This window comes from Pipra filicauda, unplaced genomic scaffold (genome assembly GCF_003945595.2).
Source record: "Pipra filicauda isolate LSUMZ 115617 unplaced genomic scaffold, ASM394559v2 scaffold83_size3615187_pilon, whole genome shotgun sequence".
Taxonomy (NCBI): domain Eukaryota; kingdom Metazoa; phylum Chordata; class Aves; order Passeriformes; family Pipridae; genus Pipra; species Pipra filicauda.
This window is the reverse complement of record NW_024105020.1, coordinates 213,707-285,795: the sequence shown is the minus strand read 5'-3', so window position 1 is coordinate 285,795 and position 72,089 is coordinate 213,707. Positions and strand designations below refer to the sequence as shown.

At 38.7% G+C, this 72,089-nt stretch overlaps 1 protein-coding gene across 2 annotated transcripts; it reads left to right on the top strand.

Moving 5' to 3' along the window:
- Positions 1 to 31,334: 31,334 nt before the first annotated feature.
- MRPS9 (mitochondrial ribosomal protein S9) lies at positions 31,335 to 66,622 on the top strand. 2 transcript variants are annotated; one of them, XM_039390567.1, is made up of 12 exons: positions 31,391 to 31,432; positions 33,011 to 33,171; positions 38,617 to 38,796; positions 48,552 to 48,614; positions 48,710 to 48,740; positions 50,525 to 50,604; positions 56,773 to 56,855; positions 59,502 to 59,577; positions 62,045 to 62,213; positions 63,909 to 64,017; positions 64,846 to 65,015; positions 66,414 to 66,622. In XM_039390567.1, the coding sequence occupies exons 3-12, from the start codon at positions 38,617 to 38,619 to the stop codon at positions 66,503 to 66,505; spliced, it is 1,053 nt and encodes a 350-aa protein (XP_039246501.1). In that variant the 5' UTR covers positions 31,391 to 31,432; positions 33,011 to 33,171; the 3' UTR covers positions 66,506 to 66,622. The 2 variants fall into 2 exon arrangements, with proteins under 2 accessions (XP_027599659.2, XP_039246501.1); XM_027743858.2 differs by lacking the exon at positions 33,011 to 33,171 and having other exon boundaries at positions 31,335 to 31,432.
- Positions 66,623 to 72,089: the final 5,467 nt, after the last annotated feature.

The window sequence follows — 72,089 nt, the reverse complement described above, 5'->3', positions numbered from 1 at the left end:
TTTCTTCCTCTTAAACTATGAGCAGCTGTAGCACATGACCTACTTCTGTAGAACCCTGTAATGATTTCCTTCCTTCAGTGGCTTCAGGAGTCCCTCTTCTGCCCTGTGAAAAAAGGGACAAATATTTTAATCCAAGCAAAATGCTAAAGCAGGTTTTGTTGGTTTCAGGGAAGAAACTCAATACAGCTACATCACCGAGCGTAGGCCTCAAATTGGAACCATCTGGCCTGCAGAAGCACCATGAGATCTTTGGGAAAGGCATGGATATTTTTGCCTTGGGCTGTGACACATACACCTGCAGAATGGGTAGACATGTTGGCAGACAAGCTGGACTCGTATAGCAATACAAGCCTTCTCTCACAGTGCTGTGGCAGTGATGGAGTTTGGAAATTACCCTGACGCGTTTAATAAATGCAATCACTGTACTGCATGCTCTTCAGATAGCAAATATTCAGCTGCACTCACCGTTAAGTTAATTCAGACAAGCCTGCACTCCAAGGCCCATGTCTTTTCACCCTTCTTGCACAAACAGCTCCTTTGAAGGCAAAATAAGGGCAAGGGAAGGAAGACGGTAAGCACAAAATCATGCACTACATCTTAAGGCTGCCTCTTGCAGGAGGTAGCCTCATGTGATATTCATGTGAACTGGATTAGATTGAGAAGAGATTCTTGTTGGTAAATATTACAGCTCTTGGGGAACACAGGAAGGTAAAAGAATGCAGGTGTCAGTGTAATTCGTCCCCCTTGGTGGGAGGTTTGTAAAATCTCTAGACTGGATGCAGAAGGAACAAGAAGCCACATGCAGACTCTAAAGGTCATGACTCGAGAAACTGCCAGAAAGAAGCAGTGTCTGAGCCCATTCATAAAATGAAAATGCACATCATGGAAGCAGGAGGACATATGTCCTTTGACTGGAGTGTTATCAAACAATTAGCATCACAGGTTTTACCAGAGTTCTGCACAGTGTCCAGTTTTCTGCCTGCAGCCTAGAGGATGACAGAGCAAAAGACCACAACATGGCATTTGAACCTTTGTGATCTGCAGTTGCAAATACTATTTCACATATGCAAATTTGTGCCCAGCCCCTATGGGCACTCTTTGGATGAAACTCCCTGCGGTCCCTTGGGGCTAAAAGGTTAAGGCCTGCAATAGCTGGACATCAATACCATGTTATTCCCCTTTCAGCGATATAACATACACAGCATCTGAGGCAGAATTTCTGGTGCTGGCTTAGAAAGCATTGCTGCTCACATTATGCAGTAGATACACCGGGGGGGAACAGGTTTACCCCAGCTTTGTCTCTCCACCTAGAAATCACACTATCAAACTTTCAATGGGGAAACTTTACAGCCTGAATCTCAATCTGCACTTTCCCATACTCCTGAAGAAGTCCAAAAATAACATTTTGGCCCAGCTCTGCTTTCAATGTACTCTATATTGCTGGTATCTGGAATTATGTATGTGGGCTATCCCAGCCCTGAGCCAGGGAATAAAAGAGACAGAATGTGTGCAAGATTGCAATCTAGTCCTCTGAGACGCAGTATTCTGAGTATTCTGAGCACTGCTGGCTCCTGTTGTCTTCTCTTTAGGAGACACTGAAATGTTTTCAGAGCCAGACCCTTAAGGCGACTTTTTAATTGTTTCACTGAGATCTAGAGTGGAATAGGGATAAAGGAAGACTATGTCCAGTGTGTAAAAATCATATGCAAAGTCTCTCCTGCGTTCCACTGTAAATGTGAAGCAGCTCTACAGAAGCCGAACAGTGCCAGGGTAAAACAGATGATGCAAAGAGCAAAATACTTTTTCTGAGAGCTATGGAGATATTATGGGGATTTTGTGGGCAGTCAATAAAATATAACAGGAATACAGGATAGTGCTCTGAAATGGCTTCCTTAGTTCCCAGCTCACTCCTGTCTGATTTTGGGAAGGAAATCTGATGTTAGGTACTGACACATAAGAAAGATGGGATACAGTATGTATTGGCAGAGACAAACTACCTTCTGGAGTCATATTTGATTTCCTTTTGCTTTTCACCATACCTTGGTTCACCTCCCATCACAGCAGCTTCTCACTGCTGTCCAGGCAGGCAAGGCAGCTTTGCCCAATACACGCCTCTGACAGTTTCCAGCACTGTTTCAGCAACAAGATGAGAGTTAATGAGGCTCAACACACTTCCTACCATACTTTATGGGGAAAACCCCTTGAGTGAGAGCAGGAAATCCATCTTGTAAGAATTACAATGTGGTCTCAGTTCCTCGACTAGAAGCTGAAGAGAATATTGACATTTTTCAAAATATCAAACACTAAATGTGGGGGTTCCCCAGCCAAATATCCCTTTGGTTCAACAGAGCAATTTTTCATTTCAGCATCATTCAGATTTCTGAAATAATTTATTATATACTTGAAGAATATTGAAAATTTCCGTAAGCCAGATTCCGCTACCTCTATTTATGCAGGCTGTGTATAGGCAATACCACTGCTGATAGGGAAAAAAGGTGGTGTTTGCTGCGAGGGAGGGTGGCCAGAATAAAACCCTTAAAAGTCTTCTGAAAGATGGGGAAAAGCTAAAGGGCCCAGGTTTCAACAAGTGCATTTTGACAGATAACTAAACTGCTTTGTGATCTCAACCAGTAAACTAGGGCACCTTACCACAGCCTTGCTGAATGCCTTTAACAAACAGAAATTCCTCAATCACATTTTGGGAATAACAACAACAACAAAGGAAATCTTTATGAGAGGAAAGCAAATGCAGCTGTGAACTTGGGACAGGTAAAAGGATATGAACATATCCAGGTAAAAAAGGATATGCAAGAATATAAAGAGAAAAGTACTTTCCCTTAGCAAGTTTTTCTGCCATCTGGCTCTTCCCACTCTCTACGCCCCAGTCCTGGGGGTGATGGTCCTTGCAGCACACTGTTCCAGACACACACCAAACCTGACACATGGGCTGCAGCCGCAAGCCAAATGTCTGCTTCCAGATGTGCCTGCTGGCCCCAGCGGAGCTGCTCCCCCATCATACAAACCACGACCCCAGGCTGGCAGCTAAACTTTCCCGGAGTACCCAGCAAATAAATGACTGCCCAAATCCTGATCCTTCCTTAGCTCTGTGCCTGCTCTGGTTTCAAACAAACATGGGAGAGGTATTCCCTGCCTATCTCCATTATGTTTCAGAGTGCTTACTGTCCCCTCCCTGTCCAGACACAGGCATTTTCTTCCTGTGAGAACCACAGTACAGAACAGGAGAAGGAGGATCCATTTTAAAGACAGGTCCTATCCCTGCACACAGCCAGCTGTTGCCAGAATGCGCACCTGAATCCAGAATCCAGTGAGCAGTTGTGGTCCCATGATTTAGATTTTGTTCAAGTGCTGTTAGAAGAGTCATGTGTATGTAGTTTACAGAAATGAAGCTTTTTTATGAGATACTTTCCCCTTTCCATCAGTAAAGGCAATAGAGTTCTGTCTCCTATGGAGCTTCAGGCCTTGGAGTTCATTTTGAAATGCACAAAATCTTTCGAGGTTGATAGAGTTTCAGCTATTGATTTTCTTGACTTGTTCATAAGTTAATATTTACCATAAACATCTCATTGAGAAAATTAAAAGAAAAAACACATTTTTGAAACAGCAGAAGCTGGTGAGATAATGAACCAGACACAACTTTAAACAAGATATTTTAAAAAGCATGAAACCTTCCTTCCCTTTTTTTAATTAGTGGAAAAAAGTAAAAATGAAAAAAAAAAGCACCCCCAAACCATAAGGGTGATAAGCAGTTTTTATTGTTGAGTTCATTACTGTGGTTATTTTGGGAGAGAAGACACTTTTCTCTTAATTCATGAGCCAGAAATGAGCTCTTTGGAGGCTGTAGTAAAAAGATCTCCTTAAAAATGACTGTGAAAAGATGACTTTGCTAGAAAATTCCAACTGGTTCAGCCATATCCAGATGCCTAAGAAGCTTGATTATAGCTTGACTAACTCTCACCTACCCTCATCAAAGCACAGCCAAGGCCAGGATTTCCCAGGAGCCAGCATCCCACCAGCAGTGGCACAGCAAGTGAAGCATGTGATGGGCTGGGGCACCAAAGCAAAGGCAATGAGTTCGGCTGTGACAAAGGGTTGTGTCGCAGCAGCTCGGCCGGTTGTTAACGCGGGGTACTGGCTTGCTCTCCTACAACCTGCAGAAACCAGGGCACAGCTTGCAGCCCCAGTGCAGGCTTTGCTAGTCTGATGGCCTGGGGTCCTGCAGTCGTTTGTCACTACACTGCTCTGGAAACGGCAGAAATCCTCGCTCTCCCCCTTCCTTTCTCCCCAGCCCCTTGCTGGGGAGAGCTGCCAACAACTTCACCAACAGCGAAGGGCAATGCATGAAAGAAAACACAGAGCCGACAGAAAAACGAAACGCACACGGTGGGGAATAATATTTTATTTGTGCAGTAGTGGCCCTGTTCAAGCAGTGTAAATAAAGCAGGTTACTGAGACGTGAATATACCACTGTTTATAAATACTAGCCCTTCTGCCCAGAGACGTGCGTGAGGAGAGCTGGACACTCGTGAGGTCACCCCGCCACATTTTATGATTTACATAAATCATGTCAACACCACTAGCAGGAACAGCAGGCAAGTGGGGCTGCATGAAGTGAGCCATTCAGCCTCCTGTCACAGGTCTTAAAACAGGTAGAAGCTGTTAACAGGCCCACCAAATCTCTTAAAATGCAGAGAGGATGAGGGATAATCCAGCCAAGGAAGCAAGGCATGTACCCACCCCATGTCCTCCAGCCAACAGAGGCCTTCCCGAGCTCTGAGGAGCAGAAAGCCAGCCAAAAATAGGGTGCTGGCAAAGCCCAGGAGCTAAACCTGTGATTAATATTCACCTTCACAAAGGGTAGTGTGTCCCACCAAGCAACCACTCTTATGAAGAACATGCCTTCGCGCCCGGTGAAAGTGAAGAAAATGCCCCATGTTTTGCTGTGTGTGGGACCCTTCCTCCCCTTATTTACCAAGCACATCGAAAATGTGATTTTTCTGCCAGAGGAATCAATATTCTGTGACTAAACGGAAGCCCCTCAGCAGGTTTGCCTTGCATCCAAGTGCCTGTGGTTTGGGGGCCAGAGGGGAAGGCAGAGCAGGGACAGATGTAGGAAAGCAGTGTGCAGCTTCCCATGAATTTTGTTCAACTCCCTGTGAGTGCTGTGTCTAACGGGGATCACGTGATACAAGGCCAAAGCTGCAGCTAAGGATAAAAGCATCAGTGACAAACAATTTCCTTTTCCTTGCCATCTTGCAGCCATGTTTCACTATGGGGTAGTCCTAATTTTGGAGGGCAGTAGTCCCTTTCGGTCCAATTCGCCTATCTCGGGAAACAGATGATGCCATCAGGGTGGGTGTCTGAAAAATTGAGGATCTGGCTTGCAGTCTTTAACTCTGCCCAAATTTCAGCTCTAATAACATGTAATTATGTAAAATAATTGTAAAAATTACAATCACACATGAATCATGTATAATTATGCAAAAGAAATGTAAAAAATATAAAAGCAGAACAAAGTCCTTATGATACATTGCTGGTATATGGACATGTGCTATTCACTACTCTTAAATACAAGTTGATTTAAAAATATTACTTTGACCATAAATCAACCGTGTTCTGTGTGATTCCTGCTGATCTACAGCTGTGACACGTTCTAAGAGAAGAACAGATGTAAATATTAGAGAAAACTGGGAAGTGTTCTGGGAAATGTTTTTCACTGGAAAATGTGAATTTGTCAAAATCAAAGCCTTAGGTAGGAGATGGGATTTTTAAAAATGAAAATGCCATATTAAAATACAATTGGAAAACGTTTTTGAAAATTATCAGAATACCCTCTTTCTATACTTTCAAAAAAAAAGATGTAATTTTTAGACAGAAAGTAAGCTTCTGATTTAAAAAATAAGTAGGATTACACGAAAAACACCAGGAAAAAGTACTTAAGTCAAAACACTTCAAGGCTTATCAAAGACCAATATTTCAGAAATAAATTCTTTTTGATCTGATCTAATTTTGTATTTTATTATTTATATTATTTTTTTTTTTCAAGATTTGCACTTTTGGAGACAATCTGAGTTCTTGCAGTCATGCAAAAAATGATAAGTGCAGAAAACCATTTTCTTTCACCTCTGCAGATCTATAAAAATGTACTTTCAGCAGACCACAGACAGATCACATAAGCTTTAGTATCTCCTCTAGAGAAGTTTCACCAAATTGGAAGGCAGGAGGGATATCTCAGTCCTTCATCCCTGGGGGACCACGAAATAATCCCTACTCTGCTTCTCCCATCTCATTCTGGACCCCAAGGAAAGCTTTCTTCCCTAAGGAGAAACGCAGAGGGGCCTTGCAGCTGGTGCCTTCCACCCCTACATAGAGGTGGCACCTCAGTGGAGTCCTTTCTTGCACAGAGGGGTGGGTGACTTCTGCGTCCTAGTCTGGTCAACGTCACATCTTGGAGGAGCAGGTACCTGCTACCCAAAATGAAGCCCTCACTGAAAACCAAAAGATTTGGTTTTTGATACTGTGCCTTCCTAACAGTGACTTCTTTTCAGGGGCAATTAAATGCTAAGCATTGGTCTGTTAAATTTAGTGGCAATTTCAGTTGAAAGTAGCATCAAGTCAAGGACAATTTCAATTTCAGGGCAGCTTTTATTTCATGTTTTGAAACTGAGAGTGCTTTCTATTCAAGAACAGCTTTTGTTTGAAATAATATAGCCTAGCTGTTTCTCTGTGATCCTGATCCCGCATCTCAGAAAGGACCTCACTTACAGCCAGAATCCTACTGAAAATCAGGTATTTTCAGCAGGAAGACTGAAGTGCTAGGGCCTTCTGTGCATGTCTGTCTTGGTCTGGGGAGGGTTTTTAAGATCCAGGGGTTTTCTTTCTCTAAGGCCTCCAACCCAGATCTGTTGGGAAGACCCTTTGGAAAAAGAGTCATCTGCAGGATTCAACTTTGAGTGCAGACCCAGATCAGAGATCCAGCAGTTTGCAAAGGTATTTTATTTAGGCATGTCATTCAGTTCCCTGTGGGAGTGGGTGTGCATACCCATTCGTTCATGTCTGCATAGCCATACTTTATCTGTCTGCTCCCTGAGCTGCCTTCCTTAAGACTCAGGTTTTATATTACCAGGTAAATTTTCTTTCAGTTTTATTTGCGTGGAGCAAGAGTGACATTCTGTGGTGAGTTAGATTTATGGCAGCGTTCTCTCACTCTTTTTCTCCTCCCATAGATACCTCAGGGTATAAACCATCCTCTGACAGTCTTTTGTTTTGTTTGTGGCTTCTATCATGGTTTGTGAGAAATAAAAATAGAGGAATTCTCAAACACATTTCTGTGGCATATAATCCTTAGGGACTGCTTTACCAGGGATTCCTGCAAATTCAGATGCCTATGTACTGATTACTATTTTATGAGAGCAATGCCTGATCATAATGTAAGTATCCAGAAGCATGAAGAGACTATGACATGTTCCTCGGACTCCACTCTAGCTGGCTCAGCCTGTTGTACTTGGAAAGGATGAGGAAACCATGTTCCAAAACCCCATAAAAAAATAAAGCAGAGCACTGTTTAAAACAAAGCAGTGGGCTTTTTTTGGCACTTATGTGCTTCAGATAATACACCAATGACACTAAATTGAACTCATTTAGCTGTAAACATGATATTACATTTGACAGTTTCCAGTGGTAAAATACCAGACAGTCCCTGCCGAGGAGAAAAGAAACAATATGGAAGGAGTAAAGCTCATCACAAAAGTAGCCACAAAAGAGCCAACAGGGGAAAAAAAATACCCAGTAAAACCCCAGCATTTTTCAGTGGTTTTGAGTCATAACTCAGCACAGACACACATGGTACCAAAAGCAACCTGCCCAGTTTAAACAGCAGAGAGCAGGCACTGGAGTTTATGTTGTTCCCCTGTTTATTAAAAACGGATGGGAGCACTTGACAGAAAAATCAAACTTCTGGTCATGGCTCATTAATCTCTGTTGTATCTGTCAGATATGTGTGTCTAGAGTTTCAACAAGGCTCTAGAATCAAGATTACTGCTGAGCTCTGTTATTTTCTCTAATTTTGAATGAGGGGAAGTGCTGCCAATCACCGTAGATGAGAGAGGAGCACAGGGCCATGGCTGCAACCCTTTGCAACGGGCATCTCCCTGCCCCGTGGTTTGAATCTGATTTCAGAGGCCGTGACCCCTCATTCCCCTCCTCACCAGAACCTGAATTTTGGCCGGCTGCCTCTCGTCTCTCTCCCCTGAAAACCAGACTATTGCCTGCCACCAAAGCACATCCCTGTCGGTGTTAAGGTGATGATGTTGATCTGTGGCAGTGGTGGATGCTCCTTCATCCCTGGATTTTGGTCTTGCACACAAAACTGTTAATCACGTTAATATACTGAAGACAGTGGAGCTCCTCCAGTGTAAAACCAGGGTAAGTGATGGGCTCAGCAGGCCTAGAGTGGGCTCAGCAGGACTGAGATGAATATGGTATGAAACAATTAGCTGCAGATGGTATAGGAATCTCGTTTTCTGGAAATACAGATTTTGCCTGGAGATCTTTCTATATATATTGGATTTGTCAAACTGATAATGACTTGAACATTTGGAGAGAGAGGATAACCCACCGCAGGGCCAGATGCAGCTGTGATGGGAAGGATGGAGGATGTATATTAGCCTCAAGATGTGGCTGTCTCCCCATCACATTGCCATGCCAATCTATGGCAGTGGAAGGATGGATGAGCCCCTGAGTAGAGCAGGGCAGAGGAGCTCACCTGCTGCCTCCCCTTATGCCATTACTTTCTTTTTTTGCTTCGGACATTGCTCATGTCACTCACTTATTCTTTTCTTCCCCCCTTTCTTCTTGTTTTGATTATCAGTGACGCTGTTTCCAGAGCTAGAAAAACTGCCAGGGACTCAGAGGATGAGGCACGAGATTTAGCTGTTGCTTCACTTAAGTGCAAAACAGAGGCAGCTGCAGGAGGAGGTTTCCAGCTCTGCTGGAGGGCAGAGCTGGGGACTCCTTTCAATCCTGATGCTGCTAGCAAGGGTTCTTCTTCAAGCAGGAACAGTGAATTCATGCAGCACAAATATAGACACAGACAGAAAAATAACAAAGAAGATCTGATGTTTTACAACTCAGGTACACCACAGGCAGGCAGCCTGACCCTCACTGCTCACCAACTGTAGGTGGCAATAGCAAGACTGTGTAAAAGGCGTACTTGCCAGTTCCCTTCTCAATGAAACACATGGAGGTTCCCTCGAGGGGATGTCTCTCCTGCCTGCCAAGGTCTGCCCTCAAGATCAGCCTTGCCTGCTGTGCCAACTGCAGGATTGCAGGCATGGCTGCCGCATGGCACTTCAGATCATATGGAAAGCCATATTCCTGGGGATGTTCAGACAGGCTGCAGAGCTTGCCTGAGTGACAGTCAGCTGGACTGTGAGGGGGCAGTAGGCAAATGGCAAACAGCAGAGCTTACCCTCCTCCATGCTGCAGCTCGCTGTTTCCAAAGACAGGCAGAGCCCTGCGTTTCAGCCCTAGCAGAGCTTGCCCATGCAAAAGACTTTCCAAGATCATTTTGAAGACCAGATTTATAAAGCTTGACCTATTAAGAAACAGAATGTCCTATTAGATCTTAACGGACAGGGTCAATCCAGCTGCCTGCTAATCTGCCTGAAATGTGATGGACTCTTCTAACCCCAAGAGTAAACTCCCATTGTTATAACACTAGCTCGTATCCCTTAAAATATTTTTCCAGTGGGTTTTTAGGAATCTAGATTATTTGGCCTATTGATCTGTTCATTCTTGCAGACACGTGAGCGGCTATACTAATTGGTATAACTTGCTGTTGCTCAGAGAAGACTGCACAGCTATATATACATATTTGCAGTCTTTCTGAAGCTTCCCTGTATTTAAAACTTAATTTTTTTCAATACAGCACAAATGACGTAGGAGCCATTTTCAATAGTCACATCAGCACTTAAGCCTGGATCCTTTAAGCTATTCAAGTACTTAGATATATATACCTCAGTGGAAGTGTGTCAGACACCTCAGCAGGTTAGATGAGTAGCTTTCACTGAAATCTGCCCCCAGTTCCAGCTTCCCCTCAGTTGCTTAAGTTGTTCTTTTGGGATTTAGACACTGAGATGACAGGTTCCTAAGATATGCAATAGTAGGATAACGCGCATAAGGTAAAGATGGGTGTTTGAACACTGTCGGATGCAGGATCATCCTTATGAGTGACAGCTCAGGAAAAGGCCACATGGCCCTCCTAGGCATCTCCTGGTCATCAATAGCCCTGGATTGTCAGGCAATAAGTGCTGACAGGTATCTTGTCACACCCTTGAGTGTGCAAAATTTCTTATGCAGATAATTTCTTATGCAGATAAAGAAGCATGGCACAGAGAAAACCTCCACGCTAGTCAGCTTATTGGGAGTACAGTGAGCCTCTCTGTTGAGAGCAGTGCAGGTCTGCTTGGGTGTAACTGAGAGCAGAGAAGGGATCCATACACCAACCTGGCAGAAATACAGGTTTGTTTATTGAAGTAGGGAGTGGGGGCATTTTTAATGGCAACCTGTCAGGAGGTTGGACTGTATCCTTCAAAAAGCTGATTGCAACTGCTGCCAGGCAGGCAATAGCTGAGCATGTTTGTTGGGCTGTATTTCTTCCTAACTCTGTGCATTGGTTAAACAAAGACACAAACTGTGAACCCAGGATTTGTTATCTTCTTCCATTCTTTTGGGTGCTCACTTTTTTTTCCAGGAGACATAGAGAAACCTGAGTTAACAGACCTGATCCAACCCTACCCCTATTGCCAGGATATAGAAGATACAGGAGACCTTGGTGTCCCCTATTACATGGTGGCAGCATTATTCCTTTTATTCTCAAAAAGATTTTGTGTCTCCTTACACAGAATCACAGAATAATAGAATGGTTTGGGTTGCAAAGGACCTTTAAAGGTCATCTAATCCCACCCCCCTCCAATGAGAAGCCAGGAAGTTCCCTTGGGTGATGTAATTTGGTGCTGCTGTGCCTCAAGAATAATGTTTTTAAGCAGCCACCATATCCCTTGCCTTCACAGTTTCCTTTCTGCTTTCTATTGCTGGTAATTTTTTTGCAGGCATCTGTTATTTGAACAAAATAAAATGCTTTCAAGTGAGTAAGTATATAAAATCATGTTACTTGTAGTTTGCTGGGAAGGTTAGTGGAAAGCAATTACAATTTATGCTTAGCAAAATATAGCTGAAGATGTTATCTGCTTTGAACTGCAGAACCAGAAAGTGCAAACCCTTTTGTTATTTGAGACAATGTGCCACTATAAAAAGAATCTTTTTATAAAGGGAAAGCTAAGAAACCCAATGATATTATATTCAGTTACTCTGAAAGTGCAACCTTTCCCTCTGTTTCTACCATCAGCCATACAAAGCCCTTCTTACCACAGAATACATCAACTGCAGGTCTCCAGTTAACTCATGTGTGAAATGTGCTTGATACCAAATGAATGGATGATCATAAAAACAGCGTTCCTTTTTCCTGGAAACAAAACACAGTGGTGATACGTATTGCTTCTGTTTTCGCCAAAGACTATAGTACCAGATGGCTAACACAACCGTAATAGCTAGCTGCATCTGGATTAAAAAGTTTGAAGGGTGTGAGCTATTGTTTAAAAAATGCCAGATAACTTTTACCTCTTTAAATCATGCTACTGCTCACACCATCCTAGGACTGCTCAAACATGCCTTAGTCATGTTCATTAAGCATCACTAAACTGAACAAAAGGCTAGTAACTATCCTTGTCAAGTCAGAGGTCATCTTTTGGAATATGATCCAAGATCCACCGAAGGCAATAAAAGGTGTCTCACTGATTTTTGTGGCCCTTGAACTAGGAGCCTAGTAGTTATTTCCCCTTCGTCCACATTGATTACGGCCACAGATGAAACTTATACTGGTTAAGATTCTTTTCCTCTCCAACTTGTCTCATTGTATAAAATGATTTGGGTTTTCATACTTAAATGTACTTTTTCCCATGAAAGTAAAGATATTTGGGCAACAATGTTTGGCTAGCTGTGTAACCTGAATACTGATCAGCCAGAGAAGAAATATACCTCTTTGCTCTATATGATTGAGGTACCTGAAACAATAATTTGTAGGGAGGCCCTAGGCTTAGTTACAGGTACTCGCTTCTAACAATCAGGTATCATTTCAAATGACTTTTATTTCAATATCTTTCAGAATCAGCTAGAAATGAAATTCATATACTGTTGGACAGGAGAGTTGTTGGTAAAGGTTTTGAGGAAGAAAGCATTTTTATTTTGTGAACAGCAAGATCAAAATCTGTGGGTGATGGACTACATACAGAGGACACTGTTCTTTTTCTCCAGAGACTGTGCCAGGCTACCAAAGAAGATTCTTGGGTCAGCTTTGCTTTTCTTCCCTCTCCCTTCCTGTAATGGTAGCAGCATAGCTTAAAAATTCTGCAATTTCCCATCCTAATCTTTGCTATATTGTCAGACACTCAATGGGAAGAGTCTCACAATTATTCAGTGTTTGGCGATGTTAAAATGTCATAAGCATTCAAGTATTTTTCCATGTGAGAACATCTACAAAACTTCATGACTCACCCTACCAGGACAGAAAAGAGAACAGCCTTGCAATACATTATGCTGTTTCTCGAATGTTGGCTATCTTAATGGGGTCAGCAGTGACATTTGTCTTGAAAGCCACACAGTAATAGAGGGAAGTTCTCACACAGTCTTTCTCACAGATGGTGAGACCTGCCAGCAGTTTTATGGCTCGGCTGTGAATGGCTCTGCAGCTGTACGGGTATACCTGCTGGAAGGCTGCCCGAGGGATACAGACAACACGTGTGTCAAAAAAACCCAGCGCTGCTGGTGGCTTCCTTTGTTTAATCTTCCTCCAGCAAACAAAAAGTGACTTGGCTTCAAAACAATGGGAGGGAGGGAGAAAAATAAGGGGAGAGGGTGCTACTGAAAGATTTAGTTAAAGTCTATTCTTCTCTGGTATTTCTCATAGTAGGGGTCAAAGGTTTAAGTACAACAGGCTTGATTCACTGCCTGGATGAAGCAGATGGGGCAGATCGCCAGGCAGCAGCTTCCAAAGAAAAGCTGTGGAAGGCAGCTTTAACTCTTCTTCCAGACCAAAGGGCCATTATAACAGTGAGAAAACTGGACCTGACCTGACTTCCATCTGCTCCGGAGAATTCTTTGTACGGCATTTTGGGTCAGAAGGGCCACCTGAACCATCCCTCTTCTCCTCCACCAGCATCCTGGAGATCCAGTATAGGAATTGACAGACAATCTTCCTGCACAGGGGAGTACAGTGATTGCTAAGACAATCAGCTCCAGTGTGTTGACTTACACTCTTACCTGGAGCCCACTTTATTCTGCAAGAAAAGGCACCACACCAGCAAATCACAAAAGGTCCTCTTGCTTGAAGGACAAGACAGTCTAAGCATGGAACTAGAGACAGCAGTGGGAACACAGACGTTGAGATGGAAACACAAAGAAAGAGTGAGCTGACATTGTTCAGCGTCATGGCCAACAGCCTGATTGTTGCTATGTGTGTTGCAGGCATCATGATGCTTTCAAAGCAGAAAATGAGGCAAGTTTACAGATATCTGCTGGGAGTTCTTCCTGAAAGAAAGCTTGAGTGAAGGGGTGAAAGTGCTTATTTGGAAGTATAGTAAGTGGGTTGAAACTGTGGTTTCAAGGGACAATTGGATGCAAGAATCAAAATAATGGCAGTGCTAATAGGTCAAGTAGGAATAGGCAGTGAAGATCCAGGAAACTGGAAACCAGTAGTTTATATCAGGAACCAAGATGGAAACCAGAAGCGAGAAGCAAAAAGACAAAGTCAAGCTGCAGTTTAAAAGAATTATTTTTTCAGTAGAAGTCAAAATATATTTCAGTGGCACTCAGCTTTCCATTATTTGACTGTGATGGTTGTACAGCTATTATCCAAGATTCCTTTCCTTTCTCAAATCTGCAACAGACCATAAGAAATCCCTCAGTGACTTGATAGAGGAGTACCTGGAATTAACACACACAGACAGCTACTCCTTATTGAGGTTTTTAGCATCAGTGGTGTGAGCACCACTGTCAGTCTACAGAGAAGTCTTATGTTATGTAACTTTTCTAGATTTTTAGACACCCTGACTTTGAGCTACTAGCACTCATGTTGTTTCCCAAGCTTTTGCAAAGCTTGAGTTATGAGTGTGCATAGTGATAACTACATGCAGCTCTGATGAAAGGGTATTGTACAGATTTCTTCCCCATGTACGGAAAAGTGTGAATAAATTTTTCCATGTCTCTGTCAGCTCATATATTATTATTAGCAGATAGACTGAAAGACAAATAGATAAAATTAAATTGTTCAACACATTTATGTCCAGAATATTCTACTGTCAGGAAAGTTATCCATATTCCTATAGTAACATTTATTTTTTCATTTGCTGATTCATAATTTTTTCAGTTGACACCAACATCAGCTTGTTTCTCAAGTCTCTGAACAAGCACAGCATAACTGCCTTTCATATGTCTGACATCTACCATTGCCTTTGCTTTCAGCCACAAAGTTTCCTAGACATCAAAACAAAGCATTCTTCTGTACATGCTCAAGAGCTTTGGTCTCATACATCACAAATTGGGCAGTCAGTTCCCACATAGTTCAGTGCTCTACTAATCCTGAAGAAAACTACACTTGCTCAAGTCCAAAGGGATCCTAAGTTGGGATTCCTGTTTTCCATGGAAGTTATGTACGGAGCAGAGTACAGATATCCAGCCACAACGTAGGAGAAAAGGTAAAAACTACATCTACAGGGTCAGGAAAAGGGAACAATGATGGAGTTTGATTCCATGGTCCTGGGACAACAGGGATCCTGGCTAGGTAGAGTCATCATTTCTGCCTTCTGCCCTGCCCCTGCACCTTATCATCAGCATGTAATTCTTCAATTACCCCTAGACTGCAGTAATGAAACCTTGACTTTTTTGACTTCAATTGACTTTGAAGAACTGGGTCAGAATGCATGCATGACAGATAATAACCTTAACTATAAAAGCAATAAAAATGCAGAAAGTGGTAGCTGTGCAATATAGTCCCATTAACATATCACACCAGAAATCTTAATTTTGGAATATCCTGAGGTAATTTTAACTACGCAGTCTTCACATTACATTAAAAGTCCTCCTTGTATAACACCCAGGGTGGCACAGCAAGTGTAGCAGGAACTGAAATGTGGGCTTCTAAGCTTAGTGACTTTAACCTCTGCTGCCTGAGCTTAAAGATGGCAGTCAGGAGAGACACAGAGTGCCAGTGTGGGTTAAAGTAGCATATTCTTTGGTTTTCTGATACTCACACCCTTGTTTTCACAGCAGAAAAGGAAGATCAACAGGCCTGAAGGAAACTGGATGCACGTGTTCCTGGACTTGAAATAAAATAGTAAGACTTATTTTGAGTATTACGACACATATGCATATGTGGGGGTTGGGAGTGAGCAAAAGAAAAATACTCAGCATGGGTGTAAAGGAAAGAAAAACAGTGTCTGCTTTGACAGTTAGTATTTGGTGCCCTCTTCTGCACCCATCCATATTTTTAAAGTTCTTTAGAACGAGGAGAAGAGCATCTGTCTGTCGTCCATTTCTACATAGCAGTGCTTTGCTGCTAGGGGCAAGGGGTCATTCTAGCAGATGTCAGCTATCGTGGTGATGGGAAAAGTAGAATCTTTTTTTAGGTGAGAGGAATGAGTGTGTTAATAGAGAATAAAAGGCTGTGAATAGAAATTAAAAAATATTTAACTGAGATTTCAGTTATGACATCTAAATTATTATATTAATAAAAGTAGATTGTATTTTGATTGTGACTGAATAAGAAGCATACCATGTATATAAGGTATATAATCAGTTTAATCACATGCTGATCCCAGGACAATCTCATCCCAACATTTTATGAAATTACAAATAACATATAGTGCACACAATTCTTCATAGTAATTTAAATGTCACTTTGCTAAATGAACTTGAAGACAGATTTGCACTTCCTGAATGCAGAATCATTTCAATATTAATTTCTATTTTTTCCATTACTGAAAGATAATTTTATGCTAGAATTTCAAATACTTAAATCCAAAGGGTTCACTAATTCTGGTCTCAGCTTTTGAGTTTCAGCAGTACTAAATTCAATTGAAAACCTTCCTTACTACTTTTATCTATCTACCTTGAATTTCATTTTATCCTCAGATGCACAATGCATTGCAAACATCTTATAGTAGTTTCCTAGGAGTCTGCTACAGCCTGGGCAGCTCTTGTTTCCTGCAAGATTTTTCATTTATTTTGAAGATACAGAGTTTATCATTGTGCCACCTCAGAGTTCCTCCACTGAGAACTGAAGAGAGCAGTCTCTAAACCATAGATGTTGTTATGAAAATTACAAGCCTCAGGTTCCTGTACAGCAGTCCACCTGGGCCCCTGACCCTTGGCAGGGTTGCTCAGAAGCATCATCTAAGCAAGAAACAGAAGACTGAGATCTCGTTTTACCTTTCCTAGTATGTCTCTGTTCCTGTTTATTGCCGGTTGAATTCATGAGAAGAAATCCATTTGACATTTTAAGATTTACTTTCTTGGATACATAGGTTTGAGCAGCTGCTGCTAACCTCCCCTACAGTTTTGAAGCCAGTTTGTTTTCAGTCAAGTTAAACCTTAGAGCCAAAACTGTCAAACTTGGGTGACTACATTCCACAGAGAGACATGAAAGCAATTGGACAGATTTTTGAGGATGGAAAACATTTAGAGTTTGGATCAACTCAGCACCTCCAAAACTCAGGCCATTCATTTAAGTGAGCAAATATGTATTTAGACTCCCAAACATAGAATTTTTCTTATTTGCAAAGGCTGGTTAGTATTTTCGATTTCCCTCAACAGCGAACCGCCAGTCTCACTAACCTGTCCTGAAAACTGTTACCTTTTTCTTATTTTTTAACTTTGGAGCAAAGAAGATACATCTTTAGTGTAACCACTAAGTTTTATACGTATGTCAGAGCATAGAATGGGACATATCACAGAACAAGGCTCAGGAAAATACGCAGACTATCACTCTGAGCAGGCACCCGACCTCAAAAGCACACGCGGACACAGCCACCCAGGCGAGCTCATCCCGAATCTGACATATTATTGTCACTAAGCAGATCTGAGCAATATAAGGGATCTTGCTAGACTAGATCTGCGCCTCATTGTGCAGCAGTGCAAATCCCAAATGCAAGAGCATCTCTGCAAAGGTAACTTTAGCTTAAATGTTGTCCAAGTTTAACTCATACAGAGGATCCTAACTCTATCGTGGTGAATCCTGTGGTGCTAACTAGCTGGCCCACTAATGGATGCAGTCTAATAATTGATCTCCCTGTAGCAGGGACATATGTTTGCTCCATGGGAAAACTTCAAGGGTATACAGTCCTTCAGTGCCTTCTGCTCATCTAAAGAGGTCAGCCTTTTCTTATAAACAATTAACTGGGAATGTTTTGTTTTGTTTTGTTTTGCAGCTTGCTCCAGTAAAGAAATCCATAGGATGCCCATCCACAACTGTTAGCATTACATACAAACATAGTGTGGACAAAACAAACTCTAGTGTTATTTCACGGTGTGGTTGCTTTCATGGAAGCAGAGCTTATACAAACAGAGTAATTCAAGCATGGATAATGCATGTAAGACACATCCATCAGTGGTGCAGAGGAAGTGATTTTACTCTTGCTTTGTTTTCACTTAGGTCTCTAATTAAGAAAAGTTAAGCTAAACAAGTTTGAACTGGATTCAAAGTGTCAGCCTCAGAGATTTTTTTCTAGTTTACATAGATCAAATAAAATTAACTGATGTAAACTTTTGGAACTTTTCTAGTGAGAACAAGATCATGTGTGTAGTAGCAAATATGAGCACAGACTGCAAAAACAGATTCCAGAGCTTACATCACCTCTTTTTGCAATGTCTTATACTTTTATATCATATGGCCATCTGCAGCTAAGTGGAACTGGCCATCCAACAAAGGGACTAGTCAGGTCACTGAAATATGGAGTTGCCCTTTGCTTGTATTTGGATAACTCTGATGGATAAAACATTGCTGAACATTATTCAGGAATGACATCAAACGTTTTGCCTCCATACACAAAAAATAGCAGTCTAGACTGAGAGGAGGCTTTCAGCATTCTTATTTTCTACTCAACTTTGCTAAAAAAACCCTTTTTGAATTAGTTATTAAATGAAGGCATTTAAAAATACTAAACCAAAGCTGCATTTAAATCTCAAATAAGGATGAAGTACCAGTGGAAAGAGGAAGGATATTTCCCCCGTTTACCACAGTACCTACTCTTTTTGAAGGTGATTAACTGTTGAATGCTCTAATATTAAAAGGATTCATAAAAGGCATTTTATTGTGAGGATTCCTGATTTAAAGAGGTGCTTTAGGAAGTAATCAGCTCTTTTACTATCCTGTTGAGATAACTATCTCTCTGCCACTGTAAGATCAAGTAGTATTCATATCAAAGTAAGCAAGGTTATGGTATACAATCTCAGAATAAACTGTGTGGAAAGCAGCTTCTAACATTGTATCATCGATACAGTAAAAATATATGCCATTAATAGAATGTACTTACAAAGACAACAAACAAATATCACAGGTAGGCTGCTTAGGAGAAATGGGCTTCATCACTATGTCATCATCATATTCCTCTAACTTAATACAACAAAAATAACTTTGATGAGTCAATTAAGAACATGACTGCAGAATAAAAACACTTGGGTCTTCTTTTTCAGTGTCAGTCTGTGCACATCGGATCAACTGCCTCAGTTCTTAAACTGCTTGCCCTGTGTCACACTGCATCAACCAAAATAGGCAGAGGGACTTGTGCTAGATGTCTCTGCTTCAAAAAGGAGGAGTCTTGCAGGGGGTGAATTTCAGAGGAGTCACCCCAAATTTGGAAACCATTCCCTGTAGCAATTGTTTTATCCAGGCTATTTTTGTTTGAACCTGTCCTTAGAGATTTCAAAAGCTAGTTGTTCTATTAGGCCTGACAACAAGGCTCTGAAAAAGATACATTTTAACTCTAAACATCACCTAATACATCCAGAACCTAAAAACTATAGCAGTATTCTCAGTCCAAAGGTCATGAGGAAAACACTCTGACCTGCTACCTAAGGTGGCTCAGTACAGATCAAAAACCATAGGTTCCTGAGGAGAAACAGCTTAATTGATCTAATTTTAAGTCTATAGTACTCTGCTTACAATATACTAATAAAAGGATTGAGCCCAAGAGCCAAAGTGTCTCACAGATGTATCCTGAGAAATTAACTTGGATCTCATCTGAATAGGATGAGCTCAGGAATTGTATGGTCCCACTGAGCTCCCCGGAGATCAGGAAAAATGTTATCTTATCTAGCATTAACCATGTCTCACTTTGAGTGAGACAGTCATCCCCTCCTAACCCCAGGCTACCCAGCCTGCAGCAAGAGGAGAAAATCTCCCAGCAGAGGCCATACCTGTACACAGGGACCTCAGTGTCATCACGAAAGGGAATCTTAAAATCAGTAGAGGTTTTCTCCTATATATCCTGAAGCTGGGGCATAGAAATCAGACTCCTTGGCCTATGCCTATGCGATTCTTGGTACTCTCTTACTGAGCCAGTCTCTAGAGTCATATACTAATAAGTTAAATAGTGTCAGGGAAAGTTCCTGGGCAGGGGAAGTCCACCAGCTAAACTTTAAAATTACAGTTAGAATAGTTCAGAATAGTTGGAATAGTACCAGGCACAGCTTTGGTCTGTGCCATATAGGACTTTGCCAAACATAGTTCAAGAATTAGTACAGCCCTGGCAGCACTTCCAGCAGGCAGTGTGGATGTGGATGCTCTTTGCTGAAGGGTAAGAACTTTATTAGTGTCGTTGAAAGTCACTCTGTGACAGTTGGCCTTAGTGCCAGAACAGGGCTCCAGGATGCTTTGCTTACCACCAACCATAGTCTAAGTGCCTGCCAACTGAAGAAATACTTGGCCTCTCCACAAATTCAGGACCAGATGTGAGACATTCTCCAAAGGTCTGGAGACACTGAGAGAGTGGATGATGAATCAGACCACTTCATCCACCCTCAGAACTCCAGGGCACTCTCTGACATGCCTCCGGAGAGCAATACCTTGTCCATGGGTGCTGCTGTTAGCCTGAGTTACATTTGTTGATGCAAGTGAGGCAATTATTGCTTTCCGTGGCTATCAGAAATGCAAATGGAAGCACCATGGAGCACGGGATTGCTGCTGTTATAGGCAATATGAAAATGAAAAGGGTTATACATCTTCCCACTTAGCTGTTCATTTCCGCAGTCGTAATTTTCAGATGAAAGGGTATGTCCTACTGCAGTCTTAACTTCCAATAAACAGAGAGATGGTTTTTAATAAATACATACTGTGGCCCATAGAAAGTACAAATCATGCCCCTTGCTACTATGCAATAAACCTCCTGGTTACCTTTTATTTAATTAATCATTGCATAGTGAGATTTTTATTTTAACATCAAGTCACTTCTTAACTATTAGAGCTCACTCCCTGGAGAGAAATGTCCCCAATTATCATAATTATCATATAGTTCAGCTACTGCAATTTTATATTATGCATTTAACTTCTGCCATCATAAAATGTGAAGTGCAAAGTACACATGATGTGCCCTCCTTCACAACTTAACAGTAGCATCACCTACTTCCTAACTTTGCACACTTTTTTTGTACTTTTGACATGGAATTGCATTAACACTAGCCATTCTTCCCTGTTACCAAAAAAAGAGAAAGCATTTGTTTGTTTCAAAACCACTTGCTATAAACCATTCCTTCATTACGGCAACCATTCAAAAACTGTGTACTCAATTAGAAAAACTCCCATTATGAAATCATCATAACAGGCTAGTTTGTGAACTTTTCTTTTGGAGCTTACATGTATAAAAACTTCTCAAACAAAAGTCTTCTGTCTATAGAGACATTCAATCAACTTGTGTGACTTTCTCCATCTTTACGAAGCAGAAGCCGTCTCTGTTACAACAGCACTGACATACCAGGTCTCCTCGCAGCAATAGTAATGTATTAGATGCTTTCCAAGAAAGAATGGTTCCTCTGCAGTGGTAGTCTACTTGCCAGATGAGTTATCCCAGAAATTCACTTTGTGAATATACTTATTCTTCTCTGTTTTCTTCAGAAGTTTTTCTAGATATTTACTTGAGGAAAGATCAGGATAGATCACAGTTAGAAATTCTAAGATAATCTTGCCACTTGAAACGTTGAATTGCATTTTTCAATCAAATACAATTCATCTGTATTTTGTACTTTTGATATTAGATGCTTCAAATCCTTGGTTAAGCAACCTAAGGATGTACCTAAGCAATTGTTTCTGTGCATTTCTGAATAAGAGTTTTCATTCTCAGTCTTGTTTATTTATGTGTTTTGGACACACACTATAGATTACTTTCTGCTACAGGCTTCTGTCCCACCACCATCATCTGTTTATTTTTACTCTTAAATGCATATTTGGAATTGTCACTTAAGAGAAAGCATATTTCATCAACATCATTTTCTGTTCTACTTTACTCAGTTCTGTTTATTTTCTTTCCATATCTTCACTTCCATTTCTTTAAATATTGACTTAGAAATTCTTTAATTCTTAAGGAAGAAAAAAGACAGACATCTCTATGGATTTGTGGTAGGATTACTCATAACGTACTATATATGCCCATGCGATAAAATAAATTTAAAAAACAGATTTTGTTCTAAATCAAGAAAATCTACCACAAATAGAACCACAACAGCTTGTTAGCAGAGAATGAGAATATTGCTGTGGCACAAAGGTTTTTAGATTTTTCCAAAGGCATGTAAAACAATGAGATAGTGGTGTGAAAAGGAAGAATCTTCAGATACGGAATATGGAGGAAGGCTCAAGAATGTGAATTCACTTGAAGCTACTAAAAATATTATCATATTCCAACAGTAACGTTTTTATAGATTAAAATCCTAAGTACAACTGGCAGTCTGAGGAGAAGTTATTTTGAAAAGATGAGCCATCTTTTTATAAAATTGGTTCTGATTCTTTGAAAACATTTGGCTTCCATCTGCTACAAATTATAAAGGAAGCGCAGAATAGGTACAAAAGAGGGAATATTAATTATTCTTTTAATTCTTTTCATTGATTTATGGATATGATCTTATTTGTTTTAGCATAAACGAACACTATATAGTCTGGTGCAATGAGCACATTTTTAAGTAAAAAGAAGATACTTCCCTGCACACTCTCTTTTACAGCTCCTCTTTTGGGTCAGCTTGTTCAGACATCTTTAGCAGGGTTCAAAAAGGCTGCAAGCAGCATATACATAACTTCATATTGTAAATCCACTATTTATTGGCAGCACCCACAAAACGTAGCTAGGATTTAACATTCAATCACTACTGTGCTTGCTATCCTGACAAAGCACCTGATGAATCTCTGCTGGCCAGGCAGGCATCAGTCATGGGGGAAAAGGCCGATCTCCAGGGCTCCTGAGGATGGTCCCTCATCGTGGTGGAGCTGCCATCTTCTACCTCAAGCTGGAGGTCTGTGGCCTGAAAAAAATCCATTAATTGATCATGGAAATGCTTAGGACCTGGTTTTAAAATCCCTTCTTGTGGTGAATGGTATTGAATAGTGTGTCATTAATGGCAACAACTTTGTTCACCAGATAGGAAGTTTTTTAAAGAAATACAGCAGCACAATCCTGGCCTTGGCTCAGGAGAATGGAATCCTCCCATTTTCACAAATATGTCCAGGTTCAAAAAATGCAGTGCTATTTACATTCAATTTTCTTATAATCTTCCACTCTACATTTCCATTAATTTTCTTCACTGATCTTAAACTTAACTTCTGAAAATTCCTAAATTTTACATTTTTCTGAATACCATACTCCCTAACAGTGCCATTACTCAGTGAGAGTGATAAGCTGTTCTGTGTATTCTATCAGCGAAAACACAGCATCATCTAGAACTAAACCTTAACTGAGAGATCTACTGAATATTACAAAGAAGATTTGAGAATTTGGAAAAGTCCCCTAATATTTGAAAGGAGAAGACTCACTCAGATATGTTAATTCATTTTGCTACATTTGTTCTACTACTGGAGTGAAGAAGCAAAATATTTATCATCTAATTTCCAATATGAACATGAGTAGACAAAAATTTGATTTTTCTTAAGAATGTCAAACAATTCCGATTTTGTACATCAAATATTTGCATTAATCTGAGACAAAATCTGAAGACCATTGTGTGTTTGTGAACATTCTCAAAATAATTAGAAGATGCTTAAAACCTCTTTCAATATACCTAAATAAACATTTTAAAGTAACAATTAAACTACACATCATTTGCAGAAAATTTTAAACAGAAAAAGAAAAAAAAAATTTTCCCTAAGCCTGTTCCTCATTGCAAGGCCAACTATTTGCAGTCTCCAATAAAGTATTTAAAATGTGAACACTAACCTCAGTATGCTTTACCAAGTAATTTCTCATTTAATTTTATGTAACAGGAGAGTTACAGGTAGCTGACTCCTCTCCCCTTTCTCTTTTAGTGTTTGAAACTGTAGTTTTTATTTTGAATAGTATCACATTTTCCCTGACAACTCCATTTTGAAAAAGACTTTTTTCCTGAAGGCTTATTGCATTAAAAAAATGTATTTTTTTTCATATTTGCTCAGAATCTCTAGATTTCAACAGAAACTCTTACTGAAAATCCTGTTTCATTAACTTTTTTTAATGTATCCAGAAGAGAGTAAAACTAGCAATCGCATCCCAGGAGACAGTGAAGTCCTCTCCCAAAAGACATTTTACAAGCTTATGCATTTTGCTTTTTTTTTTTTTTAAGCAAATGGAAATAATGTAATCTGGTTAAATCATATTGTATATCTAAGTATAGATTGACCTTTCCATGTAACTTTATGAATGACTGAGAAGGCTTGGCCAGAGAGACAAAATGTCTGACATCTTTAAAATATGCTGGAGCCTACTTACCTCTGCAAGGTTCAGGATAATTTGCTGCCAGCCAACCGTGTCCAGCTGGATTGTGGCAGCACATTATAAATGACACATGACTTATGTCATCAGTAAGTAAGTAAATCAGTCAGTTTGTGACTGTGCTCACAGAAGTTGGAGATTCCTTCTCTTTTTTTCGCCTGAAAATCTGCAAACTTTCTCCCCTCTGTTTCGCCTCCCATTTTGAAACAGAATTATCATAATCTGAGAAATACAGTTGCTTGCTGCAGATGTTTAGATTTAGGCTGACATGCAGTATTAGATTCTCACACGTAAGGAGGTGATGATTCAGACAGTTTCTACTGACACTTATCTTAATTACATGTGCTATTTCACGAGTTAGCTCCAGACTGCATCATTTGCCCTCTTAAGTGCTTTCTTTGGTGGTTGAAGATGGCAGAGCAAGACATGTCAAAACAGAGACTGCCTTTCTACCTGCAGGTCAAGTTGAGAAGAGAAAGTGTTCAAAAATGCTTCCTACTCTTCTCCTCAGGATTATTTCCTGCAGTTGGAACTTGGCCCAAAGTGATCAGTGGCTGACAGGTTCTCCAGGCAGACATAAAACACTTGTAAGCAAAACTATATTCCAGGTGCAAGCTTAGTTCTCCAAGAGCAGAGTACTATTTCTGCATTTGGATTAGCTCTTGCACTGATGCATGAATGCTAAAGAAGCTTCCCACGCTTACTTCCCTCTCCAACCACACCCACACAAGATTATTGTGGACTAAGCTCTTCTACTTGTCCAGCAGAACAACTTCCAGGTGTCATGCTGACTGAGTCTTCAGTACTGGCACCCACGGGGTAAACCTTAGGTATTGCCTGGTTGCTGTAGTAAGAGAGGAAACAAAAAGAATGATCAATTCTTTCCTCAGAACATCTGGGGAAGACATCTGTAGTGTATTAGATACGTGGTTTTGCTGGACACTTTATAGCCTTGACACAGATTCAATACAGGCACATGAATTCTGTAAAGTGTTCTACAGCAGAAAACTGCAAATTATTTTCTTTGTTATTTGAATATAATGGCCAGAAAGTAAAAGCAGTGCTTCGTGCTTTTTTTTTTCTCTTCATCCAGATCCAATTTGTCATTCTCTTTCCTTGTTATTTCTGGTAAAGATGCATTGCATGTATTTATTTAGACCTTCTGTAGAAGCCCTGATGACTCAGAAGCTTCCGCTGCTGCGGATGTTTTAAAACCTGAAATCGTTTAAGTCATAATTTCTTGTACTTCATTCTTTCAGAGACTGGTTCAAAGCCTGTTAAAGTTAAAACTTCCTTTTCAGCTCTGAATTGGCTGGTATTTTGGTCATTATTTTCATTTTGAGGGGAGAAGAAGTTTAATTCTGAATAACCACCTTGTCCTTTTTAGAGCGTCTCCAAAGGAGCATGGAAAAGTGCAAGGTGCTGGATCTGCCATTTCCTGAGCTCCAAAGACATTGAGAGGATCACTTTCATTCTCTAACTTTTCAGCTCCCATCCAGCTCTCAGAAGGTAAATTCAGTCTCCTCTCAGACTAGTTTGTGGCCAAGGTACCCATGTCCTCAACAACCTGGTCCTCTCAGCAGCATTAACTGAGTGTCTGGAACCACAGCGCTCAACGGGACAGTGCTTAGTCATTGACCATCATGCACCCTGCATGAATTTTAATCCAGCAGGAAAGGTGTGAGGCCATAGGAAGGTGCATGCCAGCCTTAAAAACAAAACGGAGCTTGCAGTCTGACAAACATACGGACAGAGTTCACAACCTCCAGCAGCATCCATAAACTGTACAATGGCAAATCCCTCGTGTTGTCCCAGGAGGGCATGCTCTGAGATGTATTTTCTGGTTATCTGGTGTCTATTCCCTTGCTATAAACGAACCTTGGGAAGCATATTCAATTTGAAAAATTATTGTTTTCACCTATTTACTGAATATATGCATATAGCCAGCCTTTAGAATAATCAATAATGAAAAGTTTATAAATCTGAACAGGTTCAGAAATGGGAATAGCAATAAATTTCCTTCTGCATGATGAAGGGATAAAACTTCTCTGTGTCTACTTGCATTTCTGGTTCTATTTTGGGCTGTTTCCAGGGAAGGGAGGCTGTTCCCTAATCAGTGCTGATGTGACTCGATCAAGGTCACTGTCTCTAGGCCAGTCCTTAGGCCTCTTTTATTTAGAAGTATAGGCACAATTTCTAGATATAATGCCAGCTCTGACTCAAAGATGCTGCTAGGATCAGTAATGACATTAGTTTAATTATACAAAGATCGAAAAAGTCTGATGCAAACCCTAGTCTAAAGAACAGCTCCAAATGATTCTATTATTGAAATACTGAATCAGCAATAGCAATAGTGATAAACATATGGAGGCAAAGTGTATGGTAGACAAATGACAAAGACACATTACATACTCTAAAAGCACTTGCCAACTAACAATAGGCCCAGACACTATGTTTGGATCTCTTTGGGCTGACTCTTGCATTCATGTGCTATAAAACTATCTTCAGATGCCTCCAAATTACATCCACACAAGTCCTCTTTCTTTCTGAAAACCGGTTAGAAATTCAGTGGGGTCTACTCAAGCACATAAATTATGGCAGAGCTGGAACATAATACCGCAGAAAAGAATGTTCCCCAAAATGCCTTGCAGTGCTCAATGATACCCATAAGCTGTGGTGGGGGAAAAAACCCAATAAACTAGCACCCCTCAGACTGTGAAGAAAAGATGAAAGAGATGTGATCCATAATACTGTGAAAATCTGTGTAACACCTTCTTTCATGGAGAAGGAAAGCTGTGGTAAAGAACAAAACAGAAGGCACTGCTTTACAAGCAAAGATCTCTGGCTATTTTTGATTCACCTTTACTAATTTTTTGCTCAATCCAAACCACTTTCACTATAAAATGAAATATGATGCCTCTGTATTGTTGTTATGTAAATTTTCTTTATTTTTATATTTGATAAATAGTGTTGGAATAATGATTCTTGAAATCTCTCTCACAACAGACTTGATTGACAGCCCCCTAAGTGCTGTGCCTTTTATAGTGTAACATAATTGACAACCCTTAGGTAGCTGGTGTATGCAGTCTATGAAATGAAGTGTGCTCGTTCCACATTTGAAGAAAAGTAGGTGCAATGAAGTAGTTGTTCTTATTAATAGCCCTTTAAAGTAGAATTTATGTGTTTGCATTAAAGAAAACATGACTTCTGGATATATCAGCCTCAAGCCTTTCAATAGTGATGAAGAAGATCGATGCAAAACAATTTCTGTGTCAAAAAGCACACACGTCATAAAATATCCGGAAATTACTTAACTAGAACAGAGTTAAAATACTGCTGAATTGTCTGCAGTATTGCAGACAAAAAAAAACAAAATTTTTTTTTCTAACACATACTGATCAGCTTCTGAAACGCAAAGCATTCTGTCAAGCCATCCTTCTCCAGTGCTCTCCCTAGCCAAGAATTCCAATTTTTTGTTCAACACTGGACCTGGGTGTTCCTAAACTTCCTTGGGTCTAAAGAAAATCCAGAAAGTGCTCCTGGTTAGGCCCTGAGAAACGTTCTTGGCATGCAGATACTCTTAACATCCTCAGACTCTGCCACCCAACCATTCAGCCCCTAGACAAGCACTGGTGATTGATGTCCCTTTTGACACATGTGCCCCGGAACTTCAGCCAAAGTACTTACAGCTTAAGATGGGAAAGAGAATAGAAGATAGTTTATAAGAAGAATAACTTTAGTTCAGAATTCCTAAACAAATCTATTCTTTTATTTATCTGTAGAGAAAACTTAAAAAATTTAGGCATTTCTTCAGAAATGGATTTGGATTAGGGAATCTTGTGAAGTTTTAACTCTCCTACAACTATTTGCTTTGTCTTCTGATGCATGAAGTCCCACCATCTCTGCTGCAGGTTAGCTTGTTCTGTTGCAAGGCAGAAGATCCTGCTACATCCTCCATCATGTTCTGACCTCTTCTCCTGCATGAGTTTCTTTTATATGTAAGCCTAAGATATGGTCTTCGGCTCATTACCAGTCAGAAGACTTTATCAGGGAAGTATCTCTGTGTACCTGCCCTGTCTTTATACTCTTCTGTAAGCATCTGTCACTGGCAAAGGGAAGCCATCAGGCTCAATGGACCTTTGGTCTGACCCAGTACTGCCATTCTTGCCCTCTTTTCGACTGCATGAGGCAGTAAGCTGGACAGCCACACATCTCCATCGCTGTCACAGGGACACCCCTCTTCCTCAACCAACTGGTTTTCATGCTACCTATACCAGCAATCTGAACTCATGCTATCTACTGCAAAAGAACACCCTGAATCTCACTTCAGGACTGTCTGCATGTAGGATGGTAATGTAAGCAATCGGCAACTTTGGACTGAAGCTCAGCCTTAGGTTTGTGCTCAGGAATTTGCACATACTACAGATGTGTCCCTCAGGCTCTCCCCTGACCCACGCATGTGACAGGCTCAGCCTGGTTTCCTCATTTCGCATTCAGTGATTTTTCATTTCAGAAACCTCAAGCCCCACACAAAGGCACCATTTTATTAATGTCAGGCCATCCCTCAAAGACAGTACTCCAAAGCTTTTATCATCCCAAATCATATGCTTACCCTCATTACCCAAGTCTAAAAACAAAAGCAGGTAATGTGATGTAGGCAACAGTCCCCAGTTCTGTCATTGCATAGACCATGATTAGCAATCTACATGAGGAAATGGGCAACCAGGTTTACAACTGGAACAGGTCTCCAGAGTTGGGCTCAAAAAGGACATCCTGCCACACAACTGACTAAAGTTCCTCAGAGTGCTTAGCAAAGTATTGGGGTAGTTTACATGGATTAGGTAAGCACCTACGGTCTGTCAACTAAATGCAGAGACAGAAAGAGAAGCCCTTTGGAGTTAATCCTGGAATAAGTAGATTAAACATGGCTTTCTTGCATTTCCCTCTACCTCTGTCTCAACAAACTTTTGACAGAGGGATGGGGTGTAGGTGGCTAAGCATGTAAATAACCTCTGCTCATTTTTATCCTACTTTGGTTTGTGCAAAAAACTGATTTTGAACTGGCGAACCCAGACTCCTGCCATTTGTGCAGAAGTAGCAATCCTTCCATTAGAAGGAATCTTTCTGAAACATACTGGCTGTGGCCACCACAGAAATACATTTCCTTCAAAGCATCCCAACTACATGCACTCCCAATCAGTCTAGAAACTACTCACTCAGGCATCTCTGTACAAGTGTCTTCCAGGGGCAAGCAAGCCCAGGTAAGCTTTTTGGCAGCAGCAGGATTCTTGGGAAATAAACCTGAAATCTTTGTAAAAATCTTGCACCTTGAAGGGGCAGCCATTAATTTATAAGGGCTGACAGCTGTAAGGATCAAAGAGAGACACAACATGGTCCCTGTCTTTAATTGCTGGACTCCACATACACCAAGGTCTTCATTCAGCAATATGCAAGAACAATTCTATAACCTCCAGTTGGACTGTATGAACCCCAATATCTTTGAAATCATGCTCCAGACTGCAAAAGCATTCAGGATTTTTTCACAGTGGGCATGGGAGTAGACACACGTAGGAAGTCAAGGGCGTCGAATTTACATCAATTAACTTCCAAGTACAAGTGGACAATACTTTATAGATGGCCTGCTCCTTAAATTTAATTTACAATTAATTACATGTAGCAAATAAAAAACCTTCACCCAGTGGCGCTTTGTTTTGGTAGAGCCGACGGGTGAGAGTTAACAATTGCTCAGCGCAGTGAGGACCGAGGAGCTCCTCTGCTGCTGAACAAAGCCAAGCTGCAGGGTGACAGATGGCAGATGAGATTCACCACGGGCCTTGAAAAGGCTGTACCCATTGCTGGCATTCTCCACCCCTTCAGCTCTGTTGGTTGCTTCAGGAGATGGGTCAGTGGGACTGTGACCGTGACCCAACCCCCTTTTTCTCTTTTGGAGAAACAGTTGGTAACCAAATGCCATCCCTACGTATGCTGTGAACGAGAGCACAGCTGCAGTTCCCAGTGCTTGGCCAGGTGTGCACAGGAGACACGTCACTGCTCTCCTCTGGTGCAATGTTCATTGCTATCATTTGAGTGTATCCCTGTCAGTAAAACCACTGACATTTTCATTTTCACAGTTGGCAATTGCAAGAATAAATGCACCTTTCCAGGCAGCTTCTTCTTGACCTCCCTGCATGGATGACTTCCCTTGCCCATGGCCAGTTTTCTTATAACCTCTTTTATATCCCAGGGGGAAATTATACTTTTGTCTGTGTGGGGGGAAGCAAGGACCACTGTGAAAAACTAAACAGAAAAATAAACCTGGAAAAGCAGAGATTCACTTCCAGAATTTCCTCCTAAATAGTAACTGCTTCTAAAAAGAAGATCCCAGTAAGTCTAAAGTAGAACTTTTTAAAACTCAGTTTTTAATTAATTTTCACTTTTCCTGTGGTAGAAAACACAATTGACAAAATCCGTTCACCTGTAAGGGTGTATCCTATGTAACTTGGGGAAACGAGGAACATTCTCAGGCTCTCAAGGTTCAGTGTCTAGATTAACATCACCCTGGGAGGTGACAGTAATAACACTGACCTCCCCTCAGCAAGACCAACTGCTGCATCTCTAAATGTTATCCAGAGAAGGGCAATGGAGCTGGTGAAAGGTCTGGAGCACAAGTCCTGTGAGAAGCAGCTGATGCAGCTGGGGTTGTTCTCCCCCTAGAGAAAAGGAGACTCAGGTGTGGCCTTATCACTCTCTACAAGTACCTGACAGGAGGTTGTAGCCACGTGGGGGTTGGTCTCTTCTTCCACGCAGCTACCAACAGGACAAGAGGACATAAGTCTTCAACAGGGCCAGCAGAGGTTTAGGTTGAACATTAGGAGGAATTTCTTCACAGAAAGGGTGATGAGACATTGTAATTGGCTGCCCAGGGAGGTGGTGGAGTCACCGTCCCAGGAGGTGTTTAAGGAAAGACTGGACGTGGCACTGAGTGCCATGGTTTGGTTGACACGGTGGTGTTCAGTCATTGGTTGGACTCGATGATCCCGGAGGTGTTTTCCAACCTAACTGATTCTCTGATTCTGTGATTTTTTTTTTCCATGGAGAAAAAAACCAAACACCCTGAAACATCCAAATAAACAGTGTTGGGGTGAAATCAGTAACTCCGATGCGATTTTACACACCCACTCGTAACTCTGCCTTTGCCACGGCCTCGGCCGCGGTCCGGCTGGGTGAGCGGGGGGGGCAACGCGCAGGCGCAGCTCTGGCCCCGCCCGCCAATGGGAGGGCGGAGCTGCGCGGTCATGGCGGCGGCCGCGGGGCGCGTGTTCCGGCTGTGCCGGCGGTGGGGCGCGGGGCCGCGCGCGCAGGTGAGAGCAGGGCGCACGCGGGAGGGGTCGGTGGGGGTCGCGGGTTCGCGTCCCCGGCCCGGCCGTCCCTGCCGTCCCTGCCGGGCTGTCTCGGCCGCGGTGACATCGCGTGGGAGGCCCCGGTTGGGCCCCACTGGTGCTGCCTGTGCCCCGGGGCTGCGGCAGCGCTGGGGCGGGGAGTGTCGAGTGCCGAACTTGTTTTCCTTGATGTGAAGCAGAAGCAGCGTGGTTAAGCCGTGATTTATTATGTGTATCTCGCTAGAATTAACAGAGGCGTGTATAGAGCGAAGGCAGCACTGAAGTACTTTTAAGATGGCAATTTTTAGGTCCATAATTCTGAATGACAAACTAAAACACAAGTTCCACCTGAACATGAGGAAGAGCTTTTTTGCCTTGAGAGTGGCAGAGTGGCACTGGAACGGGCTGCCCAGGAGGTCGTGGAATCTCCCTCCTTGGAGACATTCCAAACCCACCTGGATGCATTCCTGTGTCACCTGCTTCAGGTGACCCTGCTTTGGCAGGGAAGTTGGACCAGATGATATCCATAGGTCCCTTCCAATCCTAACTATTCTGTGAATGGTGTTCGGGCAGCATGTGAGTAGATAATGAATCATAGAACCACATAAAGCTTTGGGTTGGAAGGGACCTTAAAGACCATCTAGTTCCAACCCCCCTGGCATGGACAGAGACATGTCCCGTTAGACCGGGTTGCTCAGGGCACCTCTCTGAATGTCTGCAGTGGAGAGACAAATGTGCTCCACAAGTGCGGTAACTCCTGATTAAACAGGATCACTTTGTTTTGAGAGGTACCGGTGTTCAGCTGATTGCCATTTAATTAAAAAGCTTAGCTGCTGTCAGTATTGTTTGTGCAGGGGTATTTGATACACCGGTATATATATTTAATCGGTGACCAGCAAGTAGATAAAAAGGCCTGCTGGTAACACTTTCAAGTTACAAAGTAATTTAGGATAATAAGGGCTGAAGAACTGTTCGTGACTGAACTAAACCAAACTATGCAGTAACAGAAGATAGATGCAGTAAGGAAATGAAAGGTAATACCGGAAGGAGCAATTTGAACTGTTTATATTGGTTACTTCTAGATTAACTTTACCCATTAGGGGTGAAGGCCTGGTGCCCCTGTGGGTAGTTCTTTATGCAGCAGTCAGGAGTACATGCGCTTAAGGTGTGGAGGGAAGGACAAAGAGAGTAAGACTGAAAATACTCTAATGCTCAATTTCATTCTCAGTTTGAATAGTTTGTGTTGCTTTAGTTATCCTATATCAAAGGTATGATTATGACAGTAACTTGGTTTTTCTGGCCAGGCACATGCCTGAGTTTGAGCTGAAAACGATTTGTATTGTAAATGAGGAAATGATCTCAAAGGACGAGTCACTGTAGAAGGTAGGGCTGGAAGGGGCCTTGAGGGATCATTTGTCTGCTCCTCTTGCCACCAGAGATAGGATCAGTACAGGATAGCCTATAGCTATATACAGATTTTCTAGCTGTCTGTGAACCAAAGGATATGAAGGGAATTAATGGGAGACAGGGCCCAGAAAACTTAGACATTCTTCTTTCCAGTGGGTGCAGTTAACGTGTGAAACTGTTTGGTGAGGATATTCAGGATATTAAGCATTTATGTGAATACAAAAAGCAAGTTGAGAAACTCAGAAGAAGATTCCACTGAGGATCATTAAAAACAAGATATCAGCACGTCTGAACTGCAGATCGCTGGAAACTAGGCAAGTGCCTTGGGAAAATTATCGCTGCCTGTTTATCCTGTCTCTGTGCTCTGATACAGACTGCTGTGGAGGACAGGGTAGTAAGTTGATGTATCCTTGTTCTGGCCTGTAACAATTTCTTACATCAAAAACTTATCTGTCCTTACTGTTCAGAAACTTTTTTGTGGTGCTTGCCCTGAAAATCCCTCACAGTAGTTTTAGTTCATTACTTCTTGTCTCTCTTAGTGGGGGGGAAATTTTAATTTCTTGTTTGTTTTGTTTTTTGGTTTTTTTGTTTGTTTGTTTGTTTTTTTTTGTTTTTGTTTTTGTTTTTTTTGTTTGTTTTTTTTTTAATTTTAAAGTGTCTTGCATTGAGAGAAGAAATGGAAGAGAAACTTTGTAATTCCAGTTTCCTTAGCCTTGACTGAGCAACAGGTTTAGTTTTCTACTCTTCTAATAAGCAAACTGCAGAGATTTAGTACAATTTATAAAGAAAAAAGGATCTAGCTTAGTTACTATCAGTTGATTCTGAAGTAATTGAATATTTGTTTTCAGCAGAAGGGTTCAGAGTGCCATACATCCTGTTGAATTTGATTAGGTTGAGTACTTTATCTAAATCACTGTGGATGGTATATGTGCTGATATCAGAAAGAGATATTTCTTTGATGGCAGTCTTTCAGAACTGCATGCTTGAAATGGAGAAGCCTTTTTTGCAGTTGTTAACTAAGGTAGAGTTGAAAAGCCTGTTACTACTTGAAAACTTGTGGCTCAAAACAATCAGATATAAATTCTCTTCCCCATTATGCACATCCAATACTTGCCATATATCTATATATTTAGAGCTATTTTGTTTCCCCAGTGTACCAGAAAACTTAATATGTGGGTTTGGTCTAACACGCACAGAAAGTAAGTCTTCTGGAGGGGTGAGATACAGTTTTATAGTTGCCTGTCAAAGGACTTAATTTGGAAAAAAAAAGTTTCTTCTGATGAAATACTTTGTGAAATTTGATATAAAAAGGAATATAAAATCACTTATGCATATGTGCATACTTGTGATACTTTCTAATGTGTTTTGCAAAATGCTTCTGAAACATAAACTTGATACTGGTCCAAATAATTAGTTTGTGGGCCAACTGAAATCTGAGATTATATAAATGTTTTTTTTAAGTAAAGCAATTAAAACACATTTTTGTGAAACAGCACACTAAAAATGCAACACTTGCCTATTGAGCAAAAAGCAATTTTTTAGAAACTGGGATGGATGGCTCTGAGCATTTATATTCTGTATGATTGCTACATAACATGTTTTTCTTGTACAAGTGATCAGAGGACTGTTGTTGGTGTCTTGCATGTCTACTGGGTTCAGTAACACTGGCTGTGCCAGTAATTGGAACATTGGACAGCTTTAGACCAATTGGAACAACTTTAGTCCTGCGTGCTGATGTGGTTATACAGTTCCACATGTCTTACTGAAGTCCTATCCTGGAGATAACTTTTTAGTGTGAATTTGTTTGTGCACTGTGTGGTTTTGGAAAAGGAGGTGGTTGAAGTCTGCCAGCTTAGAGCATGGAAGAATCATGAAAATGGTGGGACCATGTGTCTGCCACATCATGTAGCATTGTCTTCTATCTCTGTAACTGTGTCTTGCTGTAAAACAGACAACTTTGGCTCTTGAATTTAAATCTCCTGACTTTGATTCACTTCTCATTCTTAAAGTACGGGAAGCTTATTTCCTCTGTTAGTGATACGTGTGGGTTTTATATCCATATAGCTCTGGTGAAGCAAAATGAACAGAATGAATAAACAGACAGAGCCTGTTTTTGGTGGAAGAGCGTATTATTTCAGGAGTACTGTTAATAAGCATTATTATTATTATTATTATTTTAAAAATGGTGAGGCTGCTGTCTGCAGTAATGCTTTATGAAATGTGTAAGAAGTGAATGCAAACCTCTGTGATTTCCTCTACAAAGTAGAGGAGCACCCTTTCTTGTATGACTGAAATGCCAGAAGCATTTAGCTGTGCTTTGCAGTTCCTGCCTGTGCCACCCATGAAATAGTGCTCTTATTCCAGAAGAGGTACCCAATACAATAGATATTAATTTGCATAAGAGGCTGTTTTCTAATTATGAACAGTTTGTGTGTCCAGGGATTTTCGATTAGTGACGAATTGAAACTAGTGAAGAATATGAATAGCTTGAGGGAAGGAGGACAAAAATGAGAAAATTACAATAGAAATTGACAGGAATAAGATGAACGCAATCTTTTTTAAAGTATTCTGTTTAAAGCATGCCAAGAAAGCTATTTTGGGCCAAGTAATAAGGAATCATATGTTCATTAACAAGAATTACAAATAATTAGTTACTATTTAGACAAGTAAGACAGAAGATGAATTGAATTCTTTCCTGAGGAGTGACTAGGAGAGAAGAATAGGGAATACGTGGAGATACCTCTGCTTTTTTTATTGCTTTATAAGGAAATCATCAGAGCCTTGCCTGTGGAAAATGTGTATATTTAAAATTTTGATTATTTTTCTTTTAATTCTGAATATGTCAGTGTAACCTCACAGCAAACATGAATATTAAAAAGAAAAGAAAAAGGGACAAACTAGGATTAGCATTACATATGAGATATATATATATAAGCTGTGGAGATAATGAAGCAACAGCAGGCTCTTCAGAATCAAATTCTACCTTGGACCTGTTCTTAAATCTTTTGTGGCAGAAGTTTTGGTTAGTTTCCTGAGGTGCATACCTTGGGGGACAAATCGTTATCTCTGTCAGATTATAAAAGCAGAGGGTCAGTTCTTTCTGACTTATGTGACCTTATTCAAAGATTAGTTTACCTTCTGTATCAAACCTGATTGAATTTATAGGACCCATCCTGCAGCCCAGGCATGTGCTATATACAGGTTTAAGGCAGGATATTGTAGTCTTAATTTCAAATTGAAATTGCAAGTGGGGTTGTTAGATTTTGTTTATTGAAGACTGAGACAGTCATAGATGTGTAAATTGATCATGAATAGCTTTACATATGTGTAGCAAATTGGGTTAGTTGGATCAGTCCATCCTGAGTTGCCAGGTGCTCAAAATACCAACTGGGCTTTGTGAAAGTACAGACAAGAGCTGTGTTTCATTTCCTGTTCATGTAGGACTTGACCATGTAATGCAGAACACCAAAAGCTTCTTGTCACAGGAAAAGTTCCTGTAACCTGACTGCATTACTAACAGAAGGTGGAAGTTTGATCTGCTTTTGTGTTTGTCTTGCAAATATATCCATGTAATCTTGTTTTGATGAGACTTGTGGTTATAAGTGGGTTTTGAGATTACTGTCATATTTGTGTTAGTTACAGGAAGGTAGCAAGTATTTTATTCTATTCTTATTAGCTTAACTCAGAATGGTGAAATCCATCAAAATGCTCAGCATGTCTAAATTGTGATCTGGAGAAGACAGTTCTCATGACTTGGAGGACATTTAATAATTTCAAATACTACGTTTATTTTATTCCCTGTAATCAGAACCCTAATTAGTTCACTTTGCTGTGTGTGTGTTTGGGTTTTAATGTTTGGCTGAAGGTATCACGGAATCACAGAATATACTGAATTGGAAGAGACCCACAAGGATTATCAAGTCCAACTCCTGGCCCCGCACAGGACCATCCCCAAGAGTAACACCATGTGTCTGAGAGTATCATCCAAATGCTCCTTGAACTCTCTCAGCCTTGGTGCTGTGACCACTTCCCTGGGGAGCCTGTTCCAGTACCCAACCACCCTCTGGGTGAAAAACTTCTTTCTAATATCCAACCTAAACCTCCCCTGACACAGCTTCAGACCATTCCCTCAGGTCCTGTCACTGGTCACCACAGAAGAGAGATCAGTGCCTGCCCCTCTTCTTCACCTCACAAGGAAGTTGTAACTGCAATGAGGTCTCCCCTTAGTCTCCTCTTCTCCAGGCTGAACAGACCGAGTGACCTCAGCCGCTCTTCATACGGCTTGCCCTCAAGACACTTGGCAAGTAGATTGAGGTGGCAGCTCCAGGAGCAGCAGGGGCAGTTGAATAATTTACTCAAAGAAATTAAGGTAAAGAGAGGGCTCCCCTCTACTTTCTTGCTCCCAGTTGTGTGTTTCAGCCACCTTCTTGTGCCAGCTTTGACAATTCTCAGAGCCCTCTCTGAACTGCTCAGACTTACCAGCTCAGCTGAGAGCTGCCCGCTTCTTGGGATGAAGCAGAAGTTAGTGTTCTGCCACATGTAGGGAGCTGAGCTGGCTTGCAGAGGAGTCCAAGTGCCAGAGCTCGCACTGGGCAAGTGAAGGGAGTGGAGGAAAGAATGCTGGCAGGGGTGGACTGTGAGATGGGCTCTCTCTGCCTTGTGAAACTGTACTGTCTGCTCACAAAGCAGATTTTGAAAGGGCGGGAGTGAAGCATTTCAGGGTACTATCTGATGAACAGAACTGGGCATTTTTCTGAATCAGAAGTGATTCTTTTTCTGTCTCTGCTTTTCTGTCCCACACTGCCTTCTTTCTTGTGATTCCCTCCCTCCCCCGCCCACAGAAGACCACACAAATAATCAGTTCTCATTCAGTTTGTGAAATAATTAAGCTGTAGAGGACTTTAATACTAACGTTGGCGAGCCAAAATAGTGCATAATATTGGCACTTGGCCAGAATTGGGACATTACAGCTCTGTCAGTGAAGCTCCTGTTTTCTGACAGAGAGCTCGATTGAAATTAGTCATCTTAACTACTGATTGTCTTGGAAGAAGTAAGACCAAACCTGCATCCTGCGAAGATCTGAAGATATCTGTCCCCTGAGTTTTGGCCTCTGAGCTGGTAGAGTGCTCGGTAGTATGTGCTGGTGAGAACTGCCCTGCTAGTTTTTCTAATTATTCTACTTGAGACAGTGAAGTAGTTTAAGAACCATTCTGGCATTGCCAGTAGGAAAGGAGCACTCCATGGCCCACTCCATGGCCTTTCCAGAGCCTTTAGCAGTATTTGGTCAGTGGCTTCTGACCAAATACTGACCAAATATTCTGAAATACCACTAGGGAACTGCCCCACATATTCTTTTCATACTTTGTTGTGGGAGGCCTTTAGGTGAAAGCAAAACCTGCATATTTGCTGATGGATTTTTGTTTTCTTTTAAGACTGGATCTGTTGATCAGTGCTGTCCTTTGCTTTTGCGAATGTTCCTGACATTGGATACTACATTTGTTTCCATCAGAAAAATCTGAACTAATTGTAATGTGTGAAAATGTGCAATTTTTAGAATATTTTTATCTGTTTATGGACGTTAAACTGTTGGAAGAAAATGGTTTAATGAGTAACGCTGCTTTTCCTCACTTATTACTGTAATGTGTTGAATCTTGTTATAGGTATGAATAGCTTGTTATATTCATTTATTCATTTTATTTAGAGCTCACTATGCCAGAAATGTAAAATAAGTCTCACTGTTGTTTTATTTATTTTTTCAGATGTTAAGGCTGATCTATACCACTACAGCAGTGCAGAGAAAAAATGTAGGAGCCTCAGGACCTGAAAAGTACACGGAAGCATTTATTAAAAAACAGATTGAAGAGTTCAACCTAGGAAAGAGACATTTAGCCAACATGATGGGAGAAGATCCAGAAACTTTTACCCAAGAGGATATTGATGTAAGTACAGATGCTCTGTTGGAGAAGTAATTTACTGTAGAGTTTCAGATATTGAAAGCACTTCACTTCAGCATGAGCCCCTCAGCTCTCCGTGAATTTTAATCAAACTGTCAGAATAAGGAAGAATGCTACTATACATTGCAACTGTGACTGTGAATAGAAATTCTACCGCTGCTACCATGTGAGGTCAGACATCACAGTATGGAACTGTATGCTATATCTTGCTAAAGCACATGAGGTTCTTTTTAAAAGTACTAATGGATAATCCCTTTGATCTGAGGTTATAAGAGGCACTGTAGAGGTTTATGTAGCATTTCAAAATGTTTATCCACAATTTGACCTGCTGTGTATATTTAGAGTTTTCTTGTGTGATATGGCGGGTGCTGGTAATGTAAATTAAGTTTTATAGGGTATTTCACAACCAACACACTGTTTAAGCTTAAGGATTTGAATATAGACATGAATTTAAGCTCATATCAGTATCTACAAACATACTATTTTATTGTCATTCCCTCTCATGACTGGCAGATGGGTGGCCTCCTCTTTCTCTCTGTCATTTAGCCGCATGTAAAGATATGCTCCCTATCACTCAGAAAAATGTTTTGTTGCATAGATCTTTTTCTTTTATGTCCTACCTGGTCTTCACTTCTGTCATTTCTGTCTTATTTTATCACACATCAGAGGTAGGGAAGAGAAATGTAATTTGGTGACATTCACTCTTCGGTGAAGCTGCATGAAGTCTTGTGGCTGAAGTTTTCTTTGCACAGCAACAATACTACTACTATTAGCCATGGCAGCTCAGTGTATCAGCAGGGCCCTTAGGAGAGGTGTACTATTGTGGCAAGTGCAAAGAGAGAGGTGTCCATGGTTTAGTTTTTTTCAGGGTGAGGAGGCCGTTTGTTACCTATCTCGGTGGCAAAAATCTATCTCCACAGCTGTGTCCATGTAAGAGGTCTTGACAGTGTTCTTACTCCAAGAAAGAACTACATCTGTACATGGTGAGACAGGCTGATTTCAAACATGTTTGAGTGGCTTCAACACTAAGTTCTGAAAACTACTCTGAAAATAGGCAGCAAGGCAGAGAGACACAGAGTTAGTGGCTTGTTGAGAAAAAGGCTGAAAAGAGACTTGAGTTTTATCAGGTATCTGAAAATCCATAAAGGAAGCTTGATTTCAAGTCACAAATCCCTAGGAAATTAAGCTTAATGAGTACAAAGCTACGCACTGATACTGTGTCTACTTTCGTTCAGAGTTGTAGGTATTGTTCTGCTCTTCTACAAACAAGTGCAGGGCAGAGACCTGCCAGTCTCAGTGCAGAGTGGATAAGGTCAACAGTCAAAATATTCATCGAGGTCAGCAGTAATAGCAGGCTGGGTTTTTTATTTCTGTGCAAACTATAGAATTTTCTTCTCATGTATTTTTCAAATGTTTTTTCTTACCTTTAATGACCTTTGTCTTTTTGAGTTACTTTCTTGTAAAGTAAGTGTCATGGTTTGAGATAGTCCCAAAATCCAATCCCCTAGTCTAAGCCCCCTCCCACATCTCAACCTAATGTGAGATGGGTTTTTCCAGACAAAACACACCAGACTCAAAGTGGGGGAAAGGGAATATATTACAATGACTGTACAAATAAATATAACATCACATTATACACACGATCACAACTATCTCTACCATGACTTATAGTATTTACAATGGATCAGATCTCTTCTCCCCTCCAAACAAAAGTCCAGGAGGGAAAGAAGGACAGATCCCTTCCAGTCCTTAAGCAGCAGCATCTTCTAAGGCAGCGATCTGTCTGTCCTCTCCACATGCAGCAGCTGTGGCTGGCTTTCTGCCAGCACTCACGAGGGAAGTATCCAAGCTCCCTGGGCCCCCTTGACGCAGGCAAAGGGGTCTTCCGTGGGCTTCGTAACCCCAGACAAGGTTGTTTCACCACGGTCATATCACGAAGACACAGGGGGGTCTTCATGACGGTCTGGTATCTCCAGGAGACTCAAACTCTTTGCAGGGCCTCTGTGCCCTGTCTCTCAGGCTGCCACCGTGGCAGCAGTGCGAGGGGGGAGCCAAGGTCAACTCCCCCCGCATTCCATCTGGCCATCCCGGTCCAGCTCCAGGACGCTCTGAGCTTCTCAGCTCCTCTCTCTCTCTGGTGCTGCATGTCTAAAACTCTTCTCCTAAATAGGAGTCCATCTCCCTCTTTTCTCAGAGGGGTCTCAAGAGAGTTTTGGGGGGCTGGTACAGTCTTACCCCCAGAACTCTGTCTCTCAGCTGCTGGCTCTCTTTTTCCCGGCTCTCCTTCCAGGAGTCTTCTCTCCGGTGCTGCATGTTGCTTCTGCTGCTCCTCCGGTTCAGGTCCTTATCTATCCTGGCTCTCTGCCACCGTTTCTCTGGTCAGTGTCGGCTGCTGCTCTGCGCCCATGGAGAAAACATCTCCCGGCATAACTACAGACACTTAGTCCAGTCTAGCACTGTTCCAGCTCTTTGCAGTCTCCCCCCCAGCCAGGGGCTGGGGGGCCCCAGAGGCCCCGAGGGGCTCAGAGTCCCTTCCTCGTGGCTCTACAACATGGCCACCTCTCCTCAACCAAAACTACAACTCATCTCTTCCGGTGAGCTTGTGATATGTTGACATTTTTGCAGGAGCGCCCATTGGGCAGAATTTCAAAACTTCCAGGGGTTTCCACCCCTTGGGGTCTACCACTTTTCTTAGCCTCTGGGGGGAAAACAAAGTCCAAACCACTACAGTAAGCATGCACAGACCTATCACCAGAATACCTCCCATGTTAATACAGTACAGTGATGATGCTGATAATTCAGTTTGTCTGAAAGGTTAATGGTAGGAGAATGCATTAGTCTGTAGTCTGGCATCCTTCCTTGATAGGGTCTAGAGAGAAGGCTTATAGAAAGCAAGACTGCAAAAAATGCCAAATGGCCATGTGTAAGTAGTGGTTTCTTCTTTGTGAGTCCATAGCACTATGATCATTTGCACAAAATTAACTGAGCTCCACCATTAATAAAAGCAGACTCACTCTGGAAATTAGATTTTACAAATGCAGTGAAGGTGACAAATATAGGACTGCTTTGCAGACTCTGTTACTGAAAAGATGGAGAAGTGGAGCCAAAAGAGTAGTGTTTTGTTTGGTGATACCAAGTGTCTGCCCTACATGTTTGATTTCTCCATATTCTGTCAGGTGTTGGGAAATAATTAGTGTGTAATAGTGTCTGCTATGCATAATTAAATTTCTGTTATAAAAATATAAAAGCTCCTTAAGCACTGGCAGGAGAATTATCAAGCTTTACATTTTGAGCAGCCATAATTCTTTCTGATGAGTGCTTATATACCTCCATGTCTTCTGTTAATCAGTCTTTGCAGTGTATTTCAAAAGTAGACATCATAGGATTCTGTCCTTCACTGGAGTTTTAGGTATTGTGAAAGTTTTAAATGGGAAAATAAGTTGACTTACTTGCTAATCCTCTGGATGTTGTGGAAGCAGAATTGCCTCTTACTGATGCTTTTATTTAGGAATGAAAAGTTAAGCTGTGTATTACAACAGTATTTCTGGAGGAGAAAAAAAAATCCAGCAAATTGATATATAACTCTGCACAAGTCTACCAATTGCTTTTTAATTGGTATTATAGACCTGACTCTGAAGCTAGGATGTTTTATTCTCCTATGTGTGAATATGTGCTATGAAGTTTTTCTAATTGATTTGCTTTGCCCATTCCATTTGATGTATCATTTTTCACAATATTTCATAATTTGTGCTCATTTCTAATGAACAGAGTCGTTAGGACAGGCATGTCTAAGTACAACTGACAGCTAACATTAGGTGCCAGATGCAGTTTATAAAGCTATGTAGAACTGCAGAGAACAGTTTAAATAAATTAGCACCTGTACATTAGTCTCACTTGCTGGTAATTTATAAGCGAATCAGTAGAGATGACATTTAGGTAAGTCATTGATCAAGTTAACAGCTGCATGCCCACTGTCCAGCTGGGATACCTAATTAATAGAGATTGCAGTCCTGACCTAGTGCTTTTCCCCGTTTGAGTCTGTAATCCTTTTATTTTGTGATTTAACTTTAACTTACAGTTGTAGTAAACAGCCCACAGTCATTTTCTGCTGTCAGTTCTGTGATATTCCACTTTAAAGCCCAGAAATCTAAGTAAGATTAATACAAGAAGAACATCTTAAGCTTCATGACCTATTTATATGCCAGTATTTTTATTATTCATTTTTATGCAGTCACTAAATGCTCTCCCAGATATGAGCTCATCATAAAGCAATACTCTTTCCCCATAAGAGTTAGTAAAACTCAAAAGCTAAAGATCTATGTTCATTTTCTCTTGTTGTCTTATGACCTAATAGATTGTTGTCAAGCAGATGGAATAATTTGAATATAAAATAAAGGTTTTCTCCACTAGCATATATGCTGTTGGAAAAGTACCAGTAAGATTGTTAACTATGACAATGTTAAATATGGAAAGACTTAATTCCTCATAAGGTGTAGTTTCTTTCAAAATATTAAGACTTCTTTAATGAAAAATAAGTTCAATTGCTTTTACAAGTGGTTCAGCACATCTCATTTCTAAATAATGTTCAAATTTTAGCAATGCAGAATGCTAGAAATGAGTCAATATTGGCATATGTGAAATGTCAGAAATGTTATTCAGAACAAAATGCATTTCTGAACTTCCTGTTGTCTGCAAGAAGAGTATCTTGTCCAGCATTGTCCTTACAAGAAATAATTTATTTTGTATTGTTTTTTAAATAGTTGAAGATAGAATGCTTTTTTCAACTCTTTTTTGGTTTTTTTCCCCAGTGGAACCAAACTCTGCATCAGTATTTTCTTACTTCTGCATCAATCTGAGATGATGACTGCTGTACTTTTTTTTCAATTCTTTGTAATAATGTTCTGTGTTTTGAAAAGTTGAAATGAAGATGGAAATAATGTCTGTTTCTTTCAGCAGGCTTTTGGCTTTTTTTTTTTTTTTTTTTTTACTCTGCAAACTAGACAAGACAATTTTGTTTTGAAAATTATTAGATCATATAAAAATAATGTAATATAAATAGAAGGTGGGTTTTTCATATAAGGCTAGTGGATTGCTTTGTTTGTTTCCTTTTTTTTTCCCCAAAAGATGCAGCTAAAATGGTATATCACTTTGAACTTGAAACTTCTTTCTATCCAAGCTAAAATTCAGCTTTAGATAAAGTGACAATGATTAGGTTGGTTTCAATAAATTTTAATAGTTAGTTGTTAGAGGAAGATTTTATTTTACAGTACAAACTTAGGTTGTCATTGATTCTTTTGTTGTTGTTGTTTGTTAATCTTTTCTGTCTTGTTAAATAAAACACTCCCTATTTCAAAGGTAGCATTTTGTGTCCCATTATTTTTTCATTGATTCCTGGGTTTACCCCAAATATTCTGAATTTTGGATGCTGAAAACTGTTGAAGAATACTGCTAGCGTGGTTTGAAGGAAAACAGCTGTTCCAGAAAATATCTTGGTCTGAGAAATGATGAAGTACAGTGACTAAATGATGTGATTCAAGAGGCACGGTTTAAGAAGGGAAGTGGCTCTCATGATCAAGTTGAGGAGTAGAAGAAGCTGAAACAGCTTTTGCTCAGGTGTTTCATTAAAATGTTACGGCATAAAGTGTCACTTCTCTCTTCAGTGTTTTGATGATTAAAGTTTTGTATGTATTTAAAAAGGAATAAGCTGAATTCTTGAGCCCTCTGCCAAAAAGGATGCTGCTGCAAAGGAGCCCCGGGGTGGAGGTTTTTATTTTTTTCTTTTTTTTTTTTAAATTTTCCCCCCCCTTATTCTTTCTTTGTTTTCTATAAAATACTTTTCCTCAATGGGTGTTACTTAGATGACTATCTTTGCACATGACTTGAGCAGTGAGAATTGGTGGGATGATTTGTGTTTGAGTTGTAGCTTCAACAAAAGTGTGGAAAGACCCCTGGGCAAGATCAATTTAAGAACTGAACTGCAGTCTGTTTTCTCTAACCCAGTATGACACAGTCAATTCTCTTTGACTCAGTCAACTTTGTTGAATTTTTAATTTCTCAAGACATTATGAAAAAAGGGAACAGTAACTCTTACCTAGCTGAACTTGTTTGATTCAGAGTTAGTCTCTGACATTTGAGAAAGTGAGTGAACAAAATTTCTTGGCTTGTAGATTGGTAGGAGGGGAAGGAGGATCAGGCATCAGCATGTGCAACAAGCACAGGGAAGAGGAAGGTGAAGGTGTGGCAGTTACACTGAATTTGTACAACATGCCACATGCAGTGCTAGACAGATTACTTAATAAAATGGTTTGCATGTTTGAAGGACTGCCAGATACGCTTTTTGTTTTGTTTTTCTTTTTTAATGGGAATGGAAGATTGTTCTCATTATTGCAAATGAAAGACATTTTGGTGCTGTGGGCAGTATATTGGCTCATCTGGTCCCTCAACCACTGATGATACAACAGAATTCCTTTTAATTTGCTACAGGAATGTTAAGTTTACCAATGCAGTTTAAGAAATGTCTGATGTAAACTATCTTGTTACTAACATATATTCATTATGATCTGCTTTTTTAAAGGTGTGACTACTGAACATTTTCTTCTTCTCTGTGTGAATTAACAGTAAAGTTTAAAAACAAAGGCTTTCAAATCCTAAAAGGAGATGATTAACATTTTTTTAGTAACTCATAGCAGCAGCAGACTGTACCCAATCCACCTTTTTCAAGTAATTTATGTAATTATTTTTGGAAACAGCATTATGTTACTAGGTACCAGGATTTTTAATTGTGATTCTGCTGAAAATAATTATGGATGTTTCATTTTTAGAAAGCTCTGGTTTATTTAGCTGTGAAATAGCAGCCCAGAACCTGTGGAGTCTGGAGTGGGGTGAATGTGTCTTATCAAGCTGACATGATGCCCTGAAGAAAGTAGTTCTTGGTCATCATATTCAGCACAAGAGTTTCTTTAATCTAGAGTTCAAGTCTATATAACCCCTAGAAAGAAGGATATGGGCCAGGACCCTTAAGCTGAAAACCACTTCTGGAATGGAAAACTACAGTTAAATCTAAAAGGTTTCTTGGGACCTTTACTGCTAGCATTTACACTTTGATTATAAAGTTTTAAGAGGGACATTCACCTGCTTTTTGTGTTCAGGAAAATGCAGAATGTACGGCTAATTCTCTGCGGAATTTTGGTTTGTGACATGAAGATTCCTTGGAAGGAAAGCTGAGTTCCAAATCTGAAGACACTGTCAAAAGATTTCAGGGAAATAATTTCATGGTTATATGCTTCAGCTGCAGTTTGGAGAGACTAATTCTGATGTAATTCCTAAGACTGATCCACCATCTTTTTTTATTGCTAGTACACATGGGTGTTAAGAATTACAGGGGTTTTTTTTAATACTTTTCTACAAAACTGAAACATTTACATAGATAAAATCAGCTTCAGTAGGTAAAGTTCCCAGGAGGCAGCCTGACTTGCTATGTAGGTGCTAAAAATACAGTCTGAGGAGCCAGCTATGTAAAATTAAGAAGAAGCTTCCGAGTAAAGTGGAATTGGAGTCTGTTGCATCCCAGGATCCTTGATTATATTTCCATAAAAGGGAAAAGGCAGGAAGACTCTATTTCTTTCCATTTTGGAAAAACAAAAAACAAATTTATAAAATGAACTATTATTCTTTGGTTAATTGTTTTGTGTAGAGCTGAAAGTAGATTTTAGGATTTCTTAATGCAGGGTGTGCTTATGCCTCTAGTGTGAAAGACATGAGTATATACATATAAAATAATAAAATAAAATAATAAAATAAACTTTCCAGAAGTAGATAAAATAAATATAAAATAGATATATATAAAGTAGATAATATAAAGTAGATAAAATAAAACAAATATAAAATAAACTTTCTAGAAGTAGAAGGTCTTAGATGGCAGCCACTTTCTTCATTATAGATGTCAAATCGTTATATTTGGCATTTATTGAGGTGTCATAGTTACAGTAACTGTTTTGACTGAGATTCTGGAAATGCTTATATAAAGATTACGTCTTAAGTACACACACACAGTCAGTCTCAGTATCCTGTAATAATTTCTTTTAATATATTATATAAGGTGTTTGTTTAACATCATTTGGCTCACAGCAGATTTCTCTATTGTCATCATAATTAATCCCCATTTGTTCGTAAATAGGTGTTCACCTACTGTGTGTATACATAAAATGCCCATTGACTAACAAATGGGAATACAGTAGTCACGAAGAGAAACAAAATCACCATTTTATAAAATCAAGTTAAGCCTTTTGTTTGCTTCAGAATTCTCAAAATTTCTGTTCAGAATGCCAGTAGGGGATTAATGAAAGTAATAGGTTAGGTCTTTTTACACTCCATGCATATTAAATTAGTTGAAGCACTGACAAACCACTCCAAGTCAATGGAAAAAATTGTCAGGAAGTAATAGCCCTAAGGTAGCCTAACTAACAAAGAACCATTCTTCTTGAGAGAAGATTTTAAACTCAGATTTTATTGTAATTCTACTTTTCTGTACTGTTTAATGGAAATATAAATGAGACCACTGCCAGAGGGGTTTATTTGGTTAGTCCATTTTACTGAACAAGCACAAGATTTCTATCTGAAGCTGTACTACCCACTGTCTGAAGTTGGCTACACTTGCCATACCCCTACATCTGGGGTTTTTTGATGGCTAGTTTTTAAAAACAAATGAAAATAAACAGCTCTCAGAAGTGCATATTTTTGCGTTATTAAATTCTGGTTTAGTTATACTGAAGAGGGAGAGTAAGATTATGTTGAACAGAAATGTGTGTCGTTGGGCTTAACCTTGTAAGGTGCTTTGCCCTACATTTTGCAAGACTGATTTGTATTATTGGTATGCTAACTTTATTTGCTGGAGGCAAATAACGTTCATTTTATACATCACATAAATAGTGGTAAATGTTGGTTTAGTAAAAGCAAAGTATATACCTTGTACACAGCGAAAACAATGGTAAACAATGAGCATGTAATGAATGTCATACATTTTTCTAAATTATTTTAGCAAACCTTTAGGTATCTAAGGAAAAGAAAGATGTCGTTTAAGAGTCTTTCTTCTTTTAGTGATTCACAGTTGTTTCCAAATGCAGTGATCAATGAAATGCTTATTTAGGCTATGTGAAATGTCTTCTACTGCCACAGCAAACACAGTTTTTTAGACTTAAGGAAAGTATGTCTGGAAACTGTAGAAACTGGGATTTTAAATGTGTAAAATTTGGCTTTTTCCTCTTGCTTTAAATAAAACTTCTATGCTTGGTCTGTCAGTAGGCACTGTTAACAAGCACTGGTATTTTCAGAAAGATTAATAGATAAATGTTGCAACTTCCTCTAGGAGTCACAGCATTTGATATTTTAGAGGAAAATAACTGTGTATAAAGGTGGTCTTTGCACTTGAGTAGTGCTGATAAGTTATGATAAATGCATTCTATAAAAACTAAACTTTGCAGAAGAAAGTTTACTCATTCTGATGCAGTAGAGTACAGCCTTCAGAATGAGGTTTTACTTTTATGAGGGTTCCAGAGGAAATTATCTACTTTTCTTTTCAGCACGGCACATATGTGGCATTATTTCTTACTGATTTGGTTACCTTTAGCTTTAACTGTACAAAGTTAACACTATTTTTTCTTCATAAGTACCTAAGAAATGTTTTGATGATGATTTTGTGGAGAAAAAAAAATCACATAATAGATCTCTCTTCTTATTTTCAGAGAGCTATTGCCTATCTCTTTCCTTCTGGCTTATTCGATGAACAAGCCAGACCCATGATGAAGGTAGGATTTTTTTGTTGCTTTTCTGAATAACAGTAACATGATATTTTGAGTAATGTTTTACTTTTGCTGATATTTTTTTATTTATTTATTGACAGCATCCTAGGGAAATTTTTCCAGAGCAGAGAAGTAAGTGTTCCTAGGTATTTTTTTTTTTATTATTTCTAAGTATTAGAATTGTTGTATATATAGAATTTCTTATTTTTATGGATTTATTCTTTTCCCTGTTTTCTAATGACTGCCAAGACAAGAGCAGTAAAAGTCTAATCTAATATTCTGTGTTTTAGGATAAAAATTATTGCTGGATTCTGGAATACCAGTGGTCTTCTCAGAAATTGTGTTAACTGACTAAGATAAATGGTTTTCATTGTTTAAAAATAAACAATAACTAGGATGATGTTGAAGTCATGGGAAAACCTTTTCTTGGATTCAGTAGCTTTTTGTCAGAGCTGTCTATCACATCCATAAAATATTCATTAATACTATTTTAAACTTCATTAATACTATTTTAAACTAAAAGTTTTCCTAGTAACTTTGTTGCTCTAAAAGATTAGAAATGCAGCTTTAAAATTGCTAGTTGAGAGAATAGGGAGAGTGGAAACTCCCAATCAGGCCTTTGACCTGAAAGTCCTAACTCTGCATTTCTGTCCATACTGTCTTTGGTCTTGCTCCAGAGACACTGTATGAAGTACCAGTTGTCAGTGATATGCCAGTATGTTGGTCAGTTCACTAAAATTGACAAATTATTTTTACATAAAACATTTAAAAGATAATGTCAAAACCTGTTGTCCACTTTTAGCATTAGGTAATAACTAGTAGCACAGGTAGGAAATTCCATATTCACTGAGCTATAAACTGAAATTTATACTTCAAAATGTTCCCTGAACAATAATTTCAACAAAATATGCTTTCACAGTTGCATACATGGAAATTCACACAGTTCACTAGCAGTATATGTGGGTAAAAGTTCCCTGTATTCCTTCTGTTCTAGTAAGTTTAGCATCTTTACATTCAACTTCTGCTGTATTATATCTTAACGTTCCAATCCAATACATATCGGGCTTATCAGACAGGTTCTTAGAGTCTTACCTTTGCCTATAGCTTATAGCTGGCTTCATTTGAACTTCACTGGATAAAATGACTGGGAGTTTCTCTACAGTTCAATTTGTAAAAAGGTTTTATTTTTGTCGTTTTTCTTTATTTGGAAGAGATCTTTGTTATGTAATGTAAGTTTGATTATTTTTTTTTTTCCTCCTAAGTTGAAATTTATTTGTCCTTAAATAACAGTTTGTAATGAATGCAAGTGGATGTGCTGAATTATATGGAATGTTTGTTTTCTTTCTGAATCTAATTAGGTAAACTATAGCATAGGTGTTTGTATTTAAATATCCCAAATATAAATATCCCAAATAACATAAGCAAGTTCTAAAATCACCCAAGTTCTGCATATGGTGGTCGCCCACAAAAGACAATTATACTTAGTTTAGCTTAGACATATTATGCTAATAAAAAACTTGCTCTTTTCAGAACTGCTAATCTTTCATCTTTCACAATTATTATGTAGATTTCAGTTATCTCTCCTGTGTACTTCTTTCTACTCTAAAATGTATACTTCTATCTGTAATACCACCTATACAGTCTCTGAAAGTTTAAGCTGTACATGAGATATTCCCTTGTGTAAAACGATATTTAGAAATGTTATGTTAAATATTTGGTTATAATTACAGATGGAGATTAGTTTGACTAAATCATTAGATTTTCAGACAGATTGAAAACCCGTAAAATGTCTTTGTTCTCTGATATTTAAAAAGGTAATCAGTATTATGAAAGAGGTTTATAGCTGCAGTTAAATATAAGGGATTTTTTTTAAGTGATTGTGTGTTGCTTCCTTGTCTAATCTTGCTTTCCATTAGAAATACAGTGGGGAGAAGATGGCCGACCATTTCACTTTCTCTTTTATACTGGCAAGCAGTCATATTATTCATTAATGCATGTAAGTATGTTATCTGTAATAAATAATGTCAGTTCCCAGTCAAGTATATGTTATTCTAGAAATGCCTGTCAGGAGCTTCTGAGTTTAGTTATGTTTTCACAGTAGGTCATAATATCACCACTGAAGTTAAATGCAATGTATATTTTTGTGTCACAATATCCATTATTATGAGCATTTTTATGTCACATTTAAGAGGACACACCGCATAATAGTTCTTGCTTTAATTTTTGGTTTATTTTACAGTTTTGGCGATGGACTGGGTTTGAATAGTCTGAACACTTTCTCGTAGGCTCTATCTGGTTGGTAGCATAAGCTTAGTAGTGAAGAATGTATATACAATAAAAATGGCTAGTTCTAGCAAAGTTCATTGTAGAATAAAAAATAGGATTTTCTTTCCTTGAAGGGCAAAACTATAGGAAATGTTATTTGTGCTGACATTTAGTGTGAAGAAAATTTGCATTTAAACTGCTTAATTGATTTTTCTAAGATGGTTCCATTCATGCAAACTTAAGGCTTTTTCTGATTAGCATGGTTCCAGGAGTAAAGGATCTGCATCTTTTACCTTTATGAAAAAAACTGTATCTAATAGAACATCACTAGACCCTGAGTCTTAACATGGGTTATGAACAATTGTTTCATATCTGTGACCATCAGTGGCACAAGCATTATCTGCGTCTTTAGGAGAGTTTATAGAAAGACATTCACGTTTCTTACACATACTTACAGAAGACAAAAGCATTAATAATGCATGCAGATATATTTAATTGGAAATTCATGTCAGATTTTGTTTCCTTGTTAGATAGTCTTAAAAAGTTAGTTCTGTGGTTAGTCAGTTGTCAAAAAAACAAACTTCCTGTTCTCACATTAGGTTCACAGCTTTACTGAGTGTAGTGCTTTTATTAGAATTATCTGATACTTATTTGCGTTCTGTGTACTCGAAGGACAAAATCCCCACTTGTCAGGTACATTTGTTTCTTTGGGAGAATAAAAAATAAAAAACACTTCCCCCTCTTTTTTTTTTTTTCTTTTTTTTTTTTTTTGTTGTTGACCTTGGGCAAATGAGCTTCTTGCCCTGGCAGAAATGAAATGAATGATAAATGTAGAGTGTGTCTTTGCTGAGTAATGGAGCTGCAGCATAGGCTTTCCACAGAGGTTTTCTCCTGCACAGCCCGAGGCAGCCCGAGGACCCCTGCTGTTCATTTAAATAGGTATGTCAAATCTGCCTCGAAACGCCGCTGGTTTGATCTGTGGTAATATTTGTGAAGGTTCCATATGGACTTGAGCCCCCTGCAGTGCTAAGAAATAATGTACAACGCTTCATGGTGCAGACGCAAATTTTCTCTGAAAAGGGATGCAATGCTGCGTTTTAGCTGTCGGAGAGGATGATGGAGCTGACGCGCTAGGCCTGTCAACTTGTTACACGGATGGGTTGCACGCAGCAAGGCTGTGGAAAATCTGTGCCTTTTAACTTTTCTACTTAATCACGGTTGTAGCATTGCCTTTAGACTGTATGCTACATTAATTCTCTTCCTGCCTTCTGCCTTTCATCCCAAGTTTCACGGAAAAAAGTAAAGCATGCAGGTCTTGTAGAGGAGCCTTATCAAACAGCTGTCATCTGACAAGCCATTTGCATTTGTTTTGGCTGAAACAGAGCAACCCAAGGGCAAGATGTTTGTTGCATTCCATCATAATGAAGAAATTACAAATTTTACAAGGAGCACAAGTTTATTTTTAGCTCTTCCTAGCAGTTAGAAAGAGTATGTAAGCTTGCCTTGGAAGTCTCTGGAAGTATAGTTTGCATTTTGTTTCTAAGAGTGTGGCAACCACTTTCAAACAAATGAGCTTGACAAATGCATTTTTCATTAGTATACGATACTTGAATGTTCTTCAACTGTTTCAGAATATTTTCATTAAACAGACTTCTATAAACCTAAATCCATTAAGTGAGGTTTAACAGGGTTTTTTTAGTTGGCCAAACAAAAACCAAAATCTGCATGAAATTCCCAACATTATTAGAATAATGTGTATTTAACAAAATGTATTTTTAAGTCTCAAAGCTAATTAATTTGGCTAGGAAAAAGAGTTGTATGTTAATACAGCCTAGTGTAAGTAATCAGTCCCATTGGAGGATGTCCTTTAAATTGCTATATTAAATCTAATAAACCAGATGAATGTAATACTTAGCTTAAACTTGTATGCCATTAATTACTACATACACCCCCTTGAAACTTGAATTTTATTAATTATTAGTCATAGTATTATTGTTTAGTTAATGCTAATAAAATACTATCCACTTTACTGAAAATAAACTATATATTTGTATGTATTATAACTGCCAATATACATGTTGTTATGCCTTCAATATGAAATGAACTTTCATATGGGATATTTGTTATATGCATTATTGTCTTTGTTCCACTTGTTGAACAAAGTTTAACTGTGGGGAAAAGAACAATTTATTTTTCTTCTAATACACAGAAGAATGTTTGTTGGATGAAACACCATTTCACAAACATTTGATAGTATACTTGATCATCATTTAACTTAAAAGTTTTTTAGAGTAATATGTTTTCGTAATGTGCAGAAGAAGACAAAATGGTCTTTTCATACAATTGTGTATAGCAAAATAGTAATTCCATGTAATCATGCTTTTTGTACTTTTTGAGACATATCAGTGGTTGTGGATTGAAATAAATGCTTAAAAATTGAACATTTTAACTCTTAAGTAAACCAAAACCTAAAAGCTGTTAAAGTATGTGCTGAACTTAAAAACAGAAGAAACAAAAGTGCAAACTGAGGTAAAATGTGGGCTTTGCAGCATATTTTAATCAAAATATTAATATAATCCTTTTCCCCCATAAAAATCTCTCCCTCCAAGGTTTCATTTGCTAATTTCTTCTCTATTTTTTTATGCGGAGTAAAATAATTGTTTATTATTTAACAAGAGAGTGTCCTTGAAGAGATCTGAAATTTGATCTCTCTATTAGAAATGGAAGCGTTTCAGTACATAGCCAATCTTGTAAAATCAGCTATTTTGATTGTGTAATAGCTGAGTTTACAAGACACACAGATGTGTACAGTCATGAATTGGACTATTGAATCCTCAAGTGATTAGTAAAATCTTCACCTGCCAGCTTTGAAAAAGCAAGTGTGTCTCCAGAAGCTTTCTTTAGATGTTGGGGAGTGAAGATTTGTCAGATAAATTATTGGGCATTACATGTGATTCCTGATTTTGCAAAGGCTCATCCACATACTTTACTTCACACGTGAGTGGTTCTTTCAGTCTATTGGCTTCATCTCTATACAGAGATTAGATACATGCATTAATTTTATTTTTTTTTTTAGTACTTCAGACCAAAATTTTATTTCATAAGAGATGCAAGTCCACTTTCATTGCCAGAAATATGTAGGAAATTATATTTAGTGTTTCTCTTACACTTGGAATTATTTTAAAATGCTGCTTTTTAATGTTGTTTGACTTCTTCTCCTGTGTAAAGGGTTCTTTGTCTGAATAGACATGATTGCTGTAATTTAACCAGAACAGTTTAAAGAGATCATTTTAATTCTTAAAATTGCACATTCTTAAGAACTTAAATGTGCTATGGAGTGTCAGTGTTCTTTGGGAACCTAGGGAGGGTCTTCAGGAAAATCTTACTGTTCCAACTGTTGTAAAGGTTTATTTGTCATTGTAACTATGAATTTCTGAGGCTAAAAAGTAGTTGCTGGCAACCCATATCTCGTTTTATTTGCCTGTGTTTATCAGTAGTTTCCAAATATGACAAAATCTTTAAGTCTTCTTTTAACTTGAGTCATGTTACCTGAAAGTACTTCACTTGCTGTTTGGAAGCAATTCTGACTGTAGTTATTCTGTCCTAAGATGGTAACTGTGATTACCTCCCTGTGTCCTCTTTTAAAGAACTGTGATGTAATCACATTTTAGTTTTTTGCTGACCATTCCAGTACATCAATCTATATGCCAGAATGTGTTGGAGATGAGTGTTTGTGAGGAGGCAGACAGGAAACTGCTTGTGCCAGGTAGGATGGTGACACCCTTTGCCTTATAGAGGGTAAGAGGTAAGCCAGGAGGCTAACAGTAAAGTGAAAAACCTCCTTACACATTTATAAGACCTAGTACCCCAGTACCTCTTCTGACACCAAAACGTCATCTTCATGCCTGGTTTGACTTCTTCTAAATGTGGAAATGCATGGAGCTCACAGGAATGAATCTCTAAGACTGTTCCAGCTGAACTCTCCCCAGATAGCTGAGGGGCAGACACAGCTGTCCTTCCCCTTTTCTTCCCTTCCTTTACAGTCCCAAGCAGAAGTCATTCTTTTCCATATCTCAACTACAGATGCCTAAAAATTGCTTGGTGCAGACACACCTCATGCCCTCTAACACAAACCATGTCTGTGCCATGTGTAGGCAATAATTTTTGCAGCCTAATAGTCAGCTCTGGTTGTTAGTGACATAAATCTTGCCCACAGTAGTGATACCATATCTTGTTATCTTTGAGAACTACAGTTATATTTGTGAGGTTTGGAAGTATTGAAAATATGATTTGTGCTCTTTTATGTGGTGTTTCCTGCATTTGAGGATAAGAAGACTTTTTTAAAGTTGAAAATTTTTCCTATCTGATATTATCTCATGGAAAATAAAGGGTTTCTGAAAGACATCCTACTATAATATATGAGTTCTCATGCTGTTTCAAAAGTGGATTTTGTACTTCAAGATTTCTGACCGTGGAATTATTTAAAAAATACTTGTAATTAAAAATGTCACCAGTGACCTGCATCAAAAACTTCAGTGAATTGTCTCTATTTAAGTGCTTTCAGTGCAGCTCAGATAACAATCTGTTATTTGTTCATACACTTTAAGTACAAATATTTTGAGTGTATGTGCAGGTGTATTCTATAGTAACGAATCAGCTTGAACAATAGAAATTTATAGCTAAGCAAAGGGCTTCTATTTTGAGTGGGTTTTTTTTAAGCTGCTGCAGAAATTTCACTGCATCCTGTTGCAAATCCCAGTATTATGTTAAGAATTAGTATTTTGTTAGTTAATTCCTGACAATACAGAGCTGTCTCACATTTCTTCTTTTACTGTTTCGTTCTAAATAATACAAAGAAAAAAAAAACCCAACCATTGTTCCTTGTCCCCACCAATTCTTACACTAGTTTCTCTCTGGTATTTGCTAAGACTCATATTAATGCAGTATAGGAAAGCGGCTATAAGCTTTCTATTTTCACTTATAAAATGAAGTAAATTCTTTGGTATATAAGTACTCAACTGTAGTACAACCACCTTATTGCTTCAATATAATTTATAATTATTTCTCCAAGTACTTCTATTGAACTTGGGATTTGAATCATTGTTCTAATTCAGAGTTTTAGATGTTATACTGAAAAAAAAAACCCTGAAAATACTTTATGTAAAACATGTTTCTTCTGTAATCCTTTTACTGTGACTTTTTGGGATATTTTCTTTGTTTTGTTTTGGTTTTGGTTTTGTTTTTCCCCTGAAGTTATAAATTGCTGTCACAGTATTGTTTGAAAATAATAACATAGCTAAGAATCTTGAGCAAACTGCTTAAAAATATAGAAATTCAGGATAAGTATATCTGTACATTTGAAAGAACAGAAATTCTGTGATAAATTCTGTGATAAATGTGCAACTTTGTGTCCCTATGGACATGCCAGGGATGCCAGGAGCTATGACTAATACAGACCACCAGTAAAGCTGACACTCTAAATGTACAAAAATCTTAAATAAATTAAATTAATTAAGGTCTTAAATCTTGTCAGTATTTTGAGTAAGTCATACTAAAATGTGGATGCACTGATGAAATTATTGTGCAGTATGTTTTGGAGTTGCATCTGTTATACAAACGTAGTTGCCTTTCTGTATACAGTTGAGAACCTTTTTTATTTTTTTTCTTGCAAGCATATGTAAGAAGGCAAAAAACACTCTTGCAAAATTCAAAATTAATTACTTTGAACTGCATATTTTCCTTTTTTTTTTTCTGTTTTGGTCAGAGCTCTGCTTGTTTTCTGACCTCTGTATTTGAAGTGTTTGGAGAGTAAAACCACGTAAACATGTGTTTTAAATAACAAAATTTTAGTATTAAGTGGAAAAATTACATTTAAATACTTTTTCCATATACACTTAAGGAAACATATGAAAAATTGCTGAATGTTGAGAAATACCAAGACCAGCTGATAGCTCAAGACCTTCCTCTTCAGAAGGAAAAAAGGTAATCCTACAGTTAGAATGAATATTGATAGTAATTATCTTAATGTGCTTTAATATGTTGTATTAACATTTCTTGTAGTTTCCCCAACTTACCTGCCTTTTATTCCACAAACCCATTTTCAGACTTTAGCTCTGCGTAATATTTTGTGTGGTAATTTCGGGTTGAAAAGTCTTGCCAGGTATGTGTGGAGCACTCACTTCTCATTGCTAGAGTAGGGAACCCCCACCTATTTCTCTTATTCTTTAATCTCTCCCTGCTCTTTTCAATATTCTTCCCTTTTTAAAGTTTCTGAAATGTGATTTGAAAATATCCAGAATTCTGCTTCTGTATGCAATTTTTTTTCAAATTATTTCTAAGGATTTTGAAAAAGGAGCTAAAGTTTTTATGAGAAAACAAGGGCTTTTAAAATACCAAATAAGTTTTTTCTGATGAAAAAATCCTAAGCCCTAAAGCTGAGCTCTTCAATAGTCTTTAATTACATTTCTTGAATATTTTACCAATATTTAAGTTGAAGAGTATCATAATACTTAATGTCACAGTTTTTCTTCTAATGGCTTTGAAAAGATAAGTCATCAGAAACTAGTAATTTCAGAAAAGCTTATTTTGTTGGATTTATTTAATTATCACCAGTATTAGTAATTGAGTTTAGTTTTGTTTCTTTTTGTCTGTGTAACTTCTCTGGTATGCACAACAAGCTCTTCAGCTAGTTAGCCACTGGACAGAAAAGATCCAACTCAACTAGAGCAAGCTAGGGGAGGTCTAGAGGTGTTAATTTCTTAGTACATGCAGTCAGGTTTGTCTTTGAAATGAGTATATGCTTTAAGAACTGTTTTTCCTCTTAGGCTGTATTCTTGATTTTCTGTTTTGAGATTTCTTGCAAGGATTTTATACTAGAATGGTAAATTAAACAAGTCTTTAAAAGAAATAAATACAGCAAGGAAGTTTTGATTTTGGTATTTACTGCTTTTCTGTATGGTTACTTTTTTCACTGTCCCAAGTTGTTTTTATCTGTTCTTGCCATGGTTTTTCTAGCTAGATTTATGCACAGCTCCAGTTGCACATCATGTTGGTTTGTCACTTCTTAATTTCAACCATTTGTTATTTATGTTAGGAAGAGAAAGGATTAATTTGCTGAGATAATTTCAATTTCTTAAATAACAGAAGTTCATGTTTCTTCATGATGTAAATAGTGTCCTGTGACCCACAAAATGTTTTATCAGAGATTCATGTTAGCTTCTGAGCAGACAAGAGAACAAATGAATGTAGTTTCTTGGTGTGTGCTGCTGAAAAATAACCTGACTCCTTACAGAGCTCAGCCAGTGGATTTACTGATGTGAAAAATGACCTAAAGCTAGTCAGAGATGAAAGGGTTTTTTTTGTGTTAGGTTTTTAAAACCTCAGAGAATTTAAAGGATTTTTGAGACTTATCTTACACATTGGATATGGTTTTTCCTCTGAGATTAGTAAAGTGTAGGTAGAGGGTCAGTGGGAAGGGCTGGGGTTTTGATTTTTTTTTTTATTGTTGTTGCTTTTGCTTTGGTTTTTCCTCAGAAAATAATCTGTTTTAGATGTATTTTGTAATATTAACTGTAGGGTTAGGACCTAATCTTGAACTATTTCAGGTTTATAGTTTTTCACATGAGTATTTCATTGACTTCATTGGAAGTAGCAAGTAGCGATATATAAATATAAGTATATACTTGAGTCAGTCAGGATTGGAAAGTTTTTAAAATTACTGTTAAAATCAGCATTGTTTCTAATAAACATCTCTCATGTCCTGACTCAGAAAAGCATTAAAATACATGCTTAAGAAGTAGTACTACTTAAAATCCCCTCAGAAGGAGTGTTTTACTGAATCATAGCTTCCTTAATGCTACTGAAAACATTGTTTCTAAAAATGTTTTTTACCTGAAGAGGTAAGAAACTGGTTACATCTTTGCCTTAAATCTCTCTGATAATGTTGGTGTGTATATTTGAGGTGGCATTCTGTGTAGTTGGTCACTTCATATCATATCTATTTCAAAGATTTATTTCAAGTTTTGTTAGCATTTCTGTATGAGGCTGTTTTCTGAGTAGTTTCTGCTTTTGTTATCATCAGTGCAGTTTCTGTGCTGAGCAGCTCAAGATTGCACAGTAGATAGAATAAAGGGTGTCATTGCTGCATTAGTACTTTGACTATGCTTACTGCTAGTGCAGTTCTTTGTATTGATCAGAAAAGTAAAGACCAGAGGCAAAAGAATTTGATTTTAACATTCTGCCTTTGATTTTGTTCTTTGCTGCTGGTGAACCAAATTTTTCCTGGCAGCAGGCTTTTAAAAGTAAGTACTGAGTTGTGGGGAAGATCACTTACTATTACAATATTACTCTAGCTCATTCTCAGACTTCAATCATATGAATAATGCATAACTGATACTCATAATGTTCATGTCGTTAATTCAATAGATGAAGTTACCATCCCTTTGAAAAGGCAGATCTTTTAAAATCAACGTAGGCCTTCTCATGTTTACTATAGGAATGTGAGCCATAATCATTTGTAATGGAAAATGTATTTCTGAACGAAGACTGACTGTATGTGTGGTCTTTTGTGATGTAACTCTAATTGCATGGTTAATTAAAGGGAGCATATATATGTGGTATTTTAAACAGAAACCTGGCTGGCAGCAGATGGCTGACTAAGATTGAATTGGAAGAAATGTTGTTAGAAAAACTGTCAGATGATGATGTAAGTAATTAATCTTTCTAATCTTAAGGAGCCTTGTGTCTTAAAAATACGGACTCTGGGTGCATTTTTGGATACTGAAAAGGTACCATGTAGAAGCAGGTGCGCTTCAAAAGACTTTGCTAAATTCTGATAAACTCTGCATATGTTCATAGCACTGTCGCATTCAGGTTGGCCTAAAGTGACCTGTGTTGTTTTTTTTTTATCCAGCACAGTACAGAACTATTAAGAGCTTTCCATTGTTACTAACATAATTTAGTTTTTCTCCTGGTGGTAACACTGTGAGGCCTAAAGCACCTGTTCCTTGTCATCTAATTATTTAGTCAGGAATGGGGTATAGTGACACTTTAGTAGAAATAATTAGTCATTTATTGTAGTTACAGATGAAAAATGGACAGGGCTAGAGCTTCTGTCACTTATTGTAGAGAAGGGGTAATTATTCAAGATGGGAAGTCCTTTTTCTTAGTGATTGGCTACAGAATCAAATCAGGAACAAGATACGAAACTGTATAGATCTGTGGTTTGATATAGATATCTCTTCATTGTTATGAATATGGTGGGAGAAAGGAGGGTTTTGCAGTTTCCCCTGCAAACTCTATCATTCTCTAAGTTTGGAGTCCTTTTTTGCATCTATCTCTGTGAATAAGACTATTCATCCTAATAGTCATACACCTTTTTCTCATTCAGAGCTTTTCCCTACAGTCCCTTGAGGAGCGTCAGATTTTGTAACAGCAGGTTCAGTCTATGTGGCCAGCTTAGTTTTCTTTTGGAATATGACAGTACCAGAGAATATAACTCTATTTGTGTGAACATCCAAAGTGTCTTCTCACCTAGAAGTACTGTTCCTCAATCTCTTCTGTCCCGTGGACAGCTTCATTGCAAAAATAGCATAACAGCAGCAAACGAGCCCTTTGCTCACTTGTCATCTGGAACAGTAGCATGTGATGGCTTCCTTGCCTGTGGGGGATGTGAAAAGGTCTCAAGCAGATTGTGGTCCATAAGCATAAGTTTGAAGTAACTGTTGTAAATTATCCATCCTGGTAATACCCAGGAGTCTTTCTCTATCTTGCTCACAGTAGAAGCCATTATGACTTCATTGTTTTCAGTAGCTCCTGGCTGTTTTTCCTCTCAGAGTGCCAGGTCTAGTTGTACAACTAAACAGTTTGGTGTTCTTTGTTACTTTCTTTTAGTACATTCTACATCTGTAAAAGTAGATTGCAGTTAACTTAAAAAAAACTCAACCAACCAACCAAAAACCAGTATCAAACCTTTTTACATACTGGCCTCTCATATGTAAAACCACAAAGCCTCAGGCAATTGGAACAAAGATTGCTTAAATGTATTTGAAAGGTCTCAGTATAAGTTACCAGTCTTACCTGCTCAAATTCGTATATTTTGCCACTGCATTGAAATTTTCTGTGGTGTTTGCATTATGAAAATCAGAGCTATTGATTTTTTTTTTCTTTTCACTCTCCAAAGACTTTACCACATCTGTATTATATAGTTAGACAGAAGTAGTTTTCAAGAGATGTCAGAGTTCCAAGGCCTATTGTTAAGTTACAAGAAAAGTAGTAATTTTGTGCAGGAGACTCTGGTAACAGAGGAAGAAAAAATACTTTTAATAATCACTTGTAAGTAGAAAAACGTTCAAAAATCAGGTTATGATATCTATATGAAAAATCCATTTTAGATGGTATCATACCTTTATATCCGGTGACAGCTGTCTGGTGCTCCTGCCAGTAACACTTCATAACAGGACATCCCAGCTTTTAGCACAAATGGGTTAACACAGAGGTGTGTACTCTTTTAATCGCACGTTGAAGAACTTTGGAGGAAGGTGTAAGGGGGAAGGAGAACCACACAGTAGCAAAAGATAATTTATTTCAAGAGGTTGCCCTTTAAGTCAAGTATCTCTTGAATTTTTAAATAGCTTGATTGTTCAGTTTTAAAGGAAATCATAAACATTACAGTAACTCAGCTTGAGCAGCCAAAGATAGATAGATAGGCATTTTCTATATATGTTATGAAATATAATCATTTATGAGGTTCAGTTTAGTGAAATAAAATTATTTCCAAGTCAGTGAATATGCTGACTTACTGAAAATCAGGTGAAGAACTTTTCATTTTGCCATTTTAATAAAACAATAATAAAATAATTGACTCCCCCAATGTTTTCTTTTTAAAAGTCAGATGAACTTAATTCTAATACAAAATCCTTTATTACAGAGGTGTTGGTTATGCTTTCAATTAAAGTTTCACTTTTACCTGAAGAAAGAGCTAGGTGTCTTTAGTTACACAGAAAATGATGCAACTGCATGCTGTTCTTAAATCAGTATGTAGGTGCAAAAGTGTCATCTTGTCAGAAATCATCAATAAAAGTGAAGTAGGAAAGATCCATTATATAAAAATTGAAAGTTTTAGCAAATGCAATTACATTTGCATCCTTTAATGAAGTCTTGTTGTCCTACAGTATTCGAGATTTATTCAACTCTTACAAAAATTGACGGATTTGCCGTGTAGTGACATCGAGGAGAAGTATATACAGAAGTTTTCCAAAGAACTTCCTGTGCAGATGCAAAAGGTAGTTATTGAGCCCTTGCAGTATGATGAGCAAGGAGTGGCCTTCAGCACCGGTGAAGGTAATAATTTCAAGTTTACTGGTAACAATGCAGAATTTTTTTCCTCTTCGTGTTGCTTTTTTTCTAGTATGTACAATATTGCTGAAAGAGTCACTACTTCATTTTATATGGTTATGTGTATACTGCATGTATAGTTGTTAATGATGTTATGGCATACCATGTTATGACATGGTCTAGTAACAAAGTGGAACTTTTTAACCCAGATTCTGTCAACTGGTTTTACCACTATTTCTGTACAGTGGTAGCTGTGTAGAGAGGACTCTGTTGTGATACATGGTGTAGGATACAAAAAGACTTTCATTTTTGGCAGGAGTTGACTGTTGAACATAGAGGGCGGAGGACAGAGGGAGCACAAACACATACGAAGAGTTCCATGGATGCAACAGTGTTGTTGCTTAGTATAAAAATGGCGTGCTTGGACCACTGAATGGAGAATTTTGAAGATGCAAAGAATGAATAACAAGTCATTTGAATATTTACAAACAGCATAGGAAAAGGCAAAGAGGGAATTCCTAAACATTGTGGGACAGAGATGGATGTTGGTCATTGGTACTGAGATGGAGGGGATATTAGAGAAAAGCCATGAAGACCTCCATGTCTTCTAAACACAGTCTGCTTATGCTTTCAGTGGAGGGACATATAGTTGAAGAAGGATGTGATATATGAGTGATTGCATAGAAAAATTATATAGCAACAGCATGTATAGGAAAGACTGATGACTTTCTGGGCAAAGCATGTGTGCACACTCACTTTATGCTGTACATTTAAGAGGAATCTTAGAGATGACACGTATTCTTAAGCAGCAGGCAGCAGATGATACTAAGAACAAAGGTCACAGAGAACTGAGGAGCAAAATGGCAAGAGAGTTTTGCTCTAGCTGGCTTGTCTTCAAGATTACATGACAACAAAGAGATGTGAGATCACCAAACTGTGGTTTAATTCACACTGGTGTTCAGTAGTATCTTCAGAACAGTAACTGAAATTTGATAAGCATGCGATCCATGTTATTTAAGAAAAGCCACCAGGTGTAATAAGTTCAAAACCAGTCATTTGTATCCCATAAGCCCCAACATGAAGAAAAATGTCGTTTGTTTCATAATTCGTTTATCAGAATGATTGCTTCCTGTGAGCTAAAGGAATTTGGTCTCAGACTTCAACACAGAGAGTTTGTCATGTTTTAGCTTGAAACTATTGCACTTAAAGAGAAGTAACAGTAAGTAGCAATTTCTGAGGAACTGTATTAATGCTGCATATTATTGCTTATACCAGTGTAATTAAAGTGTTAATCTCTACCAAGTGAATATTCTTGAACTTCTGTACATTTTTATGATTTTATAAAGTATTTTAATATTACTAGAAATTGCACTTAATGGTAAATGTAGTAGTTCAACAAACTCTGTATTTTCATCTACCGTGGCATCACCAGGTCAAGAAAGTGTCCTGAACCACTGAAGTTATGGGAGGTAGAGCATTACCTCTACTTCCTCCCAACACACACTTTTCCCCCACTTAATAAACATTGGTTAAAATATATTGAAAGATAGTTGTTCTTTGTTTGCTTTTTTTTCTTACCTCAGCCTACAAAAACAAACAACTGACACTGTATGAAAGTGTTGTGGTTTGCTGACTACTTAATCAGTTGAAGTTCTGTAGAATATTGAAGCCTCATAATAGTCTGGGTTTAATTCCTTTAAGGTAGAAGAAAAACTGCAAGAGCTACTGCAGTAGTTTATGACAATGGGACCGGAAAAATGACAGTGAATGGAAAAGACATTTTGCATTACTTCCCGGTGCTGCAGGACAGGTGAGAACACTATGAAATGCTGTATTCTTACTGTACTTAAATTGTTCCAGCGAAAGTAATGCCATGCAATAACATGCTGGTGTTGTGTTCCATGAAGTTGATTCTCTGTTCTTGTTTCTGTATAACTATCTGTTTTATGAAAAGGTGTCTTCCATTTTTCTTCTAATTTTCAGGAACTTAAGAACTGATAGGTAAGCCTTGCTCTGTTTGTTGTCTCTCACTTTCTGAAGAGATGCAAAAACCAAGAGCGCAGGCTGTTTGAATAGTTCAAATTTTAGTCCCTCTAGAAAGGGCTTGCAGTTTATTTTAAAAATAAATAATAAATATTACCTTTAAATGTAGAGATTTGCAAATTGTATGCATGTGTAATTGCTCTGGCATACAGTAACATAGTGGAAGCAGACAAGGGGAGACACTTCATGTAAAGCTTCAGATTTTGGAGGATGTGCACAGTCTGATATAGAAAAGACTTGTCATAAGGCTGATGTAAGGTTTCTATCCTTTATCTGATTTTGATTTTTATTTTATATTGTAGTTTTTGAACTCAAGGATAGAGGGGAGAGGTTGTTCAGTTTCAATATCCAGAGTGGACAGATCTTGGCATCTATAGATAAGTAGTGGAACTAAAATACTTGCCATTGGCAGTAAGAATATGCTCCTAACTGCTGATTTCTTATTGATTTGAATGAGATATGAATGTCTTTCTGGATCTCTGCCTGAAAGTTAACTTTTTTTGTATATACTATGATAAGATATGTGCCTAGCATGTAACTTTATGCATGTGGATATATTGCATTTATTTATTTTTGTTCTTTTTTTTTTTTTTAGGGAACAGTTGTTGTTCCCTTTCCAGTTTCTTGGCAGAATTGGAAAACATGATGCGGTTTGCACAGTCTCGGGTGGAGGAAGATCTGCACAGGCTGGAGCAATACGTTTAGCCTGTGCAAAAGCCTTAAGGAGTTTTGTGACAGAAAAGGAGGTGGAATTCATGAGGCAAGGTAGGAATTGAAATTATTTCAGTGTTTCTTAATGCGTTTCTGGTAATTAACAGAATTAATACAAGGATCATTAAGGATCAGATTTTAGTAAATAATCCCAATGAAACCTTGTATATTGTATAAAAGGGATCTGCATTTATTTTTAGATTGTTTTCACTTGTTTCCTAGCATCCTTTGTGTACATTTTGGATGACTTCTCAAGTCTTTCCATCTGTTCATGACCTCTTTTAGGTCTATTAACCAGCTCATATTGCCTCAACATAGAATCACAAAACACAAATGTGTATTCAGTAGTAAATAAATCTGGATCAGGCATTAGTGAGCTGTAAGGTACTAAGACTGTGTTTTGTTTTACTTGGCTAGTTGCATCTTGTTCATGTTTAAAAAAGTTTTCTTCTTGAATGTAAGTGCTGGAGGGTTAGTTTTGAAGAGAGAGAGTAATGAGCATAAACACATTGCATGCAACTAGCCAGACTGAGGGAGCTTCTTTCCACTCTTGCATTATTTAGTGTTTACAACTTACGTAGGATAACATAGAATTTATTTAGATAATTGCAGTATTTGATGCTTCTCTGTGATAAGATGCCATGCTGTTTCAGCAAATATGGAGTTATTAACAGTGAGCTTTTAACTACACTTTTTCTGGACTAGTAGCAAGAATACCTACCTGTGTTACTGGCAGAACAGCTGTGATATTTTTTAACTCTATTGTCATCCATGGAACCAAAGCTATTTTCATGCTACTGTCTTCACAATAAGTTTCCTTGACTGTACCTTTTCAGTACTGACAAGTATGACTTGCTAGGAATACCCTTGTAAACAGACATTGTAATGAGTTGGTATCTGCACTGAGATCAGCATAATTCTGAACATGTTTTGGACATTGCCAAATATACTTTTGGAAGCACCAAAGCAGTGGTCTCTGAAATGGAGTATGTGCACCCTACCTGATCCATGGGGATTCAGTAAAAAAATTTTAGACTTTGTAAGGCATATAATTTACAAATGAATAAATATAAATATATTGGAAGTGCATGTTCGAAAATATTTTACTGATAGGACTAAATGATCAAAAAGAGTTTGGAGACCACTGCTCTAAAGGATCTAGCAATATGAATAGATATAAAACAGTGTTTTATAGATTTATTTCTTTTAGTGGTTTGTAAAGAAAAATGTGAAGAAAGCTTGGTTACTAAAGAAAAGTTAAAATGTTAGAAGATATGATGACAGTCTTTTCAGTGTGTTTTTATACTGTACCTTTATCCTTCTAGATGTTACAATTCATACTGTTAGTGAAAGTCAGTTATGGGCTGCCTTGAATCTACTGCATCACATGAAGTATACCTGTAATATTAACTAGTAACAGTAAATAAACGGGTGCTTTTCTGTGCTTTGTAGCTGGATTACTAACAGTTGACCCACGTGTGAAGGAACGAAAAAAGCCTGGTCAAGAGGGAGCCAGACGGAAATTCACCTGGAAAAAGCGATAAGTCTGGCTATTTAAAGAATGACAAGTGCTACCAAAGCTTCAAAACATACTGATTTATCATTTAAAACTGTTGTATAAATATATTTAGTAATAAAGACTTTTTTTTCCCCCATTATAATCAGTATGTTTTTTCTGTTTAAAAAGCAACAAACAGCTTTCTTTAAATTTATTTAAAATTGTGGAAAATCATGGTGTGATTTGCCAGAATGCTAAATCTAAAATAGCAGCTTGAGTGCCAACTTTGCATCTTAGCTTCACTGAAGTCGGTAACGATTTATGGAACTGTTGGTGAATTACAACTTCTAAAAATCAGTGTATTTGTTTAATGACTTACCAGTCTAAATTCTGACATTAGGCAGTTCCTAACCAGGTATTTGGACATCTTTGACGTGCCTCTCTCTCTGCCTCACAGGTATCTGAGGATAAGTGACAACTTCCCACCTAAATTATGCTGGAGTTGAGAAGCTAGTGAGAATGGTACTGACAATTGAGGGGACGTTGAGAGAGGAACAGTCACAGAGGATAACCTTTGCCTGTGGAATCAGTTGTCTCTAGGATGCTTCACTAGGTTAAGTAGGGAGTGATTCAGAGCAAGTGCCTAAATTTAGTTGCTCTGAATCACCCTCTGGAGGAGTAATTTTTTCGGTTCTTTCCCCAAATGCAGAAAGAGCTGGAGGGATTAGGCTGAAGTTAATCTTTTAGAATACTCTTCTCCACCCCTTAAATCTCAAGGGGCCTGATCAAGGATGCGTGTTCCGAATATGGCTAGTGCACAAAGATAGCATTGGACTCTTTGCCAAATACAGTCATAACTTTTCTTTTTTAAAATCAGAAGCAGGAGGTGATGACAGTGCTGCCCACCTCCTGTCTATAATTGTAGCCTTCCAAAATAGATTAGTGGTTACAGCACTCATCCAAAAGCTTAAGGTTTTGGTTTATTGCCAAGTTCCTTCCTGGGACAGCAGTCAAATACTTTCAAGAAAGAGCACATCCTTCATCTGTCCTGTAGGAACTGGGCTACAGAAAAAAGAGGATAAAATTCATCTCATCAGGAGGAAGCAGAAAAAAAAAATTGAATTCAGTAGTTTTAACAACACGACACCTTCAAACTTACTTTTAATTTAGAAGACTTCAGTACTTTGAATTCTTCCTCCCCAGCCAGATTTTTTTAAGTGCTACAGTACTACTTCTGCTGCTTATTTGCTGTAGATCATAAGCAAAAACTTAAAACCTCAGAGGTCACGAAAGGTGCCAGCAGGTCACTGCAGCTGATAAGCAACTCTGAGTGATCTGTATGGGTTGTTATTTTCCCAAGCAGCATTCAGGAGGGTGCAGCAAGTAAATAGACCTCATGAGCTAAGACAGAGAAGGTCAGAAACTGAGTATGCATCCTTGACTGATGTGTTTGTGATTACTTACTCTCCAAAGCCACTCTCTGCTTCTTTTTAACTCCTGTTTCATGAGAATACTCTGTAAACTTGGACAAGATTTCTCATTGCTAAGGTAGTTCATCTCAGTCAAAATACATGACTCTCAAATTACCTGAAAGAATGCTGTAGCAAGGTGGGTGTCGGTCTCTTTTCCAAAGTAGCATGTGATAGGATGAGAGGAAATGGCCAAAGGGTTGTGCCAGGCAAGGTTTAGATTGGATATTAGGAAAAATTTCTTCACTGAAAGGATTGTCAAGCAGTGGAACAGGCTGCCCGGAGAAGGGTGGAGTCTCCATCTCTGGAGGTATTTATAAGACATGTAGATGTGGCATTTGGGGACATGGTTTAGTGCCGGACTTGGCAGTGCTGGGTTAATGGCTGGACTCCGATTTTAGAATCTTCCAACCCAAAAGATTCTCTGACTTGTTAAATTGAATTCAACAGCTGAGGCATTTCACCTGTCCCTTTGAAAAACAAATAGGTGTTGCATGAGACATTTTTTACACTAAAGCAAATACAGAATGGCTTAATTAGCATTTCTGTTAATTTAAATATGATTTACTTATGTGTAGCAAAATAATTCTGTATTATGTATTAGTAGAAGTTGTGACTTGTAATAAAAACACTTATCCATTCTGGGACAGGTACCTAAGGATTCTTTTGACATGCTCAATAATAAAATATACACAAGCACACGGACTTGAAGATGCTAGCTGAAGAAGGTTCTGGCAGAGATTAAATAGTAGAATTTTTATCTTAATGTCTTCTCAAATGAGAATTGATCAATTAATTTTCCTACCTCATAATTAGGCAAAAAGCTACAAGTGCAACAGCAGATCTGCCCTTACAACATGCCAAGTCTTTTATCACGTTTTAAAGGAATTATTAATGTTCTACCTTCCAAAAAAGAATGGGCATAGTCTTTGATGTTTGGATCCAGCAAAAAAATTGAGACAAAGTTTCAGAATTTATCACAACATTTTAAGAAATTCCCCAGAAATACTAGTTAATGCTATGCAGCCAGGTCACTTACTCAGACTTCCAGCTAATTCTGAAACTGAGTTGAAAGAGAAAAACATTTTAAAAGGAAAAAAAAAAACCAAAAACAAAACACCAAAACAGAATTGTATGTTGGGTTTTGTTTTTTTTTTAATTTTCATTTGTATGAAATTCCTCTCAATCATCTGGAATATATGTCAGCATTTAGGAGATAGGAAATTAAATAGTTTTTTTAAGAAGGACTATTTCTGTAGTGTTAAAGCTGATAAAAAGGTGAGACTACCATTTTTTTCACTGTTTTTTACAGATTCATCAGAAAAAAATCATGTGGGAGAGCCAAATAAGGAAATGTAGTGGGGTTGTTAGTTGTTGTTTGGGACAGCAGCACAGTAGTAGAATCCGTTCGTCAGTTTGAATAATGTGTTTTAACTTCCTATTGCTCTCACTCCTTTGCATTCTCAAGGTTACTGAGAGAAGCGGTCCTGAACACCTGCCTTCTGTGTTGGAGCCAGGCTTCTCAGGTCTCAGTTTTGAACACTTGAACAGTGTGGACCAACTTACCTTGCCAGAAAGATTTCAGAATTTAGTGTCCTGAATGTGACAGGTGCTTATACCCTAAACATGAAAATGTTTTCTGAATGCGGTCAAAAAGAACTGAGTCTTCCATGCTTTCTTGGCAACGTATGTTGTGATTCATCCAGGCTCTTCTTTGTTTTTCTTTTTTTTCTTCCACCACTTTGATGTTTCTTCTTTGAGTTAAGATACAAAAATCCCTCTAAGGTAAACGGAGTGTATCTATGCCATCTATTTCTGGTGCTTTTGGTCCCATTTCTTTGGTGTGGAGCCCAGTGAGTGAGGAGGTGAAGCTCAAGCGCGTCCCTGGTGTGTGTTAAAGCGGCTGCGTTGCCACAAGATGGCGCAGTTCGCAACCGAATGCAAGGAGCCGTTGCCAGGAGTGGGATGTGGATGCTTGGAAAAGAGACTATGACGAATCTTCCGTGTAAATAGTGATTTGATAACAACAGATTCACCTGAAAATAAGTGTAATTGGTTTCAAAAGGGTAGAATCAGATTGTCTTTCCAGGTTTTTTTTTTTCTCCTGATAAGAGAAAGAAGTTTTTGTGAGAAATAATGTCAGTTAATAATAGTTTTCAGCAATCTAATTTCAGTGTATAAGTAATACTTTCAAATTAATATTACAATGTGATGCTAAGAAATGTCAGCTGATGTTTGAAACTTGGAAATGCTACTGTAGCATAGTACCAGTCATCAAAAATTGCAGAATCACAGAATGGTTTGTGTTGGAAGGGACCTTCAAAGATCATCTAGTTCCAGTCCCCCTGCAATGGACAGGGACACCTTCCACCTGACCAGATTGCTGAAAGCCCTCTCCAACCTGGCCTTGAACACTTCTAGGTATGAGGCAGCCACAGCTTTTTGGGGCAACATGTTCCAGTGTCTCACCACCTGCACTATAAAGAATTTCTGCCTTATGTCCAACCTAAACCCACCCTTACCAATCTCATACTAAATATATACATACATAATAAATATAATTATTTAGATAAAATGCCAGAAATCAGTTTTGGTTATGGGGAGGGTGATTTGTTGTTAAAACTGCATTTTATCTGTACAGGTTCATAAAATCCTTGTAAATATTGAAATTAATTTTTCCAGTATTTTGTGCTATTTTGTACAGATAAAAATTTGTGGGCCAGAATTGGAAGCAAATGTATTTTTATGCTGTGCTAGCGCCCAGTGGATAGACGTTTCAGTAGGTTACTACATTCCAGACAAACATATAAATATAAATTACTGTCCGTGTACCTGCACACATAAACAAAGCCGTGTGGGAGCAGAAGAAAATGCACAAACAAATGGGCAGTAATGGCTTTAGACTTTATGGTGCTTAGCACCCACTGTCAACCACTGCGTCAGAAATCACCTTCACTTTTAGTTTTCAGTATTAAATAACTGAATGTTGTAGTCTTGCTGGTGGGCAACTCCAGTCCACTTGCCATTTCTCTTCTAGTTACCAGCCACATTAGCAGTAATGGATACTCCTCTGCTCTGCTGGAACTTGCACATTTTGAAGGAAAAAAACCTTGGATGCTCCACAAGGGAGGTCTGTATTTCAACACCCTGAATCTTTAAAGCATTCAAGATGTGTCCTGACTATTTCTTCATCATTTCAATAAATGTCATATTCAGATGCTGATGATACTGACATAATAAATAATATAAGCAGAGTGGTGTGTGCTTGCCACAAGTCCGGAGCAGACTAGTACATCACAGAAGCAATTTCAGACTGACAGATGATTAGCAGGATAGTAGCACTGACACTTTCTTCTGAAAGTGCTGGTTTATCTCTGAAATCAACAAAAGCAAATTTTCCTTGGTTCCAGGAGTGGTCCCAATACCTTCCTGCTTGCCTGCTTACCTTTTACCTTAGTAACTGCTCTGTCTCCTAAGACACAGGAGTGTTAAGATTAAAGTGATTACACTAGTGGTACCAGGGCAGAGATTATTAAATAAAAATTCCAACATGTTTGGGACAGTTTTTTTTTCAAGTCCCAGAGCAGCCCTCTAGGATTTAGGTTGGTGGTGCCTCTAAAACTTTGACCGTATATACCTTATTCCTTGAGAGTTGGATCATATAGGGGCAGTAGCAGCTGTAATGCTTTTGAGCTGGTGGAGATATCAACAGGATTTTTTTGTTTGTTGTGTTCATATAATGTAATAGAAGCTTTAGAAGAAAATACTTTACAAAGCAAGAGGGATTATATATCATCAATTGTTAATAATGAAATTGTAAGAATATTGTTACAGACTGCATAACAGAGAAAGAAGACATCAGTGATTTGTAAAGCACCTTGTGTCCCTGTCTTACAAACCCCTTTTTGCACTTTGTCTGCCCATCTCCGCAGGTGTGAGGTTAGCCAGCAAAATCCCCACTGAGGGCTCTTGGGCAGGAACAGCAATGCCTGAGAAGGCTGTGATGTGAATAGTGACAGTACTATGAGACAAAACTTCTACTTCCTTCAACCTCATTGCAAAAGGAGAATGGAAGCAGAGAGTTGCACAGCATCCTCCTGACTCAGCTCACCGACAAAATCATAGGGCAGCTGGGCTGTTGAGATCTTCTACCTTTCTCTG

What these genes read in the sequence shown, in the direction of transcription:
- MRPS9 (XM_027743858.2), top strand. Translation starts at nt 31,343, where the DNA reads ATGGGAGGGCGGAGCTGCGCGGTCATGGCGGCGGCCGCGGGGCGCGTG. An exon ending in GCGCGGGGCCGCGCGCGCAG is followed by an intron (nt 31,433 to 38,616) that starts GTGAGAGCAGGG and finishes TTATTTTTTCAG; the next exon opens with ATGTTAAGGCTGATCTATAC. An exon ending in AATTTTTCCAGAGCAGAGAA is followed by an intron (nt 48,741 to 50,524) that starts GTAAGTGTTCCT and finishes GCTTTCCATTAG; the next exon opens with AAATACAGTGGGGAGAAGAT.